This window comes from Leuresthes tenuis, unplaced genomic scaffold, assembly GCF_036924035.1.
Source record: "Leuresthes tenuis unplaced genomic scaffold, fLeuTen1.0.hap1 SCAF_6, whole genome shotgun sequence".
Lineage (NCBI taxonomy): Eukaryota > Metazoa > Chordata > Actinopteri > Atheriniformes > Atherinopsidae > Leuresthes > Leuresthes tenuis.
In genome coordinates this window covers 36,120,224-36,192,312 of record NW_027325360.1, presented here as the reverse complement: position 1 = coordinate 36,192,312, position 72,089 = coordinate 36,120,224, and the positions used below count along the sequence as shown (strand labels likewise).

Below are 72,089 nucleotides of genomic sequence, written 5' to 3'. Positions count from 1 at the left end.
GCCGTTCCTCCCAATCACACCCCTCCAGGTCTCACTGTCATTGCCCACGTGAGCATTGAAGTCCCCCAGCAGAACGAGGGAGTCTCCGGTAGGAGCATTCTCCAGTGCCTCCCCCAGAGACTCCAAAAAGGGTGGGTACTCTGAACTGCTGTTTGGCGCATAGGCACAAACAACAGTCAGGACTCGTCCCCCCACCCGAAGGCGGAGGGAAGCTACCCTCTCGTTCACTGGGGTAAACCCCAATGTACTGGCACACAGCCGGGGGGTAATAAGTATGCCCACACCTGCTCTGCGCCTCTCACCACGGGCAACTCCAGAGTGGAAGAGAGTCCAACCCCTCTCAAGAGGACTGGTTCCAGAGCCCAAGCCGTGCATCGAGGTGAGTCCGACTATATCTAGACGGAACCGCTCAGCCTCGCGCACCAGCTCCGGCTCCTTCCCCAACAGAGAGGTGACATTCCACGTCCCAAGAGCTAGCTTCAGTAGCCGAGGATCAGACCGCCAAGGCCTCTGCCTTCGGCTGCTACCCAGCTCACATCGCACCCGACCCCCTTCCCTCCCACAGGTGGTGAGCCCGTCGGAAGAGCAGTACCAGTTTTAGCTTCTCTTCATTGACTCCCTGTGAAATTCAGAATAGAATTTAAGATTCTTCTTCTCACATATAAAGCTCTTAATGACCGAGCTCCATCATATCTTAAAGATCTCATTGTAAGATATTTTCCTAACAGAGCACTTCGCTCCCAAACTGAAGGTTTACTTGTTGTTCCCAGAGTTTCTAAAAGTAGAATGGGAGGTAGAGCCTTCAGTTATCAGGCCCCTCTCTTGTGGAATAAGCTGCCAGTACATGTCCGGGAAGCAGACACCCTTTCCACTTTTAAGATTAGGCTTAAACTTTCCTTTTTGATAAAGCTTATAGTTAGGGATGGCTCAGGTAATCCTGAAACATCCCATAGTTAAGCTGCTATAGGCTTAGACTGCTGGGGGACCTCATCTGTCACACCTTTCCTCACTTTGCTCTCTTTTTCCCCCTGTTCAATTTCTCAATTGATTTTATGTACATGTGACATTATTGTGGTTATTAACTTGTGTTTCCCTGTTCCAACAGATATCCTTTGAATGGCGTTATGGTGTTTTTCCCCCTCTTTTCCCTCTTTTCTGTCTTCTCAAACCCCAGCTGGTCGACGTGGATGGCCACCCTTCCTGAGTCTGGTTCTGCCAGAGGTTTCTTCCTGTTAAAAGGGTGTCGTTCCTTTCCACAGTCGCCACAGGCACGCTCAGGACGGGAGATTGGACTGAAGACAAGTTTCGGTGCAATCTGTTGGTTTCCTTAGCTAGGATATTAATTTTTGAATTGGCTCTATATGAATTAATTGGATTTTGATTACAATTAATTGAATTCCAATTGGCTTGAATTGGACTATATTACTTAAGTGGCTTGAGATGACAATTGTTGTAATCTGGCGCTATATAAATAAAATTGAATTGAATTGAATTGAATTGAATATCAGCGCAACTATTCGGGGTGGGGGATAAAGTATCTGAAATAACCTTGGATAGCCCCTAACCCCTCGATAAACAGCCTGATGTGCGGGGTAAGTTAAAAAAACTCATCATTCTTTGTTGGTTTCTCACGTCTCTTTTCTCACTGCATAAACCTGCAACCGTGGTGAAAAACACTTGAATGTAAAAAATGTGTGTACAGATAAAAATTACTGATGTGATGCATAGGGAGAGAGTGAGGGTGGGAGGGTAGTGGATGAAACAGCGCAGCATTTTTTGTAGAACACATGTGAAGTGCGATGTGTAAAATAAGTCTGTTGATATATTAATACTGCTCTGTTCATTGTTCCGTGCTGCTTTCAATGAGAGCATTACATGTTAACATCTATGCATATTTCACATAGTGTATAGTTAAGCAAGGGTTTGTTTTTGTTTTTTATGGTATTAAACTGTGTTTCAATTTGACAGAATCTGATGTTGTAGTTCCTATGTGGTCAGTGGTAACGAATCAACGGAGCATCGGAGTGCGCTCAAGGTTGTCACTCGTTAAAGGATTAATCAGAGGTGCAATTTCTTTCTCTACTTTTTTTTCACACATTCATGAAAACTAGCGAGATTCTTGTACAGAAAATTTCCCGTGACTTGAAGGTGATTTCAAAGTAAAGTAAAAATGTATATATATACATACTGTATATATAAGTAAATATTTTTTCCCCCTCTTAACCATTCTCAATTCTATGTTAAAGATAGATAATTAAGCAGGTGGAGTTGTTCCAGATGAATTAGCAGCAGCTGTAGAAAGCCTGCAACACATACCCATACCAGTTCATGTGTGGAATTACTTTACACCGCTCGAGTATGCGCTCCTTAATATAGATTATCAATCATCTCCTTTGGATACTGAAGAAGATGAAAATGATCAAACCGATTTGTTACATGAATTAGAACCACCAATCCAGAATTTAAAAGGGCCCCTGTCACGCACCCTGAGCTTGCAAAATGAGCAAATATTGTCTCACCAAATCCGGCTCCTCGTGCCATATCACTAGATAAACCCTCAGCAAATCCTGCTTCTCAAGCTTTAGCATCAGATACTGTCTCACGAAATCGTATTTCTATCATATTTCTATACCTTCTACAGCTGCAGCAGAACAAACTAAGCAGCATGGTGGGGGTTTGAATCAGGAGAATGTAGCCATCCCTGATCAGAATCAGAGAGATAAAGCTCCACAAATTGAGCGTGAACAACAATCTTGAAATAAGGCGTTCCATCACAATACCGCGTCCATGCCCTGATATAATGCCCGACATCGCTGCGTTCACTTCAGCGGTTATGAACAATCTTATTGAAGTGGCAGACACAGCGCAATCACTCGCCAGATGTAACGATGCCGTCCAGCTAGAATTAGTAGGTGAGAATATTTCTCAGCACATTACCGTTTCTGTCACAGACGAGTCTGATGTAATCCTGAAAGCCTTTTTGGATTCTTTAGATGAGTTAACTCAATCGAACGCAGAGACAGCCTCTGATACTAACCTGGAGTTAATCATTCAGGTACTAAGAAACCCCACAGGGGGCGCAAAACCGAAGGCTTCAAAAACCTTAGAATGCAAATTAATCCATAAGAAAAAACGTCACTTGTACGTTACAGATAATTGTGACAATCAGCTCTGCTTCGCCATCAGTCTCGCGCCTGTCTCTGACCCTAACCGTACTGATAATCAGGCCTTAGTACAGGGGAGAGAGTGGCAACGTCTGGCGGGTCTGACTGATCAGAAGCCTGTATCTTTCAGTGAGGTTGGAAAATTTGAAAAAATCCTAAACAGAAAAATTGTGATGTTTCACAGAACCAAAGATGACGAGCTCTGTGTAAATTTGAGACTACTTTTAGAGATCGATCAAGCCCTCTTTTTCTGTTATTACTCCAAAACCATTTCTATGGAATAAAAAATCTCAAAGATTTTATCGGGTCAAGATACATTTGTGAACACTGTGAATCTAACTCGTTGCGCTTCAGCAGACACAAAGAACCTCATGAGAGACCCCGAGCCAAAATGCGTGTGAGTGATTGTGAGGTGTCCAATAACATGGGGTGGTTGGTGGCTTAGTGTGTTAAGCAGACATCCCATATACAGAGGCTAGTCCTCGATGCAGTTGGCCCCTGTTCGAGTCCCAAACTGGACGGCCATTTGCTGCATGTCATTCCCATTCTCTCTCTGCCCTGTTTCCTGTCTCTCTCCACTGTCCTATCAATAAAGGCATTGAAAAACCCCAAAAAATACTTAAAAAAAAAGGTGTCCAACATGTAAGAGATTTTATCATTTTGCGATGACTATGGAAAAAACTCCACACGTGTGTGAAGGTTTAAAGTGCACAATCTGTGGTGTGAAACTGGCCCCCAGTTCCACAGTAACTCTCGGTGGACACCAGAGCTACATTCAACCTTGCAGCGGTGATGATCAGCTTGATGAAAAACTGATCTTTTATGATTTTGAATCCTTAGTTGGTCAGAATGATGTGCATGACCCCTTTCTGGTCAGTGCAAAAACGCTGACAGTTGCCAAGTGGTCTGCCTATGGATTGGATTGTGTCAGGCAATTTCTCCTCCATTTCAGGAGACCACGCTACCGAGGATACATGTTTATTGCTCACAACAGACGAGGATATGATAGCTATCTTATCCTCAATGTTATGGTGCAGCGATGTATTAAGCCCTCTCTCATCACACAGGGGAGCAAAATTCTCTGTTTTACAGACTGTGATTATGGTTTGAAATTCATTGATAGTCTGTCATTCCTGGCTATGAAACTGAGTATGATGCCAAAAGCATTAGGTTTCAGTGATCATAGAACCCATAAAACCCTGGCTATACCTTCACCCGTTGATCACAGAACACAGAGTAAGACCTTCTCAAACACAGCCATCCAGTGGCTGGAGTGGTTAGCATTTACATTAGCCACATTAGCCATTGACATTAGCCACGCGGCAAATGCAGGGGAAAAGGGAATCGGCCCCTATCACGAAGATGGCTATGCAGAAATTGATGGTGTGAGGGTAGTTTTTTAGTTTTACGATTGTTTCTTTCACGGATGCCCCATCTGCTATCTGCCTCAGGACACTTGTCCGTTGAGGAAGGCGTCATTTGAACAGTTCTATGCAGCGACCCATGAGAGAGAGGGAGTGCTTCAGTCAGTGTATGGTCTTCGCTTGCAGGTCATGTGGGAGCACGACTGAACTGAGATGAAAAATTCCCATTCGGAGGTGATTGAATTTCTAAAGAGCTTTAACACCCCCGAACCACTCTCTCCCAGACAAACGCTGTATGGTGGTCAGACCTGTGCACTCAGGTTGAGGTACACTGCGGGGGTAGATGAAACTGTTCACTGTGCTGACTTTGGATCTCTTTACCCCTATGTAAATTGCAGCTTTTCTTACCCCTTCGGCCATTCCAAGATTATTTGCAAAGATTTTGGTGACCCCGAAAGCTACTTTGGTTTCATAAGAGCTATTGTTTACCCTCCGCATGTACAAGTAATCTCACGGTAAACTTGTATTCACTCTCTGTCGCACCTGTGCTGAAATGAATAACCAGGCAGTTGAATGCAGCCACAGTGATGAGGAGAGAGCATTAACAGGTGTGTGGGTGAGTGTGGAGTTTAGCAAGGTGTTAAAGCTTGGTTATCGTCTTGCTAAAATCACAGAGGTGTGGCACTTTGAAAGAAGCAGTAGCTCAATCTTTGTAGACTACATACACACATTTCTTAAGGGTAAACAAGAGGCTTCAGGATACCCTGTGGATGCACTCGATGAGGAGAGTAAGTTAAGGTAGGTCAGAGATTACAAACTGAACCCTACTAAAAGACAGGTGGCCAAACTGTGTCTGAACAGTTTCTAGGGGAAATTTGGGCAAAGGAATGCATCAGACCACAATCATCACTGACCCGAATTAATCTTTTAATTTCATGTTCTTGGGTAAATACAAGATCACCTACTTCCACTTTCTCAACTCTGACATCTGCATGCTGCAGTGGACTTAAAACAAACGATGCATCGCTCATCCCAACAAGGTAAACAATGTATTCATTGCAGCATTTACCATTGTATATGCACGTTTAAAACTGTATAATTGTCTGGAACTAATCCAGGACAAAATTCTCTACATAGACACAGACAGTCAGATCTATGTGGTGAAAAAGGGTGCAACTCCCCTGAAACTGGGAAACTATCTTGGGGATTTGACCGATGAGCTGGAAGGTGACACAATTCAGGAATTTGTTGCAGCAGGACCCAAGAGTTACGTCTACCAGACCAGAAATCAGAAAAAAGTATCGATGCACTTTGACAGCGTCAAAGAGTTAGTGGAGGGATACTTGGCTGACTCCAGGTAAATGGTGATTGAGACCCCTCAGCGTACCATCAGAAGAGATAAGAAGGGGTTTCTGTTAAAAAATGCAACATTCCTGAAAAAGTTCCGGGTGGTGTATGACAAGAGACGCCTTTTTCCTGACGGTACAACTCTGCCTTTTGATTATTAAGGTATAAAGGTGATTAAGAGGGAAAAAAAAAATGTCACGATTCTTTTTTTCATGTCTGATTGTGGGGCCCAGTGGATGTGGGAAATCATTTTTTGTTAAAAGTATTTTTAAAAGGTGTAACCATGTGATGGATGTTGTACCTGGAAATATTGTTTGGATTTACACTTCCTTCCAATCCTTGTATGCTGAACTGCAGCAGATGAATAAAAACATCAAATTTGTGGAAGGATTGCCTCATTCTTTTGAAGATGAAAATCTGTTTCCTCCTGATCGTAACCACAGGGTTATTTTGGATGATGTAATTTTTCAGGCTTCAGACCATCCTTAAGTGGTAAAAATCTTCACACAGTACAGACATCATAGAAATCATAAAAATAGTGTCATGATGTTGACTCAAAATGTATTTCATCAAGGGAAATACAGTCGCACCATCAGCCTGAACAGTAACTACCTGGTGCTGTTTAAGAACCCAAGAGACAAATTGCAGGTGAATATACTAGCTCGTCAAATCTTCCCCTCAGAGAAAGCTATCTTCCTGGAGAGTTTTGAAGATGCTACCAGAGAGCTGCATGGGTATTTAATCGTTGACTTGACCCAATCATGCCCAGAACAATACAGACTGAGAACGGGTTTACTTCCTAGTCAGTGGCCAGTTGTCTATGTTCCGAAAGCATAGTAATTTATTATGTCAGCCCGTATAAAAAGGAATGCTCCTTTACTCAGAGCTCTGTACCACACCACACCTCAGAAACGTAAGGACATTCTCAGCCATTGTTCACCCGACTTTCTTAAAGCTTTGTGTGAGATTGCTCTGAATGTTTTAAAGGGTAACATTAAGCTATCCCCTCCCCAGTATCGGAGTTTGAAAAAGCAAAAGAAGGTTATCAGACTGCGGGCTGATAAGAGAAGTGGTTTAAAACGTAAGCAATTGGCTCTCAAAAGTCAAGGAGGTGGGTTTATTCTTCCCACCCTAACGGCTCTTGCACCCATAATTGGAGACCTTGCCTGGCATCATTAGAAGATAAGAACCATGTTGTTCAGGACAGCGCAAAATATGTTTCTCATCTCACCTCATCAGTTCAAACACTTGACTCAGTCAGAGACTTCTATCAGACAAACGGCTGGATGATTTGGATAATAAAATGAAAGTGATACTCGACGAGTCAGGAATGACCTCTTATGAAAAAAAATTAAGAAATACAACACCCTGCTGCAAAGATACCTCACCCCAAACAAGCAAGGTCAGATGGAGGAGCTACGGGTGACTGTGACTCTACAGCAAAACAGTCTTAATGATCCAATACCTGAATCAGATTCCAGTGAGACGGACCGTGTTCATGAACCCGATCAGTTAGAATTGGATGCAACAGCGCGTGAGGTATTAAAAATCCTTCCAAAGCGCGATCGCAGAAATAGTGAATACATCTTGAGGAAATTATCTGACAGAAATGGCTGGACCACCAGAGGAGAATTTGTTTATCAGGGGCATGCTGTGAGAGGGTCAAATTTGGTTGATTTACTTCTGCTTCCTTTTCAAAGAAAATCCCCTGACCTGCAACCGGTAGGCTGGATAAGTTTTCTCAATACCCTAAATGAAATGAACATACCTTTATCCTCTGTGAATAACTCGAAAGCCTGTGAACAAGACCAGCGTCTCAAAACAGAAACAAGCGGAATGGAGAAATCTGTAAAACCGAAGAAGATAAAAACCTTCTCCGGACATTTTTTGAGATCGGGACATGGTGAGTGAAATGATGCTGCAGATGAACAAAGTTTGCATAAAAAGACAAAACCTCCACGCTGGGTCACCTTTTCACCGTAAATTTCTGTAAGAAATTAATAAAATGATACTGTAATTTGTTCTCAATACATTTTTTTATTGTTCCCAATTTTCAGAGTCTACAAAGTCATCACTTTCATTCATTCACAATTTGTAACACTCTTTGAACATCTGTAAAGAACAGGCTCTGTGATGAAATGAGGTAGCACTGTGCTTTCTGATGTATCTCTGATATTTTTTCACAACGTTAGATACCATCACAAAGTTAGTTACCATCACACCATTTTTAACAACATCATCAGTGTTGGAGGATAATACTTGTTGCAGAGACATTACGCACACCCGGTGGCAGAGGTAAGAAACGCACTGTTGACCGCAAATGGCGGACAGGGTGTTCTGAAGTTTGCGATTATGGTACAATATTTTCAGGGATCGGTCTTTCAGAAATGACACAATGTCTCAGGAGCAGTGAGAAAAATCTGGCGGTAGCCTGTAAGAGTCGAAAAAGGTGGCTCAAACATTCTCCTCCAAAGTCCGAGCTAGCCAGTGCTCCCCAGGCATGTGAGAAGGATGTGTGTTCACAATAAAGTAGGCCGGTTTTATAAATGTTTGTGTGAGTAATGGGAGCTGTTCACTAGCTCACACGCCACAAAATAGGTTTCCCAGTAGATGGTGCAACAGGCTCTTTAGTTCGTGGTTATTCATGTTTACTCTTTGAATAATAGTCCACCAGCACCTATCTTCTTGAGTTGATCTCCAAAATGGAATCGTAACATGTGTTGACGATGAGGGTAGTGGTATGAGATAGCGGTACTCTAAACCTCTTCTCCAATCTTAAATTCCCATTGGAAAAAGGTGGCAAGGCGTCAGTATCCTCATCGGGATTGAGTGACCATTGTTAAATTCTTCACGTGTGATACTCAGAGGGAGATCTTTTAAATGAAATTTAGTTGTGAACACGTTGTAAAATTCTCTGACAGAAATGCCTTGGTTGAACTGAGGCTGGAATGCCTTGGCGGGAACTTGTTTACCATCTTGACAAAGAGCTAGATACTCTATATCCATATGGTTAAAGTTGAAGGGTGACAAGTCCCTTCTTCCTGTGAATGCCTCGTGGTGCACCATGCCTAAAACAATATATTTAGGCATCGCTCCCAAAAAGAGATTCTTCTGATTTCATCCTCAAATTTTCAGGGATAGAGTTTGTTTTTACATTCATACGTGACAGTGGGTAGAGAGCGTTTCCTCTCATTAAGGCCGATGTGTGGCCTAAACGAACAGCGGGGGAGACGGAAACTTTTTTGATGAAAAGAGAGGCGCCTAATACCATTAACTGGAAAGTCAAGTCTCTGGCTCCCGTGACATAGAAAGCCTCACTGGCTCACTAGCTGGAGCCTTTCACAGAAAAAAACATCCCCATGGAGGGGGCCCATTAGGTGCACTTCTCTGGAATTAGCTGTACAGCAAGCCCTCTGGTTTAGCCCTCTGTTTGGCCCATTACTGTTCACTATAGAGTCTATGGCGCCGGCTGTATCTTTATAATAAAGACCAGCGCTGAACTGACTCTATAACACGTCTTCAAAAAAAGTTTAGCAGAGTCTCGATCATAGCTCTATACGGATGGGTGGCGCTAGACTGTGAAATGAATCTGTCACCCAGAGTAACATCGCATTGACAGACTAGTGTATTGAGTGCATAATTGATGAGACCCACAGGCGCGTCGTTTAACAAGTCTGCTCCATCTGCATTGGTGATCTTCATGTGAAGATGTAACAAGGTATTGTTGAGATCCAGATATTTTTCACCATCTCCCGGTATAAAAAACTCAATCGGACCATTCTCAGTAAAAGGCAGATAGAGGCATAATTTCCATGTAGACCTTATCCTCGATAGAAAGCTGGGATTTGTGATGCAAAAGAGCAATGTTTTATTCTCTTTCTCTCTCTATTTATGATTCAGTGAAATATATCCCTGCTCCGTGCATACTTCCTCCCTTTAGGCATGATCCTTCTAACTGACTTCTTCCTTTTAAGCACCCTCTGTATTTGTGACCCCCCTCACGCGTTCACCGGGCGGCCGCTTCCTTGATCTTCGTGACAGAACCCTAATACCGGATCTTTCTTGTCCTCCCGTCTCTGCAGGACCAGAGATCCTTCTCATGGCTTATGGCCTATGACATCCGAAGCAATGTTTGGAGCTGCTGTTTTCAGATGAGGCTTAGCTATAGCAAAACCTTTTTTAACTAGGGGGGCTACGAAGCGAAATAATTTTGAAAATATAGAACCTATTCCACGATCGTACATTACAAGTGCTCCGTAAAAACCAGGCAAGGTACCTTCGACCTGGTTTTGGTAATAGTTTATGAAGCGATAAGGGTTATCCTTCATGTTTATCTGAACCATGTTGCTTTGTTTTGTTATCCTCTTCCTGACACAGGCGTCACCTCCGACTGAATGTTTGCTTGACAGTGACTAATGGGCTTTGATCAACCCATTTATTTATATATATATATATATATATATATATATATATATATATATATATATATATATATTTACGTCTGATCAGAGCTTATTGGGAGACATAGAATCCCAATTTCCTCTTACTCTCTCCGTGATATCAGAGTGAATGACCATCATTTCATTACGCGTTGTGATATCATGGGTCGGAAATGTAGTCTAACAACGGTTTTCCCACATGTAAAAGTGTTTTCATCCATTTTAATCTCTATGTGGATGTTTTCAATGTGCCTCTTTGCTACAGGTACATAGTTGACCGGTTTAAAAGTATGCATAATTATTTTGCCAAACTTACCCTCTGCTTTAACTGTTCGCAGGAGCGGGGCATAAGCATCGCCAACTATCTGAGGGGCAACCATATCGCTATAACAGTAAAGCTGGTAGAAACCTGATTTTAAATCCATCGGATAAGGGGCACTCCTTGTATCAAATACGATCCATTTACCAGACTCCACAACTAGCATGTAGCTCAGTGTTGGGTAAAAACGCAGGTGGTACTGGGCGCCTGACTGATACATGAGTCTATTTTCAACCGTTTTCCACGACAAAATAAATATCAGAACCATTTTTATCTAAGGTGACCCTCAATCTCTGCCTTGAGCTGATTCAAATCCTTGAAGTGTCAGCATCCTATATTCTGGCGGTAGAACTTTTCCTGCCCCGCTTTCCTCCATTCAAAATAAGCCCGGTCCCTAGGGGCATTATGCCATGTGTACGGATAAGAAATCTCTGTCAAGGCAACCTGCCACGAACCTTCCAAATCGATATGCTGGGCTAAATCCACACGGAAACTGGAGCTGGCATTATTCTTAAAGACATTGAGACTAGCGTTAGAGGGCAGGGTGATATAAAACCCCTCATCCTCTGCCGTTCGGTTCACGGTGTTATGTTGCTGGCTAGGAGTAGTGAAGGTTCTTTTGTACCCCATGAAGGTCACTGGGGGTGGCAACACTCATTCCGAAATCCCGCCATTCCGACATCCCGCTATTCCGACATCCCACTATTCCGACATCCCACCATTCCGACATCCCGCTATTCCGACATGCAAACGTCCCACCATTCCGACATCCCACCATTCCGACATCCCGCTATTTCGACATTCAAACTTCCCACCATTCCGACAAGGCTTTCCGTATAGGGAAATGTGCATTACTCAACAGGTGAGCCCCTTCTTTCTGTTCATGCAATTTAAATGTTTAACACATGTTTACAGGTAAGCGTTATTAAAAACACAAAGTCTCGGCAACTGGAGGAGGAGAAGCAGACAGTGGTGGTTTTTAATCACACACTCCAATGCCAATTCCGAAAATTTAATCCAGGAAAAAAGGCTTACAAATATGGACCGAAACGGCTCCATAATACGCACAAGAATCCAAAAGAAACAAAAGTTAACTAAAAGAAAGCAAATAAACAGCATGAAGTGGTCAAAATTGGTTTTACGCATGCCTATGTGCGTCTGGCACATGCGTCTTCGGGCTCTCCCACGTTGGTTTGTGGATGAAAGCTATATGTTCAGCTGTAATGCCATGTAAAAACAATCTCTACATGACATTTACTCACAGGTGTGACCTGTTAGGACCTTAAGATATCAACAGGCTGTATAAAGCCTTGCGCAACGGCTGTGTGTTTGTGCCAAATGCGCAAAGCCCATCCGCGCTTCCCATAATTGGAGCGAGTACTCATAAATCACGTGAATTACATGAATAAACGTTTTTACTGCATTTTGTTGTGTTTTATATGTTCTATGCTGTCATTTCTCTCCTCTCCTATTGGCAAGGCAAGGCAGAGTGCTTGCAACTGTATCCTGTGTAGTAGCCGTGATATCTGTAATTGCAATTACTTTTGCATATGATGACAGCGGGCAAAAGACGCATGGGCTCTGTGGAGAGCTCCGCTCCAGCTGGCTGCTGTGACAGCTCACTGACACTGTATTTCTGCTTAATCAGTTTCAGTCTCACCAGAGTTACATTAATATCTGTATTTTTATATTTGACATTTCAGGGGATTTTGATAATAGATTATTAAAGTTTGTTTGCGAGGCTGATATGCCGGCGCGCGTATTTGCGCCGGCATATCATTAGTGCAAAATGTTTTGGGTAAAACATAGGCTATTAAAAGGAACTGTCGGAATGGCGGTATGTTAAAAAAAAAAAAAACATACCGCCATTCCGACCATAGGAGGAAAAAAGTGTCGGAATGGCGGGACGTTTGATAAAAAATTAAGTGTCGCCATTCCGACAATTGGAGACCAATGTCGGAATGGCGAGATGTCGGAATGGCAGCATGTAACCAGGTCACTGGCTATGACCCAGCTTTTGAATTTCTCAGGCCAGTTTTTCCAACGGACAAAAACCTGTTTTACACCCCTGAAGCTGTGTCATTTTAGTATCTTCTCCACTTGATACATCTTGTCTTTGTTCAGTTTAACTTTTTGAAGCTCCTCCACATAAAAGGAGCCTTCGATAGGTTCTTCATCAAAATCTTTGAGTTTGTATACAGTGGGAGATCACTGTAAACACTTCATCTGTAAAACTTTGTTCATATTTTTTGTCAAACATGCTTCGCAGTTTAGATATTTTTACAAGATCTCCTTTTTTAAACTTTATCCTTGAGTCCTTGCAGTGTCGACCTGGAGCAGAGCCGTACAGGTTTTGAAACACTTGAAAGGTGTTTTCTAGAGTCACTTCCATAGGCGTCATTTTGATGCTCGTATGGTAACTATGGTTGTAACTTCCCACGAGATCCTGCAGGACTTCGAGGTATTGACGCGTGTTATTAGCAGTAAAATATTTCCACATCCTGGTTTTTAACGTGCGGTTAAACCTCACAATCACAGACGCCTTTACCTCGCTCGGCGTAGCAAAATGCACAACTCTGTAGTTCTCGAATAAAGCCTTAAATTCTTTGTTCAAAATAATTTTCCCGCATCAGTTTGAAGTTTTTTAGTGGTCTCTTTCTCTAAAAACAGATTCAAAAGCCTTTACCACCTCTGCGGCTTTTTTTCTCTTCAAAGCGCAAATGTAGGCCTTTTATGACAACATGTCATTGACGGTTAATAGATAATTACTCCCATCATTGTACTCAGCCAGGGCCTGCATGTCACAGAGATCTGCTTGGAATTGTTTTCAAGGGCTGGTGACAAAAAACTCTGTTTCTCGGAAAATGTATTCTTGCAGGTTTATGTAGAGTATATGTATCTTGCTATGATAAAAAGTCTTGCACTTTTTCGCATGTAACTTTCTTACCCGTTTCATCCTGTACAGCTTTACGCAACCTCTCTACCCCCCCAAAACTACCAGGGTGGATAGGATCGCAGAAAACCTTTTTCATTAATCTCGTTTCAGCCATCTTACCTTATGCAAACTAGGGCTTATAACGACAGACAACACAAAACGCAAGTATATTTCAACCTTTTATTTTTTCTCCAATGTATTATACATATACCCCTCCAGGTCTCACTGTCACTGCAGCATCGCATGGACATCGGGGACAGTGCCTCTGGACTGGCAGATCGGGGTGGTGGTCCCCCTCTTTAAAAAGGGGGACCGGAGGGTGTGTTCCAACTATAGGGGTATCACACTCCTCAGCCTCCCTGGTAAGGTCTATTCGGGGGTATTGGAGAGGAGGATCCGTCGGATAATCGAGCCTCGGATTCAGGAGATGCAGTGTGGCTTTCGTCCTGGCCGTGGAACAGTGGACCAGCTCTATACCCTCGGCAGGATCCTGGAGGTTGCATGGGAGTTCGCCCAACCAGTCTACATGTGTTTTGTGGACTTGGAGAAAGCGTTCGACCGTGTCCCTCGTGAAGTCCTGTGGGGGGTGCTCCGGGAATATGGAGTGCCGGACCCCTTGATAGGGGCCGTTTGGTCTCTGTATGACCAGTGCCAGAGTTTGGTCCGCATTGCCGGCAGTAAGTCGGATACGTTTCCGGTGAGAGTTGGACTCCGTCAGGGCTGCCCTTTGTCACTGATTCTGTTCCTAACTTTTATGGACAGAATTTCTAGGCGGAGCCAGGGCATTGAGGGTGTCCGATTTGGCGACCTCAGAATCGGGTCTCTGCTTTTTGCAGATGATGTGGTTCTGTTAGCGTCGTCAGGCCGTGACCTTCAGCTCTCACTGGAGCGATTCGCAGCCGAGTGTGAAGCGGCTGGGATGAGAATCAGCGCCTCCAAATCCGAGACTATGGTTCTCAGCCGGAAAAGGGTGGAATGCTCTCTCCGGGTCGGGAATGAGATCCTTCCCCAAGTGGAGGAGTCCAAGTATCTCGGGGTCTTGTTCACGAGTGAGGGACGAATGGAGCGGGAGATTGACGGGCGGATCGGTGCGGCGTCTGCAGTGTTGCGGGCTCTGCACCGACCCGTCGTTGTGAAGAGGGAGCTGAGCCAGAAGGCGAAGCTCTCTACTTACTGGTCAATCTACGTTCCCATCCTCACCTATGGTCACGAGTTGTGGGTAGTGACCAAAAGAACAAGATCGCGAATACAAGCGGCCGAAATGGGTTTCCTCCGCAGGGTGTCTGGGCTCTCCCTTAGAGATAGGGTGAGAAGCTCAGTCATCCGGGAGGGGCTCGGAGTAGAACCGCTGCTCCTCCGCATTGAGAGGAGTCAGATGAGGTGGCATCTGGTTAGGATGCCCCCTGGACGCCTCCCTGGGGAGGTGTTCCGGGCCCGTCCCACTGGGAGGAGACCCCGGGGGAGACCCAGGACACGTTGGAGAGACTATGTCTCTCGGCTGGCCTGGGAACGCCTCGGGGTCACCCCGGAAGAGCTGGAGGAAGTGGCCGGGGACAGAGACGTCTGGGTTTCTCTGCTCAAGCTGCTGCCCCCGCGACCCGACCCCCGGATAAGCGGCAGATGATGGATGGATGGATTATACATACACAGACTTGATTATGAAAAGCAGGAATGCTAGTAATATAGGATTTTTAAAAAAAGTTAAATGTTCTACCAACATCACATGATTACAATATTATTCTAAACACTTTCAACTAATGGAAAGTGTCAGGTCCTCAGGACTCAGGACACAGAAGCAGGGTCAGTTCAAATTCAAGGAGGTTTATTTTATAAACAAAGCACAGCAAGACAAGCTAGGATGAGGATCTCCTCACAGAGCAAAGTAATGGGCTGTGAAAGTCCTAAGCACTCTCCTCAGTAACTATGGAAGAGGACGAGTGCAGCTATGAAAGTTATAAACATAAAGTTTATAACTCTATGAGCTGTAGCTCAGGAGGAAGAGCAGTCACCCACCAATCGGAAGGTCGGTGGTTCGATTCTGGCTTCCCCGGGCTACATGTCGAAGCGTCCTTGGGCAAGACACTGAACCCCCACTCAACAATGACTATTGGCACACCTTTAACAGTGGCACAAAGATCTTTACGAACAAACACAAATCACTCCACGGAGGTTTCTATGAAACATTAACCAAACCAAAAATCTCTCCAAACGGGAGGAAAAAACTTACCGTGAAACTTACCGTGGCGAATAAATAAACTATGGCTATGAATAAGAATAAATTACAAAACAAGATGGCTCTGCAGGAGGATCGCTTCACTGCAGGCTCGTGGAAACTGTGGCTGTAAAATTATGGCTCAAGACAAAGGCTGTTAGTGAAGCTCGTGACGGAGACAACATACTGGCACAAGACAAGGGAAAAACTGACTATTTGAACACATGATGGACCAAGGAGAACAGGTGGAAACACTTGGGAATCAGGGAAGACAATCAGACGCTTGATACGGAAGGAAGGGAAATACACCTGAAACGAGAGGGGAAAGTCAGTGATTTTTCAAAGTCAAACAGGAAATGACGAGACAAGACAAGAAACAGGACATAAATAGTGACAGAAAGAAAGAATGTTACACCCTTCTTTTAACCCTCCCAAAACTTTGTCATGGTTTGAAGCTGTTGCAATTTCTTTACATCTTCTCCAATCAACTGCTCGTACATATCGTGTATAGAAGTGTTGATTTGTTTCACCAGAGTTAGTTAGTACAAGTAAGCTTCTGCCATCATCCTCACAAATGTTATGCGCAGTTAGAAGATGCTGAATAGAGTGAATTATAAATTTTCCGCATCAGACCGTAGTAATGGTCATGGAAAAAGTCATCCTCGAGCACATCCTTGCACCGATGTTGGCATAAACTGGGGTGGTCCACACTATACCCATAGCAACATTCAATCATACATTTTTTGATGGTCTCATTCAAGAGGTTTATCACTGCAGTTTTTACAACTTTGATAAAACCTGAGGGGACCCGTCCATCAAATTCGTCCTCGCCCTCTCCACTGGCATCCTTGTCCTCCTCTCCTCCGTCATCCTGAGTGTCTGCAGGGGGCCCCTGGCCTGGTGGAATCTGGGAGTCCTCCATCTCGTTAGTCTCAGCTTCCTCCGCTGTTATGGCCACGGTGGATGCTACTTGGTAGAGTGCTAAGAAGCAATCATCAGGCGCCAAAAGTGAGAACTTGATCTCGAGAGAAGAGGTGGAGGAGGAGAATAAACACTCAGGCGAAGTCGCTGGTGAAGGAGGGTGATACGACTCCTGGATGTATCTGAGGCAGGCTGGTGTTCCAAACTGTGGCAATGTGGATGACGCAGAAAGGCTCCCTGTAGGCATTAAGAGTGATGGAGAAGCATTCTTCAGACCGCTCTCGGTGATCTCCTCGCAAGACATCTTCTGGACGTTAGTTCCCATCCTGTTCTTCGTGTTGATTGGTGTATGGACTGCGCTGGAGCGTGTCCTTATAAACCTGAAGGGGTGTGGTTAATGTCCAAGGATGGAGGTTGAGGAAGAGGGAGCTCAGTGGAGGCAGGTCTACAGAGCCAAGGTTTTCTTGACTGCTTGAATCTCACCCCAGTTCTGGCAGCTGCGGAAGAGCATGGAAACCCGATCTGCTATTTCATTAATCTTCTCCACCCAGGCTGCATGTCAGTCACAGTCAGAGTTAAAACACTCAAGAACAAAAAGATCCCCATCTTCATTCTCATGAGATTTCCGGTGGCTTGCACAGAAGAACCAACGGCCTGTAACGCCTGTTTTCGATTGCCACACAGCAGTGAAAACCATCCTTGTTTTGGCTAGCTCAATGTCATCCAGAGGACTCTCCAATCTCAGACGTTTGGCTGCAGACGCTGCCAGGATTTCTTCGAGTTCTTCTTTCACTGTTAACACATCCTCAGCCGAGCCCAAACCTCCTAAATGACGCGGTATCACTAGTTTCAACACTCCCCAGTCGTTGGAAGTTAGCATACCCACAGTGGTCACAGGTCCCAGCTTCTTACCTTCCTCATCGAGCTGATACAGACCAGGTCACCTGTTTCATACTTGAACACATAGCCTCATCTTCCCCGCAGTCCATAAGGCTCCAATGATCATTCTTCCTGTAGAGACTCAGGCGCCGGTTGCTGTGTTCTGCACAGAAACACCATACTTTTCTTGGGAGCATTTGGTATCAAGGGCTGATCTTGATATATCGATACCAGAGTCTCACAAATGAGAGACCGCCGAGTATATATCCTCTCCGGTGCCTGCGTAGATTTATCTTCTACTCTCACTCCGATTCTTGTCCTGGCCATCTTGAATCAGTTATCTTTCACACGTAAGTCGTTCTCTACACACGGACTGTCTCAGAGTTTTATCCTTTACTCAAAACCCCTCCCCTGTCCACTCATTGGCCCTCAAACCCACGGATCAAACAAAACCTCCCACATCTAATTATTTTCTAATTATCTTTACCTTACAGGGACGGTCTCTGAAACTGTCAAAAAAAGGAGGACTTTCCAGAACCCTGAGCCGTACTCATATGAGACTTAAAATGCTGACAGCTTCTACAACTTAACCTTTCCTATTAACCCTTTCTCTTATTTAAACATTCAACAAATATATTTCTCACAACCTTCTGACTTTAGCGGTAATCACCCTTAACATTACCCATAACCCCCCTCCCTTCCTTAGATGTCAAAGGCCACCTGACCAGGTGTAAGCAACTGGATGTCTGTCAAAGATCACCTGTCAAATTAGTTTGATTGATCGATAAGAGGTCAAAGGCCACCTGACCAAATGTGAGCAACCGGATGTATGTCAAAGGTCACCTGTCAAATTAGTTTGATTGAAGGGTGCCATCGGAGGTCTACAGTTAATAATTGTATTATAACTGTTTTCTGAGCGGCACAAGGGTTGTTTTCCTCCTGAAGAGGATACTGAACCTAAAAAGGACAGTATATGTTTATTGTCTTTTTGGGTTGTATGCCTATTAAAATTCCATCCAGCTTGTTATCATTTAGATATATAATATTTTTAAAGTTAAGTTGATAAGTAAGTGAGCTTTAACAGCTTTTAAGGCACTGCTGCTCATTCATGTTGTGTTTTTCACCAAGTAAGACAGCAGTGCAAGTGATGGAATGGTTTCTCCTTTTTCTGTGCACCATGCTCATCTGTGCCACTTAATATTAGATTAGATTAGATTGTCCTTTATTGTACCACAATGGGGAAATTTACATTGTTACAGCAGCAAGCAAGAGACAAAAAGAAGAAAGACAACAATTGCAGGTAATACCACCAGTATCAGCAGCTACATGGGATCAGTGTGTGGATGCAAAACTATTTTCTCCAGCTAAACTGAAATCATTGTCTGTGGACCACAGAAACAAAGAGAAAGTGTTATCAGTCACCTTGAGACTCTCTCTCTAAAACCTAATAATCAAGTTAGAAATCTAGGGGTAATATTGGACTCAGACCTGAACTTTAACAGCCAATGTCAATATCATCAGTGGCTTTCTACCATCTAAAAAACATTGCCAAAATCAAAGGAATAGTGTCTAAACCAGATCTAGAAAGACTAATTCATGCATTTGTCTCCAGCAGGTTAGACTACTGTAACGGCCTGCTCACTAGGCTCTCTAAACGGGCTGTAAGACAGCTGCAGTACATCCAGAACACTGCTGCTCGAGTCCTGACTAGAGCCAGGAAATACGACCAGATCAGTCCAGTGCACTGGGTTCCTGTCGCTCAAGAGCATAGACTTTAAAACTGTTCTGCTCGTGTACAAGTCTCTTCATGGTCTAGTGGCAAAGTACATCTCTGACATGTTAGAGCCATATGAACCAACTCGGACTCTGAGAACCTCAGGGAGGGGTCTCCTGCTGGTGCCCAGAGTCAGGACTAAACAAGGTGAGGCTGCGTTTCAGTTTTATGCTCCAAAAATCTGGAACAGTCTTTCAGAAGATGTGAGACAGGCCTAAACTCTGAGAATGTTTAAATCCAGGTTGAAAACAGTTCTATTTAGCTGTGCATATGACAACTGAAAGTATTTTATCTGCACTCTTCACTTTTGATTAATTAATTAATGATATTTTTTATATTTATCAAATAATTTTATTTGCCTTCTTCTGATTTTTATGTAGCTGTAAAGCACTTTGAATTGCCCTGTGTACGAATTGTGCTCTACAAACAAACTTGCCTTGCCTTGCTCGTAAAAAGAAAATTGCACATTGTTATTATATTATTATTATATACAGTGATTATTATACAGTGGATATTGCAAATTAAGTACTGATTATTATTATTATTTTGTTATCATTATGCACGGTGGGTATTACACAGTGGATATTGCACATTAAGTACTGCACAATATTGTTATTATTATCAAGAGGTTATATATCTAAAAAAAGAGTCTTTTTTCACTTTCCCCAAACTTTTTTTTATTATCATTGCAGTCATGAGAAGAATGAATTAATAGATAAATATACTTAGAATGATACTTAAAATTAACAATGAAAACTTTTTTACTTTGCAAAAAACTTTTCAGTTCATGGTCAAAGCCACCTCCCCTGCTGTTGATGTTACACAACATACTGACACAGAGTGTATGTAACTTTTGTTTAGAATACACACGGAACACAAATCCTTTTGATTCTATTTAGATAGTTGTGTTATAGTTTCCTGGGTCCAGACCTTTGGTTGTACATTTAAGTCTGCTGGATGTCATTCAAGGGCAGGGGTTCAGTTAGATTCCCAATTGTTGCAGAAATGAGCTTTACAAAATAAAGACAGAAATTAGCCCAATTTATTTTTCATTTACCTGTCAGGGCTCATAAAGTGAAAAAGAAAAATGTCAGGTTTAGAGAAAGGATCGTCAGATTTCTTTTTCACTGCTCTCCTTTCAGGGCTGTAAAGTGAAGGTTTATGTAGCTATGAGCAACTGACTCACTCTCAACATTATCTCTTGGCATATGAGTCATAACTCCAGGGACAGGAGTTACTTGCATTTTCTATTGTATTCTTTAATAAAACCTTCTAAAAACTTTTTGAAAACTGAAAACCTTTGTTCATGAATGGATGGAATGTCTAGCTAAAATAAGGTACGTAGATGTGAGGTATGTATCACTCTGCACAGGATATGCATTTAAACTGCATACAGCTCCATACTCAAGGGGTCATTTGTTTAGTGCAATCTTATATAGCAAGAGTTCTTTATACATTACTACTACTACTACTACTGAAAAATAAATCTAAGTTACATACATTTCAAAGGCTGACAGACTCTTGTTCTTTGCTCTTTGGAGGATTTTCAGTTTCAAGCTGCCTGATTCCTGGCTGCTGTGGGCAGGCAACCACTGATAAGGCTGTACAGCACTGCTTGTTTTCCCTTTCCTCACTCCTCCCCTGAGATGTTAAGTGCAGGGAAATGAGCAACTAGTGCTGTTATGTTTGATGTTCTCAAGTGTAGAGAACACAAGAAAACGTTTTATTCTTGATGCACACGATAAACAAAGTAAACATTCGATTTATCTGGCTCTGATGTCTCAAGTACGATGTCCTAAGTACGTAAATCAAACTACAAATAAAAATATTTTTTTAGTTAAACTATTGGATATTCTAGTTACTAATTTATTCATTCTAAAAAAATATGTAATGAAAGTAAATCATTCAACTCATTGCTCAACTCATTGCAAACTGAATCAATAATCTGATTTGATACAATCAGTGGGGTTACATGAGTGCCATCGGATCGGATTAATGGCTAAATTGCAATAAGACTGAGTTATTCAGTTCATGTAGACACCTTAATCTGATAAAAAATCGGATCGGATCTGGTTACTCACAAATCGGATTAAGACCCCGAGATAACTCGATCCAAACTGAACGTGCATGTGGATGGCAGAAGCACTTGGTGGATTGGATTAAACGTTCTGCACATGCTCTAGATTTTTTTTCCAGGATCGTCACCAAGGACCTCGGAGCAGGTCCGAATCCAGTGGAAGAATATAAAGAAGGCGTACTCGTCTGCCAAACGGGACAATGGCACAAGTGGTCATGGTCGTGCCTATTCTTCGACCTCTTGGATGAACTCCTTGGGAGCTGACTACTGTCCACCACGGCATAAATTCGGGAATCGCACAACATGCCACGGGTATGTTGCTATACCATCACCCTAAAGTTAAACTAGATGCTACATTTTAGCCGACCCATTATGTTTGAGAGGGGGAGCAAACGTGTTAGCAGTGCTAAATATGTTTTGAAACGTGTAGTAGACATTCCCTTTGCAAACATAAAATGTAAAGTGTACTTTGATCGTAACCGTGCTGTGCTGTGCTCTCTCATAGAGACTACAGTGGGGACTGAGGACCTGGAGGGGACAATAGAGACCACGCTCCTCAAAGTCCCACCTGTATCCTACACACCGACAAGGTCGACTCCAGCTGGCTCTCCACTACCTACATCAAGCACTCCACTGCCTGCAGTCACCTCTGATAGACCTGGTAAGTTCTCCAATATTCTAGCTGCATGAAAATATGGTCTTCACAAAGAATCTGAATGCGATGCATCCACTCCTTTTGTGTAGCCTAACAAACAGCTGATTTCAAGATGATTACATCATACTATCACATGCCTGATCAGTAGGGATACATAACTGACTTTATACCTGTTATTTCTTAAGGGACGAGTGCCCAGCATTCCACAACAAGGAAACGCCAGAGGGACGTCGATGTTCTTGTCCAGGAGATTCGGGAGATGAATAAAAAGACAGGAAGGACATATGGAAAGGAATGAGGCGCGGGAGGACCGATTGATAGCAACCATCCTCCAGAGCAATGCATCAGTGGTTGACACACTGATGGAGGGTATGCGGAACTTCCGTGCGAACAAATACTCCTGTCCCCCAAACTGTTCCCAGGCCACACCATCACCCTCATATCCCCCAAAACATTCACAGGGGCCACCAGCATCCACCTATCCACTGCACGATCCATATCATGCTTGTAGGTTCTCAGGACCATCCACTTCCCACTACCACCAGCTGTAGGCTCAACAAGTCCGCAATCAGAGGCTAAGAGGAGATCATTGGTAACTTTCACCAGTGCTGTTTCTGTGCTATGATGCACTCTGAATCCTGACTGAAACTCTCCAAACAGATTATTTCTATTTAAATTATCACAAAGTCGAACTGCAACTATTTTTTCAAGAACTTTAGACAAAAAAGGTAGATTGGATATAGGTCGATAATTAGCCAACACTTCTGAATCAAGAGTAGGTTTTTTAAGTAAGGACAAATCCAATATGGAAGTGTCAATTAAGGGGAAAACCTCTTTGAACAGTCTGGTTGGGATTGGGTCTAACATACAAGTTGATGGTTTAGAAGAGACTTTTGCTGTTGTTACCTCAGAAAGATCAACTGGGCAGAAGTCGTCTGAATACAAATCAGGTTCTAAAGATACTTCTAAAGCTGCTCTACTTGATGATACATCAGTGATAATAGTGGGAAGGATTCCATTAATAATCTCTGATAGAAACAATTTTATTGAAAAAGAATCTCATGAAATCATCACTGCTGAGAGTTGAATGAATACATGGCTCAACAGAGCTTGGACTCTTTGTTAGCCTGGCAACAGTGCTGAAAGGAAACCTGGGATTATTCTTATTCACATCTATCAATGAGGAATAATAAGCAGTTCTAGCTTTGCAAAGTGCTCTTTCCAGACTAATTGAGCCTCTTCTAAATTAGAGGAACGCCACTGTCTCTCCAGCTTTCTTGCAGTCTGCTTTAACGCACACAGCTGTGAATTATACCAAGGAGCCAACCTCTTATGACTGATTACCTTCCTTTTCAGAGGGGCAACATTGTCCAGTGTTGTACGCATTGAAGCTATAGTGCTGTCAACAAGAGAGTCAAGTTCTACTGGAGTAAAATTTAGGTAGCCGTCCTCTGTCATATCAGCACATGGCAGTGAAGAAAAGGATGATGAAATCAACTCTTTAAATCTGGTTACAGCATTCTCTGACAGACACCTTCTATATGTAGAATTCTTCTCAGAAGCCGTATAGACAAGTAATGTAAATTCAAAAGTTATCAAAAAATGGTCAGACCAGACAGGGTTATGAGGGAACACTGTTAACTGTTCACTCTCAATGCCATAAGTCAGCACAAGGTCAAGGGTATGATTAAGGCAGTGAGTAGGTCTGTGAACACTTTGAGAAAATCCAATAGAGTCTAATATAGAATTAAAGTTAATATTTAGGCTGTCATTTTCAACATCTACATGAATATTAAAGTCACCCACTACAATGACTTTATTTGTACTCAGCACTAACTGTGATAAAAACTCTGAGAATTCAGACAGAAACTCAGAATAAGGGCCAGGTGGACAATACACAACAACAAACACAAGAGGTTTTTGTGATTTCCACTTTGGGTAGGAAAAACTGAGAATCAGAGATTCAAAAGAGCTAAAACTAATCTTGGGTCTAGGACCGATTAGTAACCCTGATCTGAAGATAGCTGCCACTCCTCCTCCTCTGGCCTGTGGTTCGAGGAACGTGAACATTTAAATAGTCAGAGGGAGTTGATTTATTAATGCTAACATGATCCTCCTGCTGCAGCCAGGTTTCTGTAAGACAAAATATATCAATATGATATCAGGTGGGAAGCCGCAGAGAAGTGTGTAAGACTATAATTCTGCATCCTGGTCTTAACTCTGGGTTGTCATGTTTTTGGATGACTAATAAATTCGTCCATATTTCTAGAAATGAGAGCCGCTCCTTCCAAAGTGGGATGGATGCCGTCTCTCCTCATCAGACCAGGTTTTCTCCAGAAAGATTGCCAATTATCTATGTAGCCCACGTTTGCTGGACACCATCTAGACAACCAGCGATTGAATGAGGACATACGGCTAAACATGTCATCACTGGTCAGATTTGGCAGGGGTCCAGAGAAAACTACGGTGTCCTACATTGTTTTGGCAAAATTACACACCGATGCAACATTAATTTTAGTGACCTCCGATTGGCGTAACCGGGTGTCATTACCGCCGACGTGAATAACTATTTTACCGTAGTTACGCTTATCCTTAGCCAGCAGTTTTAAATAGGATTCTATGTCGACCGCTCTGGCCCCTGGAATACATTTGACTATGGTCGCTGGTGTCGCTAATGCCACGTTTCTGACTATAGAGCTGCCAATTACCAGGGTTTTCTCCTCAGCGGGTGTGTCGCTGAGTGGGGAAAATCTATTTGAAACGTGGACAGGTTGATAGTGAACCACGGGCTTGACTTTAGGACTATGACTCCTCTTCCTGACAGTCACCCACTCACTCTGGGGTCCAGGCTGCTCGGGTTCTGCTAGGGGGCGACTAATGGAGCTAGCTAGGCTAGTTGGCTCCGCACTGGCTAAAGGGGCCTGGCTCGCTGTCGGGTGGTTTTCAACGGTGCGGAGCTGAGCTTCCAATTCAGATAACTTCACCTCCAAAACTACAAAATGACTACATTTGTTACATGTACCATTATCACTAAAGGAGGCAGAGTAGTAACTAAACATCTGACACACGGAGCAGGTGAAAGCAGGAGATAGAGGAAGAGAACTGGTAGCCATGCTAAACTGGAGAACCAGACACACCGCTAAAAAGTGAAAAATAGACTAAAGACCTGTAAGTGTGAGTGTTAGAATATAACAAGTATGGGATAGAGTTAACTATGCGAGATGTGTAAATTATAGGGAGAAATAAGGTGATTATTAGTAGTTCAAGAGGAGCGAGAAATGTCACAGTGCACACACAAAGCAACAGGAATTGATGCAATACGTCTTACCGCAAAGCAAAGGTGTTGTTGTCCGCATGGTTGTTAGCACAGACACCTGGCCGTGGCAGGTCCAATTCAAGTGTAGCAGCTTCAACTAACCAGGTGGGATTTACAGTCTCCTTCTCATTCTCACAGAAATTGTGCAACAGGTACAGCGATCACTTTAGGGGTGAATGAAAAGTGGAACTCACTGCGCTTCATCAAAACTCTCCAACGTAACTTCAGTCTCCCAAACGCAATCTCTACTGTGGTCCTTGCAGAGCTTAAATAGACGTTAAAAAAAGGATAAGAGCACCCTTTATTCACCCTAATTGGTATTGATAGGTGACCTTTAAATTACCTAATGTGTTAGGCTGCAGTTGAGGGAAGGGGGGTTAGGGGAGTGGTTTCTGTGACGTTATTTGGGGAAAGATATATTTGCTGAGTGTATAAAATGAAATGATGGTTCATTACAGAATAAATTAAAGAATGGTTCATTAAAGAATGAGAAAGGTTGATTTTAGGAGAGAAGCTGCCAGCATTTAAGTATCGTATGAGTCAGGGCCAGGAAATGGCAAAAAATCCTCATTCTGGCAGCTTCAGAGGTGTGATACTCCTCTTAAGAGTTAGCCATGTGGGTAAACAAAGAATCCCATTCATATATTCAATTCAATTCAATTCAATTTTATTTATATAGCGCCAGATTACAACAATTGTCATCTCAAGGCACTTAAGTAATATAGTCCAATTCAAGCCAATTGGAATTCAATTCATTGTAATCATAATCCAATTAATTCATATAGAGCTAATTCAAAAAATTAATATCCTAGCTAAGGAAACCAACAGATTGCACCGAAATGTGTCTTCAGTCCAATCTCCCGTCCTGAGCGTGCCTGTGGCAACTGTGGAAAGGAACGACTCCCTTTTAACAGGAAGAAACCTCTGGCAGAACCAGACTCAGGAAGGGTGGCCATCCGCCTCGACCAGCTGGGGTTTGAGAAGACAGAAAAGAGGGAAAAGAGGGGGGAAAAACACCATAACGCCATTCAAAGGATATCTGTTGGAACAGGGAAACATAGGTTAATAACCACAATAATGTCACATGTACATAAAATCAATTTTGAAATTAAACAGGGGGAAAAAGAGAGCAAAGTGAGGAAAGGTGTGACAGATGAGGTCCCCCAGCAGTCTAAGCCTATAGCAGCTTAACTATGGGATGTTTCAGGATTACCTGAGCCATCCCTAACTGTAAGCTTTATCGAAAAGAAAAGTTTTAAGCCTAATCTTAAAAGTGGAAAGGGTGTCTGCTTCCCGGACATTTACTGGCAGCTTATTCCACAAGAGAGGGGCCTGATAACTGAAGGCTCTACCTCCCATTCTACTTTTAGAAACTCTGGGAACAACAAGTAAAGCTGCAGTTTGGGAGCGAAGTGCTCTGTTAGGAAAATATCTTACAATTAAATCTTTAAGATATGATGGAGCTCGGTCATTAAGAACTTTATATGTCAGAAGAAGAATCTTAAATTCTATTCTGAATTTAACAGGGAGCCAATGAAGAGAAGCTAAAACTGGAGAAACATGATCTCTCCTGTTAGTTCTCATCAGAACTCTGGCTGCAGCATTTTGGATCAGCTGGAGGCTTTTCAGAGAATATGTGGGACAGCCCAATAATAAGGAATTACAGTAGTCCAATCTTGAAGTAACAAATGCATGAACTAGTTTCTCTGCATCACCCTGAGACAGGATGTTCCTGATTTTAGCAATATTACGAAGGTGAAAGAAGGCAGTCCTAGAAACCAGTTTTATATGTGCGTCAAATGATAAATTCTGGTCAAAAATAACTCCAAGGTTCCTCACTGTAGAACTAGAAGCCAAGGAAATACCATCTAGAGTAACTATATAACTAGACAATTTCTCCCTGAAGCGCTCAGGTCCAAAGAGAACAACTTCAGTTTTGTCTGAATTTAAAAGCAGACAGTTCTGAGTCATCCAGGTCTTTATGTCTTTAAGACAGGCTTGTAGCCTGACCAACCTGTAGGTTTCATCTGGTTTCATAGATAAGTACAGCTGAGTATCATCAGCATAACAATGGAAATTTATGCCATGCTGTCTGATAATGTTACCTAATGGAAGCATGTATAAAGTAAAAAGAATCGGTCCAAGCACAGAACCCTGAGGAACTCCATGACTTACTCCAACGTGTGAGGAAGATTCCTCATTTACAAGAACAAACTGGAATCTATCAGATAAATATGACTTAAACCAGCCTAATGCAGTTCCTTTAATCCCAATAACATGTTCAAGTCTCTGTAACAGAATGCTGTGATCGATCGTATCAAATGCAGCACTGAGATCCAACAGGACAAGCACAGAAACAAGTCCGCTATCAGAGGCTAACAGGAGATCATTGGTAACTTTCACCAGTGCTGTTTCTGTGCTATGATGCACTCTGAATCCTGACTGAAACTCTTCAAACAGATTATTTCTATGTAAATGATCACAAAGTTGAACTGCAACTATTTTTTCAAGAACTTTGGACAAAAAAGGGAGATTGGATATAGGTCGATAATTAGCCAACACTTCTGAATCAAGAGTAGGTTTTTTAAGTAAAGGTTTAATTACAGCAACCTTAAAAGTCTGAGGTACATATCCTGTCAACAAAGACCGATTGATCAAATCCAATATGGAAGTGTCAATTAAGGGGAAAACCTCCTTGAACAGTCTGGTTGGGATTGGGTCTAACATACAAGTTGATGGTTTAGAAGAGACTATTGCTGTTGTTAGCTCAGAAAGATCAACTGGACAGAAGCTGTCTAAATACAATTCAGGTTCGAAAGATACTTCTAAAGCTGCTCTACTTGATGATACATCAGTGATAATAATGGGAAGGATTCCATTAATCTTCTCTCTGATAGAAACAATTTTATTGATGAAGAATCTCATGAAATCATCACTGCTGAGAGTTAAAGGAATACATGGCTCAACAGAGCTCGGACTCTTTGTCAGCCTGGCAACAGTGCTGAAAAGAAACCTGGGATTATTCTTATTCTCTTCTATCAATAATGAATAATACGCAGTTCTAGCTTTACGAAGTGCTTTCTTATACGTTATTAAACTATCTTTCCAGACTAATTGAGACTCTTCTAAATTAGAGGAACGCCACTGTCTCTCCAGCTTTCTTGCAGTCTGCTTTAACGCACGTAGCTGTGAATTATACCAAGGAGCCAACCTCTTCTGACTGATTACCTTCCTTTTCAGAGGGGCAACATTGTCCAGTGTTGTACGCATTGAAGCTGTAGTGCTGTCAACAAGAGAGTCAAGTTCTACTGGAGTAAAATTTAGGTAGCCATCCTGTGTCATATCAGCACATGGCAGTGAAGAAAAGGATGATGAAATCAACTCTTTAAATCTGGTTACAGCATTCTCTGACAGACACCTTCTATATGTAGAATTCTTCTCAGAAACCGTGTAGTCAAGTAATGTAAATTCAAAAGTTATTAAAAAATGGTCAGACAAGACAGGGTTATGAGGGAACACTGTTAACTGTTCACTCTCAATGCCATAAGTCAGCACAAGGTCAAGGGTATGATTAAGGCAGTGAGTAGGTCTGTGAACACTTTGAGAAAATCCAATAGAGTCTAATATAGAATTAAAGTTAATATTTAGGCTGTCATTTTCAACATCTACATGAATATTAAAGTCACCCACTACAATGACTTTATCTGTACTCACCACTAACTGGGATAAAAACTCTGAGAATTCAGACAGAAACTCAGAATAAGGGCCAGGCGGACGATACACAACAACAAACACAAGAGGTTTTTGTGATTTCCACTTTGGGTGGGAAAAACTGAGAATCAGAGATTCAAAAGAGCTAAAACTAATCTTGGGTCTAGGACTGATTAGTAACCCTGATCTGAAGATAGCTGCCACTCCTCCTCCTCTGCCTGTGGTTCTAGGAACATGAACATTTAAATAGTCAGAGGGAGTTGATTCATTAATGCTAACATGATCCTCCTGCTGCAGCCAGGTTTCTGTAAGACAAAATATATCAATATGATGATCACAAATCAAATCATTCACTAACAGAGACTTCAAAGGGAGAGATCTAATATTCAGCAAACCACATTTAATAGTTTGATGTTTTTGTCCAGTTAAAGTTTTTGTTTTAATTTTTTTTTGCACAAGAGGATTTGCTCCTTTTGTGTTTTTTGATTGAGGGGGGGGCAGCATCAGGTGGGAAGCCGCAGAGAAGTGTGTAAGACTACAACTCTGCATCCCCGTCTCAACCCTGGGTTGTCATGTTTTTGGATGACTAATAAATTCGTCCATATTTCTAGAAATGAGAGCCGCTCCTTCCAAAGTGGGATGGATGCCGTCTCTCTTCATCAGACCAGGTTTTCTCCAGAAACATTACCAATTATCTGTGTTGCGCACGTTGTTTGCTGGACACCATCTAGACAACCAGCGATTGAATGAGGACATGCGGCTAAACATGTCATCACTGGTCAGATTTGGCAGGGGTCCAGAGAAAACTACGGAGTCCGACATTGTTTTGGCAAAATTACACACCGATGCAACATTAATTTTAGTGACCTCCGATTGGCGTAACCGGGTGTCATTACCGCCGACGTGAATAACTATTTTACCGTATTTACGTTTATCCTTAGCCAGCAGTTTTAAATAGGATTCTATGTCGCCCGCTCTGGCCCCTGGAATGCATTTGACTATGGTCGCTGGTGTCTCTAATGCCACGTTTCTGACTATAGAGCTGCCAATTACCAGGGTTTTGTCCTCAGCGGGTGTGTCGCTGAGTGGAGAAAATCTATTAGAAACGTGGACAGGTTGATGGTGAACCACGGGCTTGACTTTAGGACTATGACTCCTCTTCCTGACAGTCACCCAGCCACTCTTAAGTCCCGGCTGCTCGGGATCTGCTCGGGGACGACTAACAGAGCTAGCTACGCTAGGTGGCTCCGCACTGACTAAAGGGGCCTGGCTCGCTATCGGGTGGTTTTCAACAGTGCAGAGCCGAGCTTCCAATTCAGATAACCTTGCCTCCAAAACTACAAAAAGACTACATTTGTTACATGTACCATTACCACTAAAGGAGGCAGAGGAGTAACTAAACATCTGACACACGGAGCAGGTGAAAGCAGGAGATAGAGGAAGAGAACTGGTAGCCATGCTAAGCTAGAGAACCAGACACAACGCTAAAAAGTGAAAAATAAAAACTAAAGATCTGTAAGAGTGAGCGTTAGAATATAACAAGTATGGGATAGAGTTAACTATGCAAGATGTGTAAATTATAGGGAGAAATAAGGTGATTATTAGTAGTTCAAGAAGAGCGAGAACTGTCACAGTGCACACACACAAAGCAACAGGAAGTGATGCAATACGTCTTACCGCAAAGCAAAGCCGTCAGACCGTTGCTGCCCGTCAGTCTGGGAGGGATTGTAAGGCCGGAAGTTAGGGGGAAGTTGATAATGGTTGTAAAAGTCTCCAGTAGGGGGTTAGGAGAGTGGCTACAGCAGGGCTATTTGGGGAAAGATATATTTGCTGAGTGTATAAAATTAAATAATGGTTCATTACAGAATAAATGAAAGACTGCTTAAATACAGAATAGGTTGATTTTAGGAAAGAAGCTGCCGATAATTCAGTCTTGTATGACTCTGAGTTATGGTAGGAGGAAAATACTATTCTGGCAGCTTCAGTGGTGTGAAGTTAGCCACGTGGGTAAACAAAGCATTCCATTCATATACTGTTAAGGGAAGTTGATAATGTTTATAAAAGTCTCCAGGAGGGGGTTAGGAGGTTACAGCTAGGATATTCTGGAAAAATATATTTGCTGAGTGTATAAATGAAAGAATGGTTAATTTCAGAATAAATGAAAGAATAATGAATTTCAGAATAATTTGTTTTAGAAAAGAATCTACCAGCATTTGACATCTTCAGAGATTCTACACCTGCTGGGTTATGCTCATCTAGTAAAAAAAAGTCTTATGAATCCTCCTCTGATGAGACCGGCTTATGGGAAGACAAAGTAACCAATTCATGCTGTGCGGGGGAAGGACTGAGGGCCTCGAAACTTGAGAGTCACCCATTGTTTTACTCCAGGTACACCTTGTATGAATGGTCTTTAACTATTCTAGAACAGGGTAAAGACGAAGAGACGATCGATCAGATGAAATTAAATTACTTTGTCAAAAAAGATGGATCAATCCTGTATTTCTGTAGGAGGGTTATATAATTGCATAAAAATGATGCTTCAACCATGGCCTCTGGTACACAAAAGTTTCCTTTAAACCTCTTACAGTGAAAATCATATGGTATGCCCCGTCTAGGAGTAGTCAAAGCACAAGATAAATGTGACCCATCTTCCTCAACCCCCAAGCAGCCACGGAGACATTATTCAGACTTGAAAATGGCAGTTTACTTAGAACAGAGATAAGAATATAATGTCAACTATGGAGAGAAGCTTACCAGACATCAGGATGGGCTAAGGCCAAGACAACAAACAAACCAAACTATCTTCACAAGGGAAAATAACCTAATCAAAGCAACTTCTAAACAAAAGACAAACACTTACCTCCCTATACTAACAAAACAGGAGAAAACTCAAGTAAAATAATATGGCACCCCAACCCTACAAACTCCAATATAGAAGTTGGTTCAACTATGTAAAGACTTGTGGCAACGGTGTTGTTTAATTCAGACCAAAATAACAACCAACTAATTGGAAGCAGACACCCTTTCCACTTTTAAGATTAGGCTTAAAACTTTTCTTTTCGATAAAGCTTATAGTTAGGGATGGCTCAGGTAATCCTGAAACATCCCATAGTTAAGCTGCTATAGGCTTAGACTGCTGGGGGACCTCATCTGTCACACCTTTCCTCACTTTGCTCTCTTTTTCCCCCTGTTTAATTTCAAAATTGATTTTATGTACATGTGACATTATTGTGGTTATTAACCTATGTTTCCCTGTTCCAACAGATATCCTTTGAATGGCGTTATGGTGTTTTTCCCCCCTCTTTTCCCTCTTTTCTGTCTTCTCAAACCCCAGCTGGTCGAGGCGGATGGCCACCCTTCCTGAGTCTGGTTCTGCCAGAGGTTTCTTCCTGTTAAAAGGGTGTCGTTCCTTTCCACAGTTGCCACAGGCACGCTCAGGACGGGAGATTGGACTGAAGACACATTTCGGTGCAATCTGTTGGTTTCCTTAGCTAGGATATTAATTTTTTGAATTGGCTCTATATGAATTAATTGGATTATGATTACAATGAATTGAATTCCAATTGGCTTGAATTGGACTATATTACTTAAGTGCCTTGAGATGACAATTGTTGTAATCTGGCGCTATATAAATAAAATTGAATTGAATTGAATTGAATTGAATCTTGATAGAGCATCAGCCATTACATTGTCCACTCCTTTTTTATGAAATATTTGTAGATTAAAGTCCTTCAGAAGGAGGGACCAGTGCATTAGTCTCTGGTTTACAATGCATATCTGTGAGAGAAAAATTGTTTCCACTTGTGGATTGTGATCTGTGAGAACTTTAACTGGCTGTATACTCGACCCAAGATAAACTTCAAAATTCTGCAGAGCAAGAAGCAAGGCAAGAGCTTCCTTTCCGATTGTACTATAATTCATCTGATGTTTATTAAACTTCTTAGAAAAGTAGCAGACGGGATGATCAATACCTTGATCATCTTCTTGCAGAATAACAGCTCCTTCACCACATGTGCTAGCGTCCAATCTAAAAGGACGCTCGAAGTTTGAGGCCACAAGCACTGGTGTACTGCACAACAACGCCTTTGCCGCATTAAAAGCAGCTTGGCAATCAGACGACCAAATGAATGGTTTCAGAGGACTAACCAACCTTGTGAGTGGAGCAACCACATCCGAAAAATTCTTGCAACACCCCCTATAATAACCACACATTCCTAGAAAACGGCATAACTCTCTTTTGGTCTGCGGGACAGGAAAATCGATCACTGCCTGCACCTTAGCAGTAACTGGGCGCACCTGACCCTGTCCAACATGCTTCCCCAAGTAAGTAACTGATGCTTTTCCAAATTCACATTTGGAAAGATTTAGGGTAAGAGAGGCTACGCAGAAACGGTTAAAAACCAAAGACAACGTTTTTAAGTGTTCTGACCACTTGGAGGAATAGACAACCACATCGTCCAGATAGGCCTCACAATTTTTCACTCCAGACATAAGAAGCATAAGAAGTTGGAATGTGGTGGGAGCATTGCACAACCCAAAAGGCATAACTGTGTACTGGAGGAAGTTATCAGGGGTTACAAAAGTAGACATTTCAGAATCTCTGGGCATTAATGGAACTTGCCAATAACCTTTCAACAGGTCCAGCTTTGTCACAAATTTTGCTGAGCCTACTCTGTCAATACAATTCCTTGGAAGAGGAAAAGAGTCAACTTTGGTAACCGCATTTACCTTTCTGTAGTCAATGCAGAAACGGGGTGTATCATCTGATTTTGGTACTAACACCCAAGAAGAACTCCATGCACTATTGCTGGGAACTGCAAGACTTACTTCCTGTTGCATCATGGCCCGCTTTACTGGATTGATCCTGTATGCGTGTTGTTTAATTGAGCTGTGACCTTCAACATCAATATGACAACACATGACACCAACACAGACGTCTGACGAGGATGGTCAGAAAAAAGTAACAGATTATCCTCTATCAAATGGATAATGTCATCACAAGCTGGCTGAGACAAATGAGACAAAAAAGATTCCAAGTTACATAATACTTCCGAATTTGCAACCGACATTACACCACTTTTTTCAATCAAGTTATCATCTGAAGAATAATATGAAGTTTGCACAGTACACAGAGGGACTTGGATGGCAGGAGTGTCAGGGAGCATGGAGTTCGTTTCACAACCCCTAAAAAACACTTGAGCATGTTAATGTGACAAACTCTAGATTTTCGTTTTCTCTCAGGGGTTTGGATTACATAACTGGTGTCATTAATTCTCCGTTCCACCACATATGGACCAGAAAACTGAGCATATAAACTAGAGCCAGCTAAAGGAAGTAACACCAACACTTTATCACCTGGATGAAAAGTTCTAACGACAGACTTTTTATCGTAACGGGAGTTAATTTTTGATTGGGCTTTTACTACATTTTCATGAGCCAACTGACACGCATGATGAAGGCACTTACAAAAACTACAGACATAATCCAAGAGACTGTGTTCAGCTCGAGGTGACCCCGACAACCATTTTTCCTTAAGAAGTTGAAGTGGACCACGTACTGTGTGATCAAACACTAAATCAGCAGGGCAAAATACCAAGGACTCTTGTGTGGCTTCTCTCACAGCAAACAATAAAAGAGGAAGACCTTCATCCCACTCTTTACCAGACTCGAGGCTGTATTTACGAGCCTGTGCACGTGTGACTGCACACGCAAGAAACACATGCGACACCAAAACAGGGGGGTTTGAAGGGAGCTCTGAAGTGACACGGACATTAACAACCTCAGGTGAAGGGAAAACTTGTCCACCAGCTAAGTCATTTCCCAAGATCAATGAAATGCCATCAATTGGCAATCTTGGACGCACAGCTACTTTTACATGTTCCATCAAAAAGGCTGAATGCAGGTGCACCATGTGCGAAGGGGCGCTAACAACACTCATTTTAATACATTTTAATAAATAACATAGACCCCTCAGTGTACCATTAGAAGAGACAAAAAGAGGTTTCTATTAAAAAATGCAACATTCCTGAAAAAGTTCCAGGTGGTGAATGATAAGAGACATCTTTTTCCTGACAGGACAACTCTGCCTTTTGGTTATTAAGGCATTAGGAGGAAGAAGTTATTAAGTTATCAAGGCATTAAGAAGAAGAAGTAAAAAAGAAAATGTCACACAATGTCATGTGAAGAAGAAAGATTTTGACCCTAGACTGAAGACTCCTTTTCCATGTCTGAATCTGTTTCCTCCTGATCAAAATCACTTGGTTATTTTGGATGATGTTATTTTTCAAGCCTCGGACCATCCCGAAGTGATTTTCACACAGTACAGAAGTATCACAGAAATATGAGCGCTGCACCATTAGTCTGAACAGTAATTATCTGGTGCTGTTTACGAATCAAAGAGACAAATTTCAGGTGAATATACTAGCCCATCAAACCTTCTTCGCAGAGAAAGCGCTGAGCCCCCCAGAGATCCGCATGGATACTTAATCGTTGATCTCACTCACTCTTGCCCAGAACAGTACAGAGTCAGATCGGGTCTACTGGCCGGTTATGTACATCCCGAAAACAAAGTAAGTTAGTCATCATGTCTGCGCATTCCTATAAAAAGGAATACTCCCTTACTCAGAGATCTGTACCACGCCACACCTCAGAAACGTAAAGACATCCTTAATCACTGCTCGCCAGACTTTCTTCAAGCTTTGTGTGAGATTGTTCTGAATATTTTAAAGGGTAAAATTAAGCTGACCCCTACTCAATATTGGAAATTGAAAAAGCAAAAGAAAGTTATCAGGTTGCTGGCTAATAAGAGAAGTGGTTTAATACGTAAGCAGTTGGCTCTCAAAAGTCAAGGAGGCAGATTTATTTTCCCCATCCTAACAGCTCTTGCACCTATAATCGGTGATCTAGTGGGTGGAATCATCAGAAGATAGGAACGATGTCTCTCAGGACAGCGCAAAATAAGTTTCTCATCTCACCACATCAGTTCAAACATTTGACTCAACCAGAGCCTACCATCAGACAAACAGCAGAGGATGATTTGGATAATAAAATGAGAGCAATACTCAATGAACCGGGAATGACCTCTTATGAAAAAATTAAGAAATATGATGCTCTGTTGCAAAGATTCCTCACCTTAATCTAGCAGGGTCAGATAGAGGAGACCTGAATGACTGTGAGCCAATAGCCTGACCATCTTAATGATCCAGTACCTGAATCCGATTCAGGTGAGACAGGCCGTGTTCACGAACCCGATCAGTTAGAACTGGACTGAACAGCGAGTCATTTGTTAAAAATCCTTCCCAAGCGCGATTGCAGAAATGCTGAATAAATCTTGAAAAAATTATCGGAGAGAAATCGATGGACCGCTAAAGGAGAATTTGTTTATCAGGGGCATGCTGTGAGAGGATCCCACTTGATTGATTTACCTGAAAACCTTTTGCTCCCTTTTAAAAGAAAATCCCCTGACCTGCAACCGACAGGCTGGATAAGTTTTCTCAATACCCTGAATGAACTTATATACCCCTCCTCTGTGAATAACCTGCAAGCCCGTGAACAATACTGTCGCCTTAAAACAGAACTCACTGGTGTGGAGAAAACGCCTTCTGTTGAACCAAAGAAGAAAATGTTACCAATTTTACAGTGTACAGTCTTTTTTCTTTTTTTTTTTAAAAGAAAATTATAATGATAATAACTAGGGCTGCAAGCAGTACTGAGCGGGCCCTCGCACCCCTGCGCATGTTGGGGTAGTATGCGTTGGACTCCGTCCGATGCACACAGCAGTTGCTGTTTTCAGATGTGGCTTGGCTATAGCAAAACCTTTTTTAACCAAGGGTGCGACGAAACAAAATAATTTTGAAAATATAGATCCTATTCCACGGCCGTGCATTACAGGTGCTCCATAAAAACCTGGCAAGGTACCTCCGACCTGGTTCTGGTAATAGTTCATGAAACGATGAGGGTTGTCCCTCATGTTTATATGAACCATGCTGCTTTGTTTTGTTATCCTCTTCCTGACACAGGCGTTACCTCTGACTGAATGTTTACTTGATACTGACTGGTGTCCCTGCTGTTAGTTCTTTTATACATAAATATATATTTATACATATATATGGCTCTCAAAAGTCAAGGAGGCGGATATATTCTTTATGTCTGATCAGAGCTTATTGGGAGACGTAGAATCACAATTCCCTCTTACTGTCTCGGTGATATCAGAGTGAATGATCATTTCATTACACATTGCGATATCACGGGTCAGAAATGTAGTCTCACAATGATAATTGGTTAAATGTTATAACAACATCACACATGATTACAATATTAGTCTAAACACAAATATTAATCTAAAAATAAACAAAAAAAAGTTACATCCCTCCTTTATCCCTCCCAGAACTTTGTCATGGTTTGAAGCTGCTGCAATTTCTTTACATCTTCTCCAATCAACTGCTCATACATGTCGTGAATAGGAGTGTTGATTTGTTTCATCGTTGTCAGTTCATACAAGTAAGCTTCCACCACAGCCCTGACTCTGCTGTCATCCTCACGAATGTTGCGTGCAGTCAGAAAATATTGAATAGAAGCAATGAATCGTTGATTATAATGTTTCCACATCAGACCGCAGTAATGTTTGTGGAAGAATTTGTCTTTGCACTGATGTTGGCGTAAACTGGGGTGGTCCACCATACAACCATTGCAGCATTCTACCATAAACTTTTTAATGGTCTCATTCAGGAGGTGTATCACTGCAGTTTTTACAGCTTTGATAAAACCTGAAGGTATCCACCCATCAAATTCATCCTCACCCTCCTCTCCTCTGTCATCCTGAGAACCTGTCGGCGTCCCTTGACCTGGTGGAAGCTGAGAGTCCTCCATCTCATCAGACTCTGCTTCCTCCAATATCTCCCTAGCTGTGGTGGTCTTGGAATCTACCTGCTAGAACGTTAGGAGGACCCCTTTTGGTGACGAATGTGAGAATTCGATCTCGGGAGAAGAGATCCTGGCTGTATCACCCTCCTTCATCAGCAACTGCATGGAAGAACAAGCGGCCAGTAACACCTGTTTTCGACTGCCACACAGCAGTGAAAACTACCCTTCTCTTGGCTAGCTCGATGTCATCCAGAGGAACCTCCAATCTCGCATGTTTGGCTGCAGGCTTTGTCGGGATTTCTTCAGGTTCTTCTTTCACTGCTTCCATTTGAACCGTTGAGTCCAAACCTCCTCCTGCTCCTCCTGGAAGACGGGGAACCGCGAGTTTCAACACTCCCCAGTCATTGGAAGTTAGCATACTCACAGTGGTCAGAGGGCCCAGCTTCTCATCTTCCTCATCGAGCTGATATAGACAGAGGTCACCTGTTTTATTCTTGAACACATAGCCCCATCTTCCACACATTCCATAGGGCTCCAGCGACCATTCTTCTTGGAGGCGGTTGTTGTGTTCTACAGACAAAACACCACACTCTTCTTAGGAGCATTTGGTATCAGAGGAGGATCTTGATGTATCGTTATTGGAGTCTCACAAAAGAGAGACCGAGGAATCCATACCCTCTCCATTGTCTGTGTAGATTTCTCTTCTTCCAGCCTCACTCTGCTTCTTGTCCTAGCCATCGTGAACCAGCTATCTTTAACACTGACGTCATTCTCTACACATGGCCTCTCTCAGGGTTTTATCCATTGCCAAAAAAACCTACCCCGTTCCTCTCATTGGTTTCTCAAAGTCACTGGGCAGACAATACCTCCCACATCTAATTGTTTTTCTCATCTTTACTTTACAGGGATAGAACCTCCGAAGCTGCCAGAATGAGTATTTTTCCTCATTTCCTGGCCCCAACTCATACAATACTTAAATGCTGGCAGCTTCACTCCTAAATTCAACCTTTCCTATTCTTTAATGAACCATTCTTTCATTTATACACTCAACAAATATATCTTTCCCCAAATAACGTCACTGAAACTCCTCCCCTTACCACTCCTCCCCTACCACTCCCCCCCCCCCCCCCCCCTCTACTGCCACCCAACACATTAGGTCATTTAAAGGTCACCTGTCAATACCAATTAGGCTAAATAAAGGGTTCTCATATCCTTTTTTGACATTGAATGACTCCTGCTCAGGGGTGATGTTTGGGGAATGAGCCAGTCCATGTAAGGATATGCTGGATCTTCCAACAAAAAGTAGCTGATTGAGACGCTATTGATCTCTCTTGGTTCCTGAGTGTAAACACACAAAATGGTTACCAGTGTTGGGCAATAGTTTCACTTCTTGTAGCTAAGCTAGAAACAGTGTGACAGGTCCCCCAGCAGTCTCAGCTTATAGCAGCTTAACTATGGGATGTTTCAGGATCACCTGAGCCATCCTTAACTAGAGTCATATATATGAGGAGAGGAATCTTAAATTCTATTCTGAATTTAACAGGGAGCCAATGAAGACAAGCTAAAACTGGAGAAACATGATCTCTCCTGTTAAACATGATCTCTCCTGTCTCTCCTGAACTCTGGCTGTAGAATTTTGGATCAGCTGGAGTCTTTTCGTAGAATTTGTGGCACAGCCCATTAAAAAGAGAATTACAGTAGTGTCGTCTTAAAGTAACAAATGCATCATTCTGCATCACCCTGAGACAGGATGTTCCTGATTCTGGCAAAATTACAAAAGTGAAAGAAGGCAGTCCTAGAAACCTGTTTTATATGTGCATCAAATGATCAATTCTGATCAGAAATAACTCCAAGGTTCCTCACTGTAGAACTAGAAGCCCAGGAAACATCATCCAGAGTAACTATACAACTAGACAATTTCTCCCTGAAGCGCTCAGGTCCAAAGAGAACAACTTGTAATCTGACCAACCTATTGGTTTCATCTGGTTTCATAGTACAGCTGAGTATCATCAGCACAGCAATTTATCATGTACATTTTACATCATGTAGACCCACTAAATATTGCTATGAGTTGTTTAATGCAACAAGCTGCAGGAATTCATAAGTTCAGTATGGTATATTTTACAACTGTAATTCAGATCAACATAGAGTGTATCATTATTATTAAGTGTTTTATTTCATGGGAACATTTTCAGTATTCTGAGTGCTTCTGCCTGAGTTCTCTTCTACCCGTCACCCTCCACCCTATTCATGCCAAGGATGGTTGATTGAATTGATTTTAAGTTTCAATCTGATCTGTTGATTTCTTTCGCTAGGCCATTTTTCAAAATGATTTGGCACAATATGAATTCAAGGTAAACACAAGAAACTTGTGCTAAAGACAAAAATGGACCGGACTCGGTGAATAATTCCCTATAATCCCTATATTGACCAGTGAGCAGTGCTGACCACGTCATTAGGGTAATCAGATGGGAACCTACTTTCATCAGTGTTTCGTATGACTACAATTGTAACTAACTTGAATAATATAGATAGTGATTAATTGGATGTAATTGATCATAACAGGATTGATTGGCCTGTGTTGAACTTGTTTACTTTTTCTTTAAAGTGTCTAAAGATGACTCTTGTGAAATGGTACTGTATAAATAGAACTGAATTGAAAAGTCTCCCTTACTAATTATCAGGCCGAACATCCAGCCTTGGCCTCAAAAAATAGAGTCACCTCAAAAAAGAAAATTATTATTGCCTCAAAAAATAAATGTTCTCTGTCTGAATCCTGGCTGGGGTCTTTTCTGTGTGGAGTTTGTATGTTCTAACTGCATTCGTGGGTTCTCTCTGGTTAATCTGGGTTCTCTCTGGTTAATCTGGTTAATCTGGCTTCCTCACACTGTTAAAAAACAAATAAAAATTTGAAAATAGAAAGTAATAAGTAGGGTCAATGTGTATGGCTGTTAGCGTCATGAGCAGTAGAGATAGCTGACCCATGTTTGACACAGGAGCTGGCAGACAATCAAGGTTTATTTCAACCAAAGACCACGTAGAAACACAAATGACAGAGACATTGGATTAAACAATGATCCGCCAGAGAATAACTGAAATCAAGGGGTAAATATACTGAGGGAGAGATGAGGAGATCTAATACAGGTGAAAAGAACTAAAACTCAACATACTAAACATGGGGAACGCTGTAAAATAAAACAGAAAGTTACTAGTTGCAATGCAACTAAAGACCAAAGGAAAGTCAGAACATAGAAAAACCAAAAGCATAGAAAAATACCAAATCTAAAAAACAAGGATTGACATTTTGTCTCTGTGTTGGTCCTTTGATGGCCAGGTGACCTGTCAGGGGTCATCATTTTATATTTATATTGTTACAACCCGGCTCTTAAGGCTGCAAAAATAATGGGAGACAGACGTTTTACATTTATAAGATTTATAAGAATAAAGTTTATTCTCAAAATTTACTAAACAATAGAAATGTGGAAGTCAGTTGTCAATAGTGTATGCATGCATGAGCTATCAAAGCAAGAACAAAACAGCTGCAGCTTTTAAAACACAAGCCCCAGGTGTGGCTCAATTAGCCTGATGAGCCCTCCGCCTTATTCCCTGCAAAAGGGAAGAAAACAAAAACAGGGACAACTAGTGGAGCAGAGGGATCGTCACACCCTCACCCATAAAAAACTAGGTTCCCCCCTGGAACCCCAAGAGGGCACACACCATACTGCAAACCCGAGTCAGCCAAGCAATACTCCCTCTCTGGAACCCAGATACTCCGGCGCCTGACGAAGCGAGACACAGCGATGAAGGAAACATGGAAAACCAAAGCGTTTAAACAATGGCACATTATAAATTTAAGAGCAAGGTTCTCTAGATAAAGCATCCACCACAATGTTATCTGATCCTTTAATGTGGCGAATGTCCAAACAATAAGACTGCAAAAATAAAACCCATCACATCAATCTGCAGTTTGGACACTGTAAGGAATGCAAGAAAGTTATCGGATTATGATCGGTATAGACCACCAAAGGAACACTGCCAGAATCCAAGTACACTTCAAAGTGCTGCAAAGCCTAGATGAGCGCAAGGGTCTCTTTTTCAATAACACAAACTGGTTAAACTTTTTGGGGTAGAAACTCATGTGGGAGAGGAAAGCCTTGACTCTCATCCACGTATTGTACCTTGACTCTCAATCCACATATTGCACGAATAACATGTTGTTGAGGTCAGAATGAATCCTGTCTAGATAATGACGAAGACGCAGTGGCCTCCTCAGACAGCAGGCGCCATATAGAGATTGGGTTTGGCCCACGTACACACTGAATGATATAGAAAGGTATAAAGACATGTCACAAAACTGAGGTCATTGGGAACTTCCATGTATGCTGAAATGTACATGTCTCTGTGACGGCCTGTTCAATAAATTCCCTATAAGAGGCTGACCACGACGTGTCCGACCACTCATTTTCTCCACAACATAATGGTGACCCCGACTTCGTGAATTTGGCGTCTGGAGCCTCGCTGAGTGAATCCTTTGTGCCCCAGCAACTGAGATCAGTCATCAAAACCGGCAGGTAGGATATCTTTTTCTTAAACATTAAAGCAGCAGATGTTTGCTGGCTGGTGTACAGTGGGACAGCTTTCGGAGTTTTTCCCCAAATTAAAAGAACACAGGAGAAGGTGTAGGACACGTTCCGTAAGTCTCTTATTTGTCCTCTGCGCAGGGGGGCTGCTGAAATTATTTAAAGAAAGTGAATAAGATAATAATTGGGTGAACAGCAGCTTGTGAGATGTATTGGGAGTGCACTGTAATTGTAAAGGACTAGTAGCTCAGCCCCGGCTGGGAATAAGTCGATACGCTTATTCCCAGCGGAGTGGGCAGGATGCTTTACGTCGCTTATGGTGATGTCTTGGTAACAAGGGCCAACCTTTAGTGCATAGAAGGGCGATAACCCCTGGATCAAGGCACACATTAGTTATTAATTATATGTGGAAATTATTTTCACTAGTCAAGGAGCAGACGGTTACTGATGATTGATTGACTCGAGAACAGAAAAAGTTGGAAGTTGGAATCAACAAGTATCGCAAGAAAACTCTGAAAAATTCATTCCAGTTCTATCAGGGCATGTTTTAATATATGTGTTTATATAATTTAATATCTTTAAAACTACATGGAGTTATATTTTACCTCATTATAGAAAACATTTTGAGAAGAAAATTCAAAATTAGCATCATTAATCTGAGGTGACTCTCATTGGCTGATGGCTTTGCTTTGCCGTAAGACGTATTGTATCACTTCCTGTTGCTTTGTGTGTGCACTGTGACAGTTCTCGCTCCTCTTGAACTACTAATATCTACTACTAATCACCTTATTTCTCCCTATAATTTACACATCTTGCATAGTTAACTCTATCCCATACTTGTTATATTCTAACACTCACTCTTACAGATCTTTAGTTTTTATTTTTCACTTTTTAGCGGTGTGTCTGGTTCTCTAGCTTAGCATGGCTACCACTTCTCTTCCTCTATCTCCTGCTTTCACCTGCTCCGTGTGTCAGATGTTTAGTTACTCTTCTGCCTCCTTCAGTGGTAACGGTACATGTAACAAATGTGGTCTTTTTGTAGTTTTGGAGGCAAGGTTATCTGAATTGGAAGCTTGGATCTGCACCGTTGAAAACCACCCGATAGCGAGCCAGGCCCCTTTAGTCAGTGCAGAGCCACCTAGCGTAGCTAGCTCTGTTAGTCGTCCCCAAGCAGATCCCGAGCAGCCGGGACTTAAGAGTGGCTGGGTGACTGTCAGGAAGAGGAGTCATAGTCCTAAAGTCAAGGCCGTGGTTCACCATCAACCTGTCCACGTTTCAAATAGATTTTCCCCACTCAGCGACACACCCGGTGAGGACAAAACCCTGGTAATTGGCAGCTCTATAGTCAGAAACGTGGCATTAGCGACACCAGCGACCATAGTCAAATGCGTTCCAGGGGCCAGAGCGGTCGACATAGAATCCTATTTAAAACTGCTGGCTAAGGATAAACGTAAATACGGTAAAATAGTTATTCACGTCGACGGTAATGACACCCGGTTACGCCAATCGGAGGTCACTAAAATTAATGTTGCATCGGTGTGTAATTTTGCCAAAACAATGTCGGACTCTGTAGTTTTCTCTGGACCCCTGCCAAATCTGACCAGTGATGACATGTTTAGCCGCATGTCCTCATTCAATCGCTGGTTGTCTAGATGGTGTCCAGCAAACAACGTGGGCTACAAAGATAATTGGCAATCTTTCTGGAGAAAACCTGGTCTGATGAGGAGAAACGGCATCCATCTCACTTTGGAAGGAGCGGCTCTCATTTCTAGAAATATGGACGAATTCCAAAAACATGACAACCCAGGGTTGAGACCAGGATGCAGAGTTGTAGTCTTACACACTTCTCTGCGGCTTCCCACTTGATGCTGCCCCCCCTCAATCAAAAAACACAAAAGGAGCAAATCCTCTTGTGCAAAGAAAATTTAAAACAAAAACTTTAACTGAACAAAAACATCAAACTATTAAATGTGGTTTGCTGAATATTAGATCTCTCCTTTGGAAGTCTCTGTTAGTGAATGATTTGATCTGTGATCATCATATTGATATATTTTGTCTTACAGAAACCTGGCTGCAGCAGGAGGATCATGTTAGCATTAATGAATCAACTCCCTCTGACTATTTAAATGTTCACGTTCCTCCAACCACAGGCAGAGGAGGAGGAGTGGCAGCTATCTTCAGATCAGGGTTACTAATCAGTCCTACACCCAAGATTAGTTTGAGCTCTTTTGAATCTCTGATTCTCAGTTTTTCCCACCCAAAGTGGAAATCACAAAAACCTCTTGTGTTTGTTGTTGTGTATCGTCCACCTGGCCCTTATTCTGAGTTTCTGTCTGAATTCTCAGAGTTTTTATCACAATTAGTGCTGAGTACAGATAAAGTCATTGTAGTGGGTGACTTTAATATTCATGTAGATGTTGAAAATGACAGCCTAAATATTAACTTTAATTCTATATTAGACTCTATTGGATTTTCTCAAAGTGTTCACAGACCTACTCAATGCCTTAATCATACCCTTGACCTTGTGCTGACTTATGGCATTGAAGGTGAACAGTTAACAGTGTTCCCTCATAACCCTGTCTTGTCTGACCATTTTTGAATAACTTTTGAATTTACATTACTTGACTACACGGTTTCTGAGAAGAATTCTACATATATAAGTTGTCTGTTGTAACCAGATTTAAAGAGTTAATTTCATCATCCTTTTCTTCACTGCCATGTGCAGATATGACAGAGGACGGGTACCTACATTTTACTCCAGTAGAACTTGACTCTCTTGTTGACAGCACTACAGCTTCAATGCGTACAACACTGGACAATGTTGCCCCTCTGAAAAGGAAGGTAATCAGTCAGAAGAGGTTGGCTCCTTGGTATAATTCACAGCTGTGTGCGTTAAAGCAGACTGCAAGAAAGCTGGAGAGACAGTGGCGTTCCTCTAATTTAGAAGAGTCTCAATTAGTCTGGAAAGATAGTTTAATAACGTATAAGAAAGCCCTTCGTAAAGCTAGAACTGCTTATTATTCATTATTGATAGAAGAGAATAAGAATAATCCCAGGTTTCTTTTCAGCACTGTTGCCAGGCTGACAAAGAGTCCGAGCTCTGTTGAGCCATGTATTCCTTTAACTCTCAGCAGTGATGATTTCATGAGATTCTTCATCAATAAAATAATTTATATCAGAGAGAAGATTTATGGAATCCTTCCCACTATTATCACTGATGTATCATCAAGTAGAGCAACTTTAGAAGTATCTTTCGAACCTGAATTGTTTTTAGATAGCTTCTGTCCAGTTGATCTTTCTGAGCTAACAACAGCAATAGTCTCTTCTAAACCATCAACTTGTATGTTAGACCCAATTCCAACCAGACTGTTCAAGGAGGTTTTCCCCTTAATTGACACTTCCATATTGGATTTGATCAATCGGTCTTTGTTGACAGGATATGTACCTCAGACTTTTAAGGTTGCTGTAATTAAACCTTTACTTAAAAAACCTACTCTTGATTCAGAAGTGTTGGCTAATTATCTCCCTTTTTTTTCTTGAAAAAATAGTTGCAGTTCAACTTTGTGATCATTTACATAGAAATAATCTGTTTGAAGAGTTTCAGTCAGGATTCAGAGTGCATCATAGCACAGAAACAGCACTGGTGAAAGTTACCAATGATCTCCTCTTAGCCTCTGATAGTGGACTTGTTTCTGTGCTTGTTCTGTTGGATCTCAGTGCTGCATTTGATACGATCGATCACAGCATTCTGTTACAGAGACTTCAACATGTTATTGGGATTAAAGGAACTGCATTAGGCTGATTTAAGTCATATTTATCTGATAGATTCCAGTTTGTTCTTGTAAATGAACAATCTTCCTCACACGTTGGAGTAAGTCATGGAGTTCCTCAGGGTTCTGTGCTTGGACCGATTCTTTTTACTTTATACATGCTTCCATTAGGTAACATTATCAGACAGCATGGCATAAATTTCCATTGTTATGCTGATGATACTCAGCTGTACTTATCTATGAAACCAGATGAAACCAATAGGTTGGTCAGACTACAAGCCTGTCTTAAAGACATAAAGACCTGGATGACTTAGAACTGTCTGCTTTTAAATTCAGACAAAACTGAAGTTGTTCTCTTTGGACCCGAGCGCTTCAGGGAGAAATTGTCTAGTTATATAGTTACTCTGGATGGTATTTCCTTGGCTTCTAGTTCTACAGTGAGGAACCTTGGAGTTATTTTTTACCAGAATTTATCATTTGATGCACATATAAAACTGGTTTCTAGGACTGCCTTCTTTCCCCTTCGTAATATTGCTAAAATCAGGAACATCCTGTCTCAGGGTGATGCAGAGAAACTAGTTCATGCATTTGTTACTTCAAGATTGGACTACTGTAATTCCTTATTATTGGGCTGTCCCACATATTCTCTGAAAAGCCTCCAGCTGATCCAAAATGCTGCAGCCAGAATTCTGATGAGAACTAACAGGAGAGATCAGGAGAGATCATGTTTCTTAAATTCAGAATAGAATTTAAGATTCTTCTTCTCACATATAAAGCTCTTAATGACCGAGCTCCATCATATCGTAAAGATCTCATTGTAAGATATTTTCCTAACAGAGCACTTCGCTCCCAAACTGCAGGTTTACTTGTTGTTCTCAGAGTTTCTAAAAGTAGAATGGGAGGCAGAGCCTTCAGTTATCAGGCCCCTCTCTTGTGGAATAAGCTGCCAGTAAATGTCCGGGAAGCAAATACCCTTTTCACTTTTAAGATTAGGCTTAAAACTTTCCTTTTTGATAAAGCTTATAGTTAGGGATGGCTCAGGTAATCCTGAAAGCACTTCTTCTGTCTTGTCTTCTCAAACCCCAGCTGGTCGAGGCGGATGGCCACCCTTCCTGAGTCTGGTTCTGCCAGAGGTTTCTTCCTGTTAAAAGGGAGTCGTTCCTTTCCACAGTCGCCACAGGCACGCTCAGGACGGGAGATTGGACTGAAGACAAGTTTCGGTGCAATCTGTTGGTTTCCTTAGCTAGGATATTAATTTTTGAATTGGCTCTATATGAATTAATTGGATTTTGATTACAATGAATTGAATTCCAATTGGCTTGAATTGGACTATATTCAGTTTCAACTTGTTTCTGGTTCAGGTTGCTGGTTTCGGTTGCATTGCATGATGTCCTTGAATGCTTTGACATTTTTATTCTGTGAACAATACAGCTGTATGCTCTTGTTAAAATCACACTTTCTTTTATCATATGGTCATAGAATTTCAGTTTCTAGAGTACAATAATTAAGCTGTGATTTAACTGTATTTCTCTCTATTTCCAGCTTGTGAGTTGTATTTTGGGCCCTTTTCTTGATTTGTTGCAAGAGTGTTACAAACGCCATTTTGAGTGGAAGAATAGAGTGCAGTTCAATTGTTTTCTTTTGATTATTAGATTAGAGATTGGGGGAGTTACCAAAATCCTGGAAGGTAGGCTCAGAGGTGTGTTCATATTTTATTGGATTAGAATTTACAGAGCTGTTATGTGCATTGTTGTCTCGTTTGGATTAGTGAAAGGTCATTGTGTAGATTTCCGATGGGAGGCATCTGGGTAGGGCAAAAGTTAGGGCAACGCCCTTAGCTTGAGTCACATCAAACTAGGTTGAGCATTAACCTATATTTTGATTAGCAATAAATCAGCAATAGCAATAAAGCTAACTTTAACTAGCTCTAAATTAGCATTAAAGTTAGTATTTATTAGCAATAGCAATAAGCTAATATCGATCTAGTTCTAAATTAGCAGGAAAGATAGCATTTATTAGCAACAACAATAAAGCTAATATTAATCTAGTTCTAAATTAGCAGTAAAGTTAGCATTTATTAGCAACAGCAATCAAGCTAATATTAATCTAGTTAAATTTCCAATAGGTTAGCCAGTATTAGCATTAGCAATAAAGCTAACATTAACCTAACTTGAACCTAGAAATCACAACAGCAAAGAGCTAAATTAGCTTAGCATTGAATTAGCATTGGTTTTAACTCAACCTACAGCATAAACCTTCTATTAGCCTTCAAGGCTAAAATTAACATTAGCACCGACAATAGCCTAGCCTTTTCATTAGTATAATTGGCAGCATCTAATTGAATTCAGTCTGGCATTAAACTAGCATTAGTTTGAGCTTTAGCTTATCTTAAATTTAGACATCCAAAAGTTGTTTTAAAAAATTTAAAAAAAACACAGGGAAGGAATTAACCAGGTGAAATAAAGGATGCAACACCAATATTAATCAATAAATAAGTGTCAAAAATCCAGAACTTTTCAAAGATATTTAAAAAATATCTCAAAAATGGGAAAAACCAACAAAAAAATCTGTCCTTACCTTGGCCAAAAGGTGGCACTTTCGATGTAGCTGCTTGTGAGAGTATGGGATTAAGGATCAGAGATCACAAACCAAAAGATAAAATCAAAAAGAGACAACGAAAGAGAGAGCTTGAATTTGAAGTTTTAAGAAAATGAAAGTCTTCACTACAGAAGGAATTTGAAGGAGGGTGTAGCAGTACTGAAGAGAGAATAGGTAGAAATGGGTAAGTTCAACTAACACTCCTTTATCAAGCAGCAATTTTCACAACAGGAAGATGTCAAACCCAGTAAAGACAAACATTATGATCTGAGATACAGACCCAATAGTCACCCACCAAATAGATAAACTGATCCAGGAATTTTGTTAAAAGGGACAGGGACATTATGTGCCCTGGCAGACACTAAACCTTGCAGGGCAGGTTGCTAGATTGCCTGATATTCACGAAGGTGCAAACAAGTGGATAAGAGCTTTTGAAGAAGAAACTGTGGGCCAACTGTTAGCTGTGGGAGACATTAAAGGAGTATGGACACAGTGTTTGGGAGCAAGGTGAAAGAAAAAAAGGGGAAAAAATAATTATTTTTACAAGTCCTAACTGCAAAATGAGAAATAAAGCAAACCAATGATAATAGACTGACAACACACTGGAAAATCAATAAAACAAATATTTGTACATAAGTCTTTCTTCAGAAACAGTAAGTTTACACATTTCAGCAATGTGGATACTTCTTTCTGTCGGGACTGACATCTTCAAAGAGTGTCTGAAAAAGATGTACAACAAGCAAAATGTTATTGCTCAACCACAGTGCGACATTTTTAAATAAAATTGGGTGCATTCCAATTAGGAGAGAGTGGATAAGTTTCACTTTTCATTATCAAGATCACTAAATCAACACAGTCATATTATCTTTTAATTATTGCGTCTGTTTTCGGGAAAAGTATTTGTTTTAATCATATATATATATATAAATAGCCCACAATGTCATCTGCCGCTCTTTTAATTGATTACTCGCCGGCTCTGTTGTACAAATGCACATGGCCAGGAGGTGGTTTAGCTAAACTGCACAAAAGTGATTCGACTTTGGTAAATGGACTTGTACTTGTATAGCGCTTTTCTAGTCTAGCTGACCACTCAAAGCGCTTCACTACATGCCGCATTCACCCCACTCACACACATTCATACAGCACGTCTTAGGATATAACTACGTGCTTTCTAAGCATTCACACACATTCATACCCCCAATGATACACTGGAGGAGCAACGTGGGGTTCAGTGTCTTGCCCAAGGACGCTTCGACATGTATCCTGGGGAAGCCAGAGTCGAACCACCGACCTTCCGATTGGTGGGCGACTGCTCTTCCTCCTGAGCTACAGCCGCCAACTTTCATATTTCCCCTTTGATTCACACCAAATAGCAAATTTTAGAGACAGTTTTGCGTTGTGAAAGAAAGAAAAATAAAATAAAATAAAACTTACGTTCGTGTCCTGTTCCAAATATGTCTAGGATCTTTCTGTTTGGAGCGGTTGCCATTGCAGATACAGTCACAACATGATAGCGAAGTTGTCTCTGGCCGACTTAATTTATTTCCGCGATCAAACCATGGATTATATTACATCCATGGGTCAAACCTAGACCAAAGACTATCATTGCCTAGACTTTGCACCCGTGACATTTTTTCCATGTGCCGTTTTACAACCTTTACAACCTCAATAGGAGAACTCCATGAAGCCCTTCAACATATGCCTTGTAACAAAGCCCCAGGACCAGATGGTTTTCCAGCAGAGTTCTACAAAGAATTTTGAACGGTTTTGGCACCAACATTTTACAAAATGGTATTACAAGTTAAGCAGAATGGCAGATTATCCGCACACATGAACTCTGCTAACATTATCCTGCTACAGAAACCAAGAAAAGACCCCGTACGTCCATCCAGCTACCGCCCAATATCTCTAATAAATGCAGACCTCAAAATAATTTGTAAAGCCCTAGCCAAAAGAATAGAAAAAAATAACTCCCCTTATAATACATCCCGATCAGACAGGTTTTATAAAGGGTAGACACTCATCCACTAACATGCGCAGGCTAATTAATCCCACAGACTATTATACCATCAACAACTTGGAAACCACAATCGTCTCTCACGATGCAGAAAAAGCATTGGATCGAGTGAACTGGAAATTTTTATTTGCAGCATGAAACAAATTCGGGTTTGGGTCAGACTTCATCAACTGGATAAGGATATTATATAGCTCCCCAAATGCATGTGTCAGGACAAATGATCAAACTTCTCCAAGCTTCAGTCTGAAGAGAGGTACAAGACCGGGTTGCCCACTTTCCCCTCACTTTTTGCTATTTTCATCGAACCTTTAGCAGCTGCTATCAGGCAAGATAGAAATATTAAAGGCACCCAACCCCAAAATATTGAGCATAAAATAAGTGTTTATGCTGATGATGTATTACTTTTCCTTCAGAACTCACAGATGTCTCTCACTCACACGATCACACTCATAAATAAATTCTCAGCACTTTCTGTTTGACTACTACTCTATCAACTGGTCTAAGACCACAGTTCTGCCCATTAACTGTAGGGTATTAAAATATACCTGCGATCACTTTACAGTGAGGAAATATTAGATATTTAGGCATAAACATTTCCTCCAGGCTCTCAGAGCTAACAAAGCTAAATTATGTGCAATTATTAAAGACAGTAGAGGACGATCTCTCTCGTTGGAAGTCCTTACCTATATCACTTATGGGGAGAGTTGCAACTATCAAAATGATAATACTACCAAAAGTTAACTATTTGTTCTCAATGATCTCCATAAAACCATCTGCTACTTGGTTTAAGTCACTAGATTCATGCATCTCCAAATTTCTGTGTAATAACAAACCACCATGTATTAGTTTAAAAACCCTACAGAAGACCAAGGACAGTGGTGGATTAGATCTACCTAAATTTCAGCACTATTTCTTAGCCAATAGGTTACAATATATATCAATATGGTTTAAACCTAGCCCACTAGATGAACCATGGATAAATATAGAACAAGAATTGTGTGATAATCTAGAAATCTCTGACCTGCCACTTATTAGTCAAGACGTAAAAAATCCCAAATGTTTCAAAAGCATTAACATCAGCACCTCTCTGACAGCCTGGTGGGAATTTCTTAGAATAACAAAGTCTTCACTTCTCCCGTGTAAGCTTACACCCATCTGGAACAATCCTGACATCCTACAAAAAAAAAAAAAATGCTAAACTTTACTCTGTGGAAGAACAAAGGAATCAAACTAATCCAAAATGGAAATTTTATTTCATTTGATGAGCTCATATCACAACATGAGATAGGCAGCAATAAATTCCTAAAATATCAACAGCTTAAGTCTATAATAACAAAGAAATATATCCTCCACCAACCAGACTTACAACTCCCGATTAGGGTAGCAGAATTTCTAAGCATCTGCACCCCAAAACTGCTATCAAAAATATATAAATTATTGTCTAAGATAGATGACACAATGTCTCTACCATCCTCAAAATGGGAGACAGATTTATCCATCAGTTGTAGTCATAGCTTCTGGCCACAAATATGTTTGAACACCTTCAGAATGACTCGAAATCCTAATTTGCAGCTCATACAAAACAAAATTCTTCACAGGACAAAGGATGTTCAGGATGGGTCTGACACACTCAAATATCTGCTCACATTGCACAGACAACACACCTGATGATTGTGGACACGCTTTGTGGTTTTGTGTACCTGTCCAGAAGTTCTGGCTTGAGGTCTGTGAGGACCTATCAACATGGCTTAAGTGTAGCATTCCTGCATGTCCCATACTGTGCATTCTGGGTGACTTAAACAACATCAACGTGGAAATTAGCTCAGCACACATAGTTTTATGTATCGCAAAGAAAACTATTCTCATGAACTGGAAAGCGAAGAACAATCTGTGTATTAACCAGTTTAGAAATGTTCTTTTAGATTATAAATTATATTAGCATGGAAACAATGTCTGCCACCTCAAAACATCAATTGGCTGAATTTCATTCCCTCCGATGTGTCCGTAGGTTGTTGTTTTTTTTAGGGTGTTGGGGCGTGCAGTAGGGTGAGGTTATCTATATCCACAGTTGTGATCTATGCGATTGCCACTACTTGTGCTTGTTTTCGTGTGTTTGTTTATTCTCTGCTTGTCTGCTTTTAGGTGCTCCTGGAGGCGCTAAGGATGGATTCCCAACAGAGGCCGTGGATTGTCATCTGTTTTGCTTTAACAGGTGTAGCAGTTGGTTGTCTGTTTTTTTTTTTCTATTTTTGTTCCGTTTCTTCTTCTTTGCTCTTCCTCTTTCCCTGTCCCCCAGCCCAGTTCGGCAATATTACATTAATATTAATATATTATTACAAAAATAAATAAATAAGTAGTTAATGGACATCAAGGGGAGCTTTACATTCAAAAAGTGACAAACGATATCCGCCTGAACACAGACACAGACAAAGTCTCAGTCTTAGTTCTGCTGGACCTGAGTGCTGCCTTTGACACAGTTGACCATGCAGTCTTATCATAGAGGTTAGAAGACTGGGTGGGAATCTCTGGTAGTGCTTTAAACTGGTTTAAGTCATATCTCGAGGACAAGTATTTTGTTGAAATTGGCAACTGTGTCTCAGACCAAATGGCTATGACCTGTGGTGTTCCCCAGGTGTCTATCCTGGGACCTCTGGAACAGATGACAGGTATTGTTCAATCTGTACATGCTCCCATTAGGCCAGCTAATACGCAGCTATAACATGTCCTAACACAACTATGCAGATGACACTCAGATCTACGTGTCACTGACGGCAGGAGAACACGGGTCTGTAGATATGTTGTGTCACTGCATCAAACAGACCAGTGTGTGGATGCAAAAAATTTTCTCCAGCTCCAGTCACCTTGACACTCTCTAGGGGTAATACTGGACTCAGACCTGAACTTTAACAGCCACATTAAATCAATATCATCAGCAGCTTTCTACCATCAAAAAAACATTGCCAGAATCAAAGGAATAGTCTCTAAACCAGACTTAGAAAGACTAATACATGTGTTTGTCTCCAGCAGGTTAGACTACTGTAACGGTCTGCTCACTGGGCTCTATAAACGGGCTGTAAAACAGCTGCAGTACATCCAGAACGCTGCTGCTCAAGTCCTGACAAGAACCAGGAAATACGACCATATTAGTCCAGTGCTTAGGTCTCTGAACTGGCTTCCTGTCGCTCAGAGAATAGACTTTAAAACAGTTCTGCTCGTGTAAGGTCAATGAACAGAGGCGCTGCCGCGTTCTGGACCATCTGCAGAGGTTTCACAACATAGGCTGGGAAACCAGTTAGGAGAGCATTGCAATAGTCAAGGCAGGAGATCACCATGGCCTGCACAAGGAGCTGGGTGGGGTGGCATGTTGGGTTAAGTATGGTCTGATCTTTCTTATGTTTAGCAATGCAAAGCGGCATGAACGAGCAGCCGAGGTAACGTGATCTTTGAAGGTTAGTTGGTCATCAATCATGACACCCAAGTTTCTAGCAACCTTTGATGAAGCAAGAGATAGGGATTTAGTTTGGATGCAGATGCTGTGGTGTATGGTTGGTTTGGCTGGGAAGACAAGCAGTTTAGTTTTTGGGAGGTTAAGTTGGAGGTGATGGGCTTTCATCCATGTTGATATGTCAGAGAGGCAGTCTGAGATTCATGCTGAGACCGTGTGGTCGTCAGGTGGGAATGACAGATAGAGCTGGGTATCATCAGCATAACATTGGTATGAGAAGCCATGTGATCAGATGATCTGTCCCAGTGAGGTGGTGTATATGGCAAAGAGAAGAGGTCCCAGTACTGAACCTTGGGGGACCCCTGTGGTGAGGTGGTGCGCTGCAGAAGTGTGACCAAGCCAGGATATTTTGAATGACCAACCAGTGAGGTATGATTCAAACCAGGAGTGTGCTCTTCCTGCGATGCCCATGCTAGAGAGTATGGACAAAAGGATACTGTGGTTGACAGTGTCAAATGCAGCCGATAAGTCGAGCAGGATAAGTACAGAGGACTTAGCTGTCGCTCTGGCTTCCTGTAAGGCTTCTGTCACAGCCAACAGAACCATTTCGGTGGAGTGTCCACTTTTAAACCCAGATTGGGTTGGATCAAGGAGGTTGTTATGTGAGAGGTAATCAGTGACCTGCTTAAAGATCGCCCTTTCAATGGTTTTAGACTGAAACGGGAGGAGAGAGACCGGCCAGTAATTCTCCACATGAGTTGGAGGGAGGGAAGGTTTCTTGAGCAGCGGTGTAACCTGAGCTTGCTTGAATGTGGTAGGAAATGTGCCCGATGTTAGTGAAGCATTAATCATGTGTGACTGCTGCAGTTACAGTAGGAGCAATGGATTGGAAAAGATTAGTAGGGACGGGGTCCAGCGGGCATGTAGTTGCTCCCAACGGCTACATGTGAGAAGTTTAGACACACTGCTCTGAGCGAGAGGGGTAAATGAGGAAAATGATGCAGTAGGACTTCTGCATGCAGATGTTGTGGTACAAGATTCGGTTAACTGTTTGCTTATAGCTGCCACTTTGTCAGTAAAAAATTAGGCAAAGGTGTCTGCTGTTAGATTGGTAGCAGGTGGCAGAGGCGGAGGATTAAGTAGAGTTTTGAAGGTGGAAAAAAGTTTTGCTAGATCTGCAGGATCTTTTGACTTGTGATGAGTGTCTATTATCTCCTTTTTACTTGTCGTATCCTTTTTTTTTCTTACCAAAGCATTTTATTAATTCCATCTTGCACTACTTCTGGTTCCGGCTGTTGTGCAACACTCGGAGAGTATTATTAAGCCAGGGGTGAGACTGGGAGGATCAAGTGGGTTTGGTGGATAGAGGACACAGACTATCCAGAGATAAGCTCAGTGTAGAGTAATTGCGTGGTAGCATGGTGACAGTGTTCCTCACTGTTATCTCACCGGCCCATGAGCTGAGATGAACTTTTCTTATTCCTGTAGGTTTCTTCCTGGTATCTATCTTTTCTCCTTCGCCAAAATAATGCTCAACAAGCCAACTCTGGCTAAATAGATTAATAATAAGTTTGATATAATATTAATGATATCCAACCTGATGACAGCAGGCTTGTGACAGATGCCACACGAGAGTTGAGACCAACAGCTTCATTATCAATAAGGCATGTTAGGTACGGTCTTGCTTCTTTCCAGCGCTCTGAGACTTTTTGCTGCCGGAAAGACCACGATGACACAGCTTTTTTGAGGGTCAGCAGAGGGACATGAGGCTAAAATAGTACGGAGCCTCTCCATATTTTTTTCTGTACTTCAGCTATAAACAATGATCTACATGAGAACCATTAAAAGCCAACTGATCCATATGTTAAATAAACACATAATTTTATGGTTCAATATGGAACTGACCCAAATTTCAATTTATTAATCCATGCATGGTACCGTCTGTTGTGATTTTTCTGTCTCATCGATAATTGTAATTAGACATGTAATTTAGATTTACGCTTAAATTCATCACTGTGACTTACTAAAATCCTCTTGAGGATTTAGTTGTGCTGAGGGTTCAGTATATGGAACCTCCACACTGGATGACAGGAAGCACCCAGCTGGGCATGTGAATGTAAAACAGTGCATAGAAGAACAAGAAGAGGTTAGATTATCACTGCATTCATATTTCTTTAAACCTACATATTGATTAACCATGTATAAAAACTTTCAGAGCGTGCTCGTTTCCGCTCCACAGATGCTCTCTGTGTATTTTAATGAAAAACTGTGTAAGACTGATGTTAACGATACTGAAACCAAGTGTCACAGTCCATGTTCTGTCACAGTTTGTTTTTTTGTTTTAATAGTCTTGTGTTTTCAGGTTATGTTCTTGTCTTGTTTCTCCCCTATCACGTTCAGTTCACTCACGTCACCTGCTTTATTGTTCACAGCTGCACCTCGTTCACTTATCACTCCCACAGTATTTAGTCTCCTGATTTGCTTTCGGTCATCGCAGACTCCTCACTAACCCTTCATGCTATCACAGAAGTTAAGTCTGGTTTCCTGCCTCATAGTCTTGTTATTACAGTCCTGTCACAGTTATTTATTCATAGTCTTGTTACCACAGTCTTGCCACAGTTGATCATAGTCCTGTTTTGTTTGTCAGTCTTTTTTTTGTCAACGGTTAAGTATTTTTTAATCCGGCCGCGCCTTTTGTTCTTGCCTTTTGTTCCCTCTATTGGAATACATTTTTTTTTTTTAAGTATTTTTTTGAGCTTTTTCAGTGCCTTTATTGATAGTACAGTGGAGAGAGAGAGGAAACAAGGCAGAGAGAGGGAATGACATGCAGCAAATGGCCGTCCGGTTCGGGACTCCAACAGGGGCCAACTGCATCGAGGACTAGCCTCTGTATATGGGACGTCTGCTTCACCCACTAAGCCACTGACCACCCCATAAACTTTGTTTTTGAATAAGAAGAACTGCATCTGGGTCCTACCTCACCACGATCCCTGACACCAAGAGAGGTGACACATGAAAGGAAACCCAAACATAGTATGTCACTTTGAAATTGAATAGCTTCAATGCAAAACGACTTTGACTGTACATGTCTCAAGGGACGAACATCCATCCATCCATCCATCATCTACCGCTTATCCGGGGGTTGGGTCGCGGGGGCAGCAGCTTGAGCAGAGAAACCCAGACGTCCCTGTCCCCGGCCACTTCCTCCAGCTCTTCCGGGGGAACCCCGAGGTGTTCCCAGGCCAGCCGAGAGACATAGTCTCTCCAACGTGTCCTGGGTCTTCCTCCCAGTGGGACGTGCCCAGAACACCTCCCCAGGGAGGCGTCCAGGGGGCATCCTAACCAGATGCCCGAGCCACCTCATCTGACTCCTCTCAATGCGGAGGAGCAGCGGTTCTACTCCGAGCCCCTCCCGGATAACTGAGCTTCTCACCCTATCTCTAAGGGAGGCCCAGACACCCTGCGGAGGAAACCCATTTCGGCCGCTTGTATTCGCGATCTTGTTCTTTTGGTCACTACCCACAACTCGTGACCATAGGTGAGGATGGGAACGTAGATTGACCAGTAAGTAGAGAGCTTCGCCTTCTGGCTCAGCTCCTTCTTCACCACGATGGGTCGGTGCAGAGCCTGCAACACTGCAGACGCCGCACCGATCCGCCCGTCAATCTCACGCTCCATTCGTCCCTCACTCGTGAACAAGACCCCGAGATACTTGAACTCCTCCACTTGGGGAAGGAGCTCATTCCCGACCCGGAGAGAGCATTCCACCCTTTTCCGGCTGAGAACCATAGTCTCGGATTTGGAGGTGCTGATTCTCATCCCAGCCGTTTTACACTCGGCTGCGAATCGCTCCAGTGAGAGCTGAAGGTCACGGCCTGACGGCGCTAACAGAACCACATCATCCGCAAAAAGCAGAGACCCGATTCTGAGGTCGCCAAATCGGACACCCTCAACGCCCTGGCTCCGCCTAGAAATTCTGTCCATAAAAGTTAGGAACAGAATCGGTGACAAAGGGCAGCCCTGACAGAGTCCAACTCTAACCGGAAACTTATCCGACTTACTGCCGGCAATGCAGACCAAACTCTGGCACCGGTCATACAGAGACCGAACGGCCCCTATCAAGGGGTCCGGCACTCCATATTCCCGGAGCACCCCCCACAGGACTCCACGAGGGACACGGTCGAACGCTTTCTCCAAGTCCACAAAACACATATAGACTGGTTGGGCGAACTCCCATGCACCCTCCAGAATCCTGCCGAGGGTATAGAGCTGGTCCACTGTTCCACGGCCAGGACGAAAGCCACACTGCACCTCCTGAATCCGAGGCTCGATTATCCAACGGATCCTCCTCTCCAGTACCCCCGAATAGACCTTACCAGGGAGGCTGAGGAGTGTGATACCCCTATAGTTGGAACACACCCTCCGGTACCGTCTCCGAGCTCTCCGACTCTGCCTCTTCCGAGCACGTGTTGGTAGGATTGAGGAGTTCCTCGAAGTACTCCCCCCACCGACTCACAACATCCCTAGTTGAGGTCAGCAAAGCCCCGTCCCCACTGTACACAGTGTTGACTGTGAGCCGCTTACCCCCCCTGAGACGCCGGATGGTGGACCAGAATCTCTTCTAGGCCGTCCGGAAATCGTTCTCCATGGTCTCACCGAACTCCTCCCAGGCCCGAGTTTTTGCCTCAGCAACCGCCGAAGTCTGGCCTGCCGGTACCTATCAGCTGCTTCCAGGGTCCCACTGGTCAAAAAGGCCCGATAGGACTCCTTCTTCAGCTTGATGGCTTCCCTCACCAGTGGTGTCCACCAGCAGGTTCGAGGGTTGCCGCCACGACAGGCACCGACCACCTTACGGCCACAACTCCGATCAGCCGCCTCGGCAATGGAGTCACGGAACATGGCCCATTCGGACTCAATGTCCCCCACCTCCCCCAGGATATGGTTGAAGCTCTGCCGGAGGTGGGAGTTAAAGCTCCTTCTGACGGGGGAGTCTGGCAAACGCTGCCAGCAGACCCTCACAATACGTTTGGGCCTGCCAGGTCTGATCGGCATCCTCCCCCACCAGCGGAGCCAACTCACCACCAGGTGGTGATCAGTTGACAGCTCCGCCCCTCTCTTCACCCGAGTGTCCAGGACATACGGCCGCAAGTCCGATGATACAACCACAAAGTCGTTCATCGAACTGCGGCCAAGGGTGTCCTGGTGCCAAGTGCACATATGGACACCCTTATGCCTGAACATGGTGTTCGTTATGGACAGTCCATGACTGGCACAAGTCCAACAACATAACACCACTCTGATTCAGATCGGGGGGGGGGGGCGTTCCTCCCAATCACACCCCTCCAGATCTCACTGTCATTGCCCACGTGAGCATTGAAGTCCCCCAGCAGAACGAGGGAGTCTCCGGTAGGAGCATTCTCCAGTGCCTCCCCCAGAGACTCCAAAAAGGGTGGGTACTCTGAACTGCTGTTTGGCGCATAGGCACAAACAACAGTCAGGACCCGTCCCCCCACCCGATGGCGGAGGGAGGCTACCCTCTCGTTCACTGGGGTAAACCCCAATGTACTGGCACACAGCTGGGGGGCAATAAGTATGCCCACACCTGCTCTGCGCCTCTCACCACGGGCAACTCCAGAGTGGAAGAGAGTCCAACCCCTCTCAAGAGGACTGGTTCCAGAGCCCAAGCCGTGCGTCGAGGTGAGTCCGACTAACCGCTCAGCCTCGCGCACCAGCTCCGGCTCCTTCCCCAACAGAGAGGTGACATTCCACGTCCCAAGAGCTAGCTTCAGTAGCCGAGGATCAGACCGCCAAGGCCTCCGAATGAAGGAATTGTAATTTTCCGTTGCGTCTTCAGTAATTACGGTAAAACACTGGAAATTCAGGGTTGTCCACTTCCTGTAACACTGTTAAAAGCGCGTGATAGCGCCGAGGGTTTCCTCACTGAGATTTAAAGGGCCTACGCAGCAGGATAGACAGGCTAAATCAGTATTGTCATTACAGGTACATTCATGCAAGTTGGGAGCAGTTCATGCAAACGGAGCTGAGCGGGAAAGAAATCCTCGCTCACGTTGGTGTTCGCTCCCACCGCTCAAAGTCACACCAAAACGTTCCGCTCAGTTCCGTTCTCCACTCACCGAAAAAAAAAAAATTCGCTCCGGTTGAAATCGCTCCACGGTTGCTCAAATTTTAAAGAAGCAATTCATCAAGGGACATGCAATCACATTCTAGTCTTTAAAAAGGTTGATGCTTTTTATCGATGCTTCCTTTCACCTGATAGAAATGAAGCATTGCGCTAGCTTATGTTGAAGTTTAGCTAGCCAGCAAGCCTAATTTCACCAGAAAAAAATACTGTCAAATTTATGTTGCTGACAAAGTCCATACTATCAGTCTTTTAATCATTGGCCAAATGTATAAACTATGCGTGTCATGGCAAAGAACGGCATCATCAATGGCATTTCAGTCAAGCAGGCAGCAGAACATTATGAGCGCACAACCTACCTGGGTAGTAGTCTGATCGCAATGGGTCATCCCCGCAGGAAACTGCTGAAACCACGCGCGAAGTAAAATAATGTCCATCTTACAGTAAAATGCAGCTTATCCTAAATATAAAAGTTTTCATTTCTAACTGTGCTGGCTTTAAATAAGTACCCCTGATTGCAGACCGCAGATCGGGGCGTGGCTCAATGTGGGCGGAGCTCAAAGTTGAGCCCCGATTGACTCCTTTTTTGGACGCCATCTGGTGGTGAAGACCATGCAGCACATTTCCAAACAACAATGTATGAAACAATTAGAATTATATATTAGATAGAGCTTGTTTTTTCTTCCCATCCATAATTTTATCCATTCTGCCTATATTTAAAACAAAGTTTTTATAGATTTTCCCCAGAACAGAAACAAAAACATACACCTCTGTATAGAAACCTAATGTATATGATTGTACCAGAGATAGTCTGTACATCTCACAAACCATATATGTGTCAGGAATGGCAGAGAACTGGACCCAAATGCAGACGCTGGTAGAGGCAGGTAGGTGAACAATAAACTTTATTTTTACTCACAAACTGAACTCAGACAACAGGAGGAACACAGGAACACCAGCCATGGGGAACAGGCTACAACACAAGACAAAACACAGGCACATAACACACAGGAAGACAGGACACTGAACTTCAAAATAAAACAGTGGCACAATAGAGAACAAAAGACAAAAACCATGACAGGACATTTGTAGGGGTTAGGGTTCAAAGCCAGAAAACGCCTGAGAGTCAGGTCTTGTGTACTGTTGCTTGGTTGGGACGAAAACCTGCAGCCACATGGCCCTTTGTGGAATAGTCTGGACATGCCTGCTTTTTCTGGACAAGCTGAACTGGCACAAAACAAATGGGAATGCAGAATACATATTCTGCCTTAATCATACCCTTGATCTTGTGCTGACCTATGGCATTGAGAGTGAACAGTTAACAGTGTTCCCCCTCAAAACCCTGTCTTGTCTGACCATTTTTTGATAACTTTTAAATTTACATTACTTGACTATAAAGCATCTGAGAAGAATTGTACATATAGAAGGTGTCTATCAGAGAATGCTGTAACCAGATTTAAAGAGGTAATTCCATCATTAGTTTAATCTTTCTTCGGATGGCCACCCTTCCTGAATCTGGTTCTGTCAGAGGTTTCTTTCTGTGAAAAGAGAGTCGTTCCTTTCCACAGCAATCTGTTGGTTTCCTTAGCTAGAATATTGTTTTTGAATTGACTCTATACGAATGAAGTGTATTATTTTAAAATTAATTGATTGGATTTCATTCATGCAAAGTGCCTTGAGATGACATTTGATGTAATTTGGAGCTATATATATATATATATATATATATATATATATAACTGAATTGAATTGAAAATACACATTTAAGGAGGTGGGGAACTGGTGGAAACAATCAGGGTAGGGATGACAATTAGACCAGCAGGGGAATGCGAGAGGAAGGGGCAAGTCACCTGAAACAAGAGGAGAGATAAATTTCTAAACTAAAATAGGAATCCACAAGACAACAAACAAACAAAAAATAAACATGACTGGATTCCCTGGACATTACAGTAATAAATTAAAAAATATTCATACCTGTGAAAAAATACTCATAAGTAAAATGTGTGCATTTTACTGAGGAATGGTCTTTTATATGGTTGTCCGTCATTGGTTTTGCAGCCTTGTAACTGCAGAAGGGACAGTGGAATAGTCCACTGTTGGTGTATTTAGTCATCGCTGGTGTGTCACCATATATTGATGTGTCTCTACATATCAGAGAGGGAATGAATACACATAAAAGTAATAAGTAGAAATCCAAAAGACCAAAAATATTAAATAGTTTTTCACCTCAATAACAAAACTTGATTCATGACATATCATGGATGCTGAAGAGCATGGATGAAGAACAGTTGACCGTCTGCTAACATGACAAAGGCTGTCAAAATTTGATTTAACTTCATTTTTACACAATAGGTCACATGACCTGGAAGCTATTGAGCTAAAATGCTCATATTTATTTAAAAACTGAGTGTAGGAGTATTGTACTACACTTGTTTTATGAGACACACATTAGAGGGCTGCATTGGGATGTAGCCTATTGGTGTTCTCATTAATGTTATTCAATCACTGCATGATTATATAAAGGTAGAAAAATAAATAGAATACAGAGGAGGAGAACAGAATATGAAACAGCCTTTACTCAATTAAAAGACTAAATGAAAGCAATGAAATAGGAGTGTTATTCCTGACCAGTGCATCATTAATAGCCAATAAAATTACGTGTTTTCTCCTGTGGGATGGGAAAAGACACAAAATCAGTGCATTTCTATTTTTGTGCGGTCATAAATTCTCAAAGTTTTGGTAATGGTCAGAAATGTTGACAGTCCTCGTTCATTTTGAAATCTGTAAGTTTCCACATGCTGTTGTAAGTTAGCACTGACTTCCATTTCTCACTTCTTGATGCTCCGCTTGCCTGCCTCATTCATGGCAAAGGTCCACAAGCAAAACATAAGATCAAATGGACTCTTGAAGCGGAACAATCGTTCACCAAACTAAAACTTACCTTACAAAGCATTCCAATTTTGGGCCTGCCTGACCCTACCAGACCGTTCACTCAAACAGTAGATGGAAAAGATGGATGTATGACTTTTGTTTTGTTGCAGGATCATGGAAATAAGCCACACCCTGTAGCTTACTTTTCTTTAAAACTGGATCCCGTGGCTTCAGGTCTCCAGAGATGTATTCAGATCTGTGGCGGAAGCTGAAAAGGCAGTTATGGCCTCCAGAGATATTGTGTACTATTCTGATGTAACTCTCCTGGTCCCACTTGCGGTGTCCATGATTTTACTTGAACAAAAGACTTCTCACCTCTCCACGATGGCTACGATACAACACAATACTTTTAGAAATGTCTAACATCACTGTCAAACACTCTGTGTTAAAACCTGCTACTCTCCTTCCCACACCAGATGACAGAACACAACATAACTGTGTTTCTGTCCCCCAACCGGTTTGCTTGCCAAGACCGGACCTTCAAGAAACACCATTTGCAAACCCTGATTTGGTTCTCTTTGCAGATGGATCAGCTTCACAACAAAATTGGTTTTGCTGTTGTCACTAATCATGAAACTCTTCTCTCCAGTTCACTCACCCCTCACCATTCTGCACAGGCGGCAGAACTGATAGCAATGGCAGAGGCACGCAGACTAGGTAACAACAAAGCATTAACCATCTAATCTGATTCCAGATACGCTTTTGGGTTGTCCAGGATGTTGACACTCTGTGGAAACACAGACAATTCCTAAAATCTAACGGTTGCAGCTCTTCTCGATGCCATTTTACTCCAAAAAGCCAATTTCTGTTTGTAAATGCTTTGGTCACACTAACAACACAGGTCCTGTCTCTCTAAGAAATGCAAGAGCGGATGCCGCTGAAAAAGAAGCTACACTCCAACCCACTATAACTGATCCCTGTCACTATTTCCACCTCTTTCACAATAGTAGTCTTTTGCCACACCACAGGAAGATGTGTGGCGAGGACCCGATAATAAGTCTTGCCTACCTAAACATTTTTTCCTTCATTTTGCGAAATTGACACATGGGTTGGACCATGTGTCAAAAGAGGGGATGATGGATGCTATAACCCAACACAGGTTCACCAAAGGATTTTCAGTTCATTCAGCAGAAGTTCTGTCAATCGTGTACAATTTGTGCAAGGCATAACAGGTAAAACCAAAGCAATCACACACATCGCTCACCCCTCACCAGACAGACCATTCGAACACTTAATGATGGATTTCATAGAACTGTCACCAGCAGAAGGAAAGAAACGCTGCTTAGTAATAGTTGACGTGGTCAAAATAGATTGAAGTATTTCCAGCAAAACACCAGAGTAGCCAAGTGGTAGCAAAGGCTCTGCTAACAGAGATTACTCCCCATCTGGGAACTACAACTAAAACTGAGCAGTGATAATGGCTCTCACTTTGTCAATTCTGCAATAACCCAAATTAGTGAATTTTTTACCATTAACCTCAGACAACATTGTGTATAACACTAGCGCACTCTACTGGCGGGCAGTAGAGATGCTGTTGAATGAGAAAATGGCACTAAAATTTTGGCAGACCTCCATCTCTGGGAGTAAAACCTGTAACCAGGCCACTCCCCTCCACTGCCCTATGTGAGGATAAAAGCTACAATATTGCAAAAACTTATTCTTTCTCTCTCTCTCTGCAGACTTCCAACCTGGGTGGTGAGAAACGACTTCAGAAGGGAGCACTGGAATTCCAAACAGTGACGCATACCATTGTGAAGATAGCTGAGAGGGCAACATGGGTTCATGCCATCCTTCTGCAGGAAGATCCCCGAGCCAATGGAGGAGCCAAGCTGCCAACCTGATTGACACGAGGACGGATGGTGCGAGGACAAACAGAGAGCAAAGAGGACGGTGACGGACGACACAAGGACGAACAGAAGCCAAGGAGGACTGTGACGGACGATGCAAGGACGCACAGAGGCCAAAGACGACGACGCGAGGAATTAGCCCTGTGGACCACCAAACTCCACCATGCATCACCTGATTCTGATGCTGTCATGTTTGGCGCAGCTGATGGAGGCTTACACCTACAAACCTGCCAGGACTGTCACTTTGACAGAAGGTCAAAGTGCAACATTCACCTGCCTCGTTTACCCTGAAATTTGGCGATCAGGACGGGTTCAGGCATATTATGCCAAGTATGACAAGTACGTAAACAAAAACCTCAGCAGCTCACATGATTGGCACTTGATCGTTGCCACCACTGACAAAACCATTGTTCCAAACAGAAATCCCCGCTTCACAATAACCTCCATATTCTAATGGAGCCCAGATCACCATCTCTGATGTCAAACCCACTGATGAAGGCACGTATTGGTGTGGAATTGAATATCCAAGCTCTGATATGTACAGACAGCTCACAGTCATAGTCAATGGGTCACCAGACCCACATGACGCCCTACTTAACATGCTGTCAGATGTGAACACGGTCACGTTAACCTCTGGAATTGAAGATAACCACTCCGACGATTATGAGAACATTATCAAACATATGCAAAATGCCATTCAAACCCCTCCTGTAGTAAATGATTCACGGTTCTCTTGGCTGAAATCGTTGGGCCAAGGATGGCCAGCATGGTTTTTAACAATGATAATCCCATATGTAGTAATTTTCTTTTTGCTCTGCACCTTAATTCCATGTGTATTGAAATGTCTGTCTAACGTGCTCATGAAAGAGATGACTCATTCCTCCACATATGTTCATGTCAACGTCAATAATGCTGATCAAAATTCAACCTCTTGAATTCCTATTCCTGACCCCGATCAACAGCCCAACTCAGACTCTGACTCTGATGATGACATTTTGTCAATTTTTATTTTATTTAATTTTTGGGTTGTTTTGTTTGCTTTGTTTTGTTATTATTTTCTCTCCTCTAAACAACTGCTATGATGATACATTTTGAAATCTGCATGAAATAGAATACCGGATACTTAAGCTGATTACTTGACTACTTTTTTCCCCCCTTCCCTTTCATTTAGTTTTCATCTATTTTATTTTATTTTTCTTAAGTTTGTTTTCTGTTAGTGATTAATTGATAATCAGAAGGGAGAATTGTGATGGTAAATTTCATGTCTCAGGACTAACAGACTCTCCAATCCACACTAAGCATAGTCCCTAAACTTTTCCCACATTGCCCACTTAAAAGCCAGGGACTCTACTTTGCTACTGTGCAGCGGGTAGTTTCATTCAGCAGGTGACAGGGTCCGTGATCCATAACCAATGACAAGTTGCTTCCCACCCTCCCACAAAGCAAAATTGGTCTGGCCCAGTTCTGGCCCAGATGATGCACTTGCATCTGGCCCACATAACCCAAAGAATGGTGGCCCTTTACTGGCCCAGATCCGGTTTTCCAGAGTTGGTCCACACATGGGCCAGCACTGGGCCAGCTGCAGACGCACTGTTTGGCCCTGAGCTGACCCATGTGTGGCCCAGCTGTGGAAAACTGGATCTGGCCAATAAAGGGCCATCATTCTTTGCGGTATGTAGACCTGATGTGGTTTGCCAGAGGTCAGCCTCAACCGTAATACAAAAAATAACCACACATGCTTTGTTTGGCATGTCGTTTTTTTAAATTTTGAACAAAAGGTAAATTAACAACATAAAATATTCACTTAAAGTTTGATTCAAACTTATTCCAAACTGTTTTAACATGAAACAACAATTTTAAACTAAGGCAGAAACAGCTACATCAAGTGTCTCTTGTTTCTTCAGATTTTCATCCACTTATTTTTCTGCCACCATTTCAGTCTGTAGCATTTTGAAGCCAGTTTGTTATTCTCTTCATCTGTGGCACTTCCAGTCACCCTATTACGGCGCACAGCCGCTAAAAGAAAAAACAAACCACACACACACATTAATCAATATATGTGTACTACAGTACAGTATATGTGAGACACTTTTCTTAAAGTGGACCTATACAGTCCAGTCGCTTTTCCGTGTTGCTAACCCTCCTCTTGATCCATGTGCATTTGTTTTCAACGAAGCCAGTGAGAAATCAATCAATGGAGGGGTGGATAACGTTGTTTATCATATACGATGTGTTTATTTGTGTAGTAGAGATAAACAAATTATTAATTCAATTCAATTCAGTTTTATTTATATAGCGCCAAATTACAACAATATTCATCTCAAGGCCCTTAAATAATATAGTCCAATTCAAGCCAATTGGAATTCAATTCATTGTAATCATAATCTAATGAAATCCAATGAATTAATTTAAAAATATTCTAATTAATTCTTATGAAGCCAATTCAAAAACAATGTCCTAGCTAAGGAAACCAACAGATTGCACTGAAACTTGTCTTCAGTCCAATCTCCTGAACGACCCATCCTGAACGACTCCCTTTTAACGGGAAGAAACCTCTGGCAGAACCAAACCAAGGGTGACCATCTGCCTCGACCAGCTGGGGTTTGAGAAGACAGAAAAGAGGGAAAAGAGGGGGGAAAAACATAACACCATTCAAAGGATACCTGTTGGAACAGGGAAACACAAGTTAATAACCACAATAATGTCACATGTACATAATATCATTTGAGAAATTAAACAGGGGAAAAAAGAGAGCAAAGTGAGGAAAGGTGTGACAGATGAGACCCCCCAGAAGTCTAAGCCTATAGCAGCTTAACTATGGGATGTTTCAGGATCACCTGAGCCATCCCTAACTAGCTTTATCAAAAAGGAAAGTTTTAAGCCTAATCTTAAAAGTGGAAAGGGTGTCTGCTTTCTGGACATTTACTGGCAGTTTATTCCACAAGAGAGGGGCCTGATAATTCTACTTTTAGAAACTCTGGGAACAACAAGTAAACCTGCAGTTTGGGAGCGAAGTGCTCTGTTAGGAAAATACCTTACAATGAGATCTTTAAGATATGATGGAGCTCGGTCATTAAGAGCTTTATATGTGAGGAGAAGAATCTTAAATTCTATTCTGAATTTAACAGGGAGCCAATGAAGAGAAGCTAAAACTGGAGAAACATGATCGTCAGAACTCTGGCTGCCGAATTTTAGATCACCTGGAAGCTTTTCAAAGAATATGTGGGACAGCCCAATAATAAAGAATTACAGTAGTCCAATCTTGAAGTAATAAATGCATGGACTAGTTTCTCTGCATCACCCTGAGACAGGATGTTCCTGATTTTGGCAATATTACGAAGGAAGGCAGTCCCAGAAACCAGTTTTATACGTGCGTCAAATCATCAATTCTGGTCAAAAATAACTCCAAGGTTCCTCAATGTAGAACTAGAAGCCAAGAAAATACCATCTAGAGTAACTAAATAACTAGACAATTTCTCCCTGAAGCACTCAGATCCAAAGAGAACAACTTCAGTTTTGTCTGAATTTAAAAGCAGACAGATCTGAGTCATCCAGGTCTTTACGTCTTTAAGACATGCTTGTAGTCTGACCAACCTATGGGTTTCATCTGGTTTCATAGATAAGTATAGCTGAGTATCATCAGCTTGGATATAGGTCGGATATAGGTTGATTGGATATAGGTCGATAATTAGCCAACACTTCTGAATCAAGAGTAGGTTTTTTAAGTAAAGGTTTAATTACAGCAACCGTAAAAGTCTGAGGTACATATCCTGTCAACAAAGACAGATTGATCAAATCCAATATGGAAGTGTCAATCAAGGGGAAAACCTCCTTGAACAGTCTGGTTGGGATTGGGTCTAAAATACGAGTTGATGGTTTAGAAGAGACCATTACTGTTGTTAGCTCAGAGAGATAAACTGGGCAGAAGCCGTCTAAATACAAATCAGGTTCTAAAGATACTTCTAAAGCTGCTGCACTTGATGATACATAAGTGATAATAGTGAGAAGGACTCCATTAATCTTCTCTCTGATAGAAACAATTTTATTGATAAAGAATCTCATGGAATCATCACTGCTGAGAGTTAAAGGAATACATGGCTCAACAGAGCTCGGACTCTTTGTCAGCCTGGCAACAGTGCTGAAAACAAACCTGGGATTATTCTTATTCTCTTCTATCAATGATGAATAATAAGCAGTTCTAGCTTTACGAAGGGCTTTCTTATACGTTATTAAACTATCTTTCCAGACTAATTGAGACTCTTCTAAATTAGAGGAACGCCACTGTCTCTCCAGCTTTCTTGCAGTCTGCTTTAACGCACGCAGCTGTGAATTATACCAAGGAGCCAACCTCTTCTGACTGATTACCTTCCTTTTCAATATTGTCCAGTGTTGTATGCATTGAAACTATAGTGCTGTCAACAAGAGAGTCTAGTTCTACTGGAGTAAAATTTATGTAGCCGTCCTCTGTCATAGCTGCACATGGCAGTGAAAAAAAGGATGATGAAATCAACTCTTTAAATCTGGTTACAGCATTCTCTGATAGATACCTTCTATATGTAAAATTCTTCTCAGAAGCCATATTGTCAATTAAATTGAATTCAATAGTTATCAAAAAATGGTCAGACAAGGCAGGATTTTGAGGGAATACTGTTAACTGTTCACTCTTAATGCCATAAGTCAGCATGAGGTCAAGGGTATGATTAAGGCAGTGAGTAGGTCTGTGAACACTTTGAGAAAATCCAATGGAGTCTAATATAGAAATAAAGTTAATATTTAGGCTGTCATTTTCAACATCTACATGAATATTAAAGTCACCCACTACAATGACTTTATCTGTACTCAGCACTAACTGGGATAAAAACTCTGAGAATTCAGACAGAAACTCAGAATAAGGGCCAGGCGGACGATACACAACAACAAGAGGTTTTTGTGATTTCCACTTTAGGTGGGAAAAACTGAGTATCAGAGATTCAAAAGAGCTAAAACTAATCTCGGGTTTCCTGATCAAGAACTGATTAGCAAACCTGATCTGAAGATAGCTGCCACTCCTCCTCCTCTGGCCTGTGGTTCGAGGAACGTGAACATTTAAATAGTCAGAGGGAGTTGATTCATTAATGCTAACAAGATCCTTTTTCTGTTTTTTTTTCAGGTTTCTGGAAGACAAAATATATCAATATGATGATCACAAATCAAATCATTCACTAACAGAAACTTCGAAAGGAGAGATCTAATATTCAGCAAACCACATTTAATAGTTTTATGTTTTTGTTCAAGCGTGCATGGTTGTTTGTCTCGTTTCTCTCTATGTGGCCCTGTGATGGACTGGCGACCTGTCCAGGGTGTACCCCGCCTTTCGCCCGATGACTGCTGGGATAGGCTCCAGCCCACCCGCTACCCAACCGACGGATTGACGGTATAGAAAATGGATGGATGGATGTTTTTGTTCAGTTAAAGTTTTTGTTTTCAATTTTTTTTGCACAAGAGGATTTGCTCCTTTTGTGTTTATTGATTGGAGGGGTAGCATCAGAAGGGAAACCGCAGAGAAGTGTGTAAGACTACAGCTCTGCATCCTGGTCTCAACCCTGGGTTGTCATGTTTTTGGATGACGAATAAATTCGTCCATATTTCTAGAAATGAGAGCCGCTCCTTCCAAAGTGGGATGGATGCCATCTCTCCTCATCAGACCAGGTTTTCTCCAGAAAGATTGCCAATTATCTATGTAGCCCACGTTGTTTGCTGGACACCATCTAGACAACCAGCGATTGAATGAGGACATGCAGCTAAACATGTCATCACTGGTCAGATTTGGCAGGGGTCCAGAGAAAACTACGGAGTCCCACATTGTTTTGGCAAAATTACACACCGATGCAACATTAATTTTAGTGACCTCCGATTGGCGTAACCGGGTGTCATTACCGCTGACGTGAATAACTATTTTAATGTATTTACGTTTATCCTTAGCCAGCAGTTTTAAATAGGATTCTATGTCGCCCGCTCTGGCCCCTGGAATACATTTGACTGTGTTTGCTGGTGTTGCTAATGCCACGTTTCTGACTATAGAGCTGCCAATTACCAGGGTTTTGTCCTCAGCGAGTGTGTCGCTGAGTGGGGAAAATCTATTTGAAACATGGACAGGTTGATGGTGAACCGCGGGCTTGACTTTAGGACTATGACTCCTCTTTCTGACAGTCACCCAGCCACTCTGTGGTCCTGGCTGCTCAGGTTCTGCTAGGGGACGACTAATGAAGCTAGCTAGGCTAGTTGGCTCCACACTTGCTAAAGGGGCCTAAACTAAAGCTAAACTGGAATTAAATAAAATAATTGAAAAAAAACACAGCTCATAGTGCAAAGACTTTGCTTGGAGAACTTTGAACATAGGAACAGGTCTTGGAGACATCTGGCGATCCAGATAAAAACAAACAAGAAATAACAACTATAGCCTCTGTTAAGGCCCCATCAGAAAATATCACCCATGTTGCTGATGCAATAAATTAAATTGTTAGGAACTTGCACTAGAAATCATATTCATCTCAAATTGACCCACTAGACAACAACATTGATCAGTTTCTTAGTAACATCAGCCTTACAAGTTGATATCATAAGTTGGCTATGACTTTGAATTCATCGCTACCTATAGGAGAACTCCATAAAGTCCCCCAACAAATATCTAGTAATAAAGCCCCAGGTCCAGACAGTTTTCCAGCAGAATTCTACAAAGAATTTTGGACAACACTGGCACAGAATACACACTGACACCTCACACACACATAGTGGCATTTTGCCATTT

The 72,089-nt window shown here is 42.1% G+C and overlaps 1 long non-coding RNA gene across 1 annotated transcript; it reads right to left on the bottom strand.

Annotated features, from left to right (window-relative positions):
• Positions 1 to 18,968: 18,968 nt before the first annotated feature.
• On the bottom strand, positions 18,969 to 53,874 carry LOC140309233 (uncharacterized). The gene is made up of 2 exons (XR_011916362.1): positions 53,837 to 53,874; positions 18,969 to 19,068 (listed from the first exon to the last, which is right to left on the bottom strand). It is a non-coding gene; the product is annotated as an uncharacterized lncRNA (long non-coding RNA).
• Between the last annotated feature and the right edge of the window lie 18,215 nt (positions 53,875 to 72,089).